Source organism: Pelobates fuscus, chromosome 2 (genome assembly GCF_036172605.1).
Source record: "Pelobates fuscus isolate aPelFus1 chromosome 2, aPelFus1.pri, whole genome shotgun sequence".
Classification (NCBI taxonomy): Eukaryota; Metazoa; Chordata; class Amphibia; order Anura; family Pelobatidae; genus Pelobates; species Pelobates fuscus.
In genome coordinates, this window is record NC_086318.1 from 94383353 (window position 1) to 94441134 (window position 57782).

A 57782-nucleotide genomic window follows, 5' to 3' on the forward strand; every position below is an offset into this window, starting at 1 on the left:
CGATACAGATGGGGATACCCGATGAAAATCTTCATACATTATCAATCTCACGTTTTATCTTTTCAAGAACCAGATTTATAATACAACTGGATTAAAGAGAAGATTCTTTTGACCATGAAAATAAATAGATTGCACACTGCAATGCCAATTTTTTTTGGCCTCTTTCTTTTTCTTGTTTCTCTTTTTCCTTTTTCTTTTCAAGAGAAGGGGAAGGGGGAGATGGGGCTAAACAATGAGAAGTAGGGGAGAAGGAGTAGAGGAAGGAAGGGAGTGATATAGGAGAATTGTAGATAAAAAAGGGGTTAATAATAATTCTATATAAAAAGTTATTAGAGGATATTGTTTACAAAATAAATTTCACAAGATGTAAGAAAGCACAAAATGGCAAACATGTAGAGGGGACTAAATAATTAATATAATAAATCACTCTATGATAAAGAACACTGGAGTAGGGACGTTAAGAGGGGAGTTAAAAAACTAAATACTAAATTTTAATATAAGGAATGGGACACAAAGAATGTTTTTTTTTTTTTCATGCCAGAAATATAGTTAAAGGGAAATACATGATATTAATAAATGATAAAGGACACAGAAAATAACTTTATTAAATTCATACAATCATATTAAAGAAGAATTATTACTACACTGTAACTAAGGTAAGATAGCATGGATGAGATTAATAAACATGTAATCATTATCAATCATAATGAATAAACAGGCACAGAGATAAACACAAATTCAAGTGAGGAATAATGATAAGAGTATAAGGGAAAATAAGTCTTGAGGAAATGAGGGGATAGCTCTATGTTCTAAATATAGAATATATTTGGAACTGAATCAACAATTCTGTACGACAAGACCAGATTGGAGACTACAGGACCGGTTACTTCTGCCGGAGGAAAATAATAAATACATAGAAGATATGGTAACACATTATTTTTTTTTTAGAAAATTTTAACTGTGGAATTTCTCCAGATATACAATGGTGCACATTTAAATGTGTAATTAGAGGACATCTGATAAAACTGGCAGCACAGTGGCACAAAAAAAAAAAAGAGAAGAAAGCCTTTTGCAACTATATGTAAAATTAGCCACATATAGCAATGAAAATAAATCTATACCTTCAAAAGAAACTACAGATAAGATAACATAATTGAATCTAAAATTAACGAACAATTAATAAATAGAGCTAACAAAAATTTAGACATTTTAAAATTGAATTTCCACTTTAGAGGCAATAAGGCAGATAAACTTTTAACCAACAAAACCACACAAATAAGATAACTATAGGGCATCAGGTTTTCTTAGCACCAAAAGAAATCGGCTCAGTATTTAAATCATATTATCAAGAATTGTATAATTTGCTAGATCATACCTCTCATACACAATTGGAAGCTTACTTTCAAAATAATTTGTTTCCTCCTTAAATTTACAACAATTGACATAACTTAATGAACATATAGCATCAGAAGAAGTAAGTGCCATTATTAATAATCTTAAAAGAAATAAAGCCCCCGGACTGAAAATATATATTTATTTATTCTACAGACTATATAAAGATCAACTGAGCCCACAATAAGCGGAAATGTATAATATTATAATGGCTAAAGGATCTATGCCAAAAGAAATGTTGAAGGCAATTTTATTTCCGATCCTCAAAGGAGATAAAGATCCAATGCAATTAGTAAATTATTGCCCAATATCATTACTCAATATTGAATATTAAATATACACAACTATACTAGCCAATAGAATCAAATAAGTAATCATCACACTTATCGCTCCTGACCAAGTAGAATTTATCCATGGCAGATCTTCTATTAATCATATTAGAAAAAATATAACTATATATATATCAAAAAATTCATGCATCCAAAATTGCTAAAACAGCTAACCCTAATGAGATAATGCAATTAAATGTTCTATCACCTCTGAGAGAAACTAACCATCTATTAAAAAATGGAAGAATATGGAAATCTCCTGGTGGGGAAGAGTTAACACCATAAAATCCTATATTCCACTCATATTTATATACCTTTTTAGACTGGTAAGATGGACGTGTGATTCTTAGCTCCTGCACATGGGCTCGGAAAAAAGGCGATTAAACCTCAACACAGACGACCCAGACATACAGACAACCACTATGTCGCAACCTAAACAAAAAAGGCAAGCCACCAAAGCTGAAAAACTGTTTTTTTTTGGCCAAAACACAGCATCGGCCAAACAAGCGACCCAGCCGCACCAACAAGATGGCGGGGAGGAATCGCACGACGGCAACCCCCTCACCGACCTAACAGATCTGACAATGGAGGAACCGGTCACTAAACAGTTCCTTTTTGAACAATTGGAAGCATTCTCCAGCAAAATGATGACTGGCTGGAAGGAAGGCCTGTCGAGCTTAAAAAAAAGACATAGGAGACCTGGGTGCCAGAACCTCCCGCGTGGAAGAACGGATGGAGGAAACTCAAGGCGCACACAACCAACTAGCGTGCCAAGTAAGCACATTACAATCAACCATCAGCACGATAGAGAACAAACTTATGGATATCGAAGATAGGGCGAGGAGAAATAATTTAAAACTACGGGGCATACCGGAAACGGTGGCTCCCGCGGATCTCCAGGCCTACTTGTATGAGCTCTTCCACGCACTATCTCCGGACACACCGTCGGATATGCTGCTCTTGGATAGAGCCCACAGGATACCTAAACCTCGACACCTATCGGAATCCATACCCAGGGATGTCATCCTGTGTGCCCACTACCACCACATAAAATAACTTATATTGAAGCAAAGCAGAAACAATAAGAACATCCCCAACAAATACGCCGACATAAAAATATTTCCTGACCTGTCAGCAGCAACGCTGAGAAAGAGAAAGGATTTCCAACCCATTACCATCATTCTCCGGCAACACCAAATAGCCTACAGGTGGGGATACCCCCTTAAACTTCTCATCACGAAAGATGGCACAACGAAGGCTTTACACTCACCGGAAGATGGAGAGAAGCTCCTCCGAGAATGGAATCTCCCTCAACCGAGCAAGCCACTAAGAGAAGCAGCCACGCTGCAGCAAGAGTGGCGAAAGGCATAAAAGCCATGAACTCATACCAGCCAAGTTGCACTACTAATATGCCTCAGCATGTACTGGCTGGTAATGTATTTTATAGCAAAATGTTTTGTCTGTTATGTTATTCACCGTTTAGTTAAAATGGTTTTATGCGATCTACCAAACAACCTTTAAGATACTTTACAAACCATACTCATAGAACGCCAATGCACACCTACACCCCGGAACGCCAAAGCTTACACCCCAACTAGCATAAGTACACTCCCCCCTTATCTGGGGAAATGATTATAACACTCACCATCTAGAAAATAAGGGTTATGACCTAACAATTAACCCTGCCAAGCCGAGCGGGAAAATGATTTAAACACTGAGACGGGAATGAATGACCAATTAGCACCACTAAGCAGCAGGGTCGAAAAGACCAACAAGATAGTACAATAATAAAAAAAAAAGTGTATCTATAAGTAATCCATATGATGATGCCCCGCAGGCTAGATGCAACTGAGACTAGATAGCAGATGCTAAGCAGGGTAACCAGAACCAGTTTTATTACACTATGCCAATGTATATCAATGTTTCATGCAGATATATAGGTGTACGAATTATGACTTATACCCACCCCTACTTCGGTTACACCACCGACTCCCTGAACCTGCAGCTTTAACCCGCAAACGCCCACAATAGGACACACCACTACTGCCCGAGGCATGATACGCAAACACGACACAGGGGTAATTAATCTGGCGAACACCCCGGGGTCCCTCAAATAGTTTAAACAATGAAGGAGCCCAGGTAGCCTCTTTTGTGAGCACAACACGCATGCGCACCACACCCCAGGTACTAACAAGGAGTACCAAGCCCCACTTCAGGGCAATGTTGTATATAGTTGAGCTCTCACAGAGACTCATGTTTACCCCCCACCCATCCCCTACCCCGGTTGCAAGTCACCTGAACAACCACAGTGCTCTTAAGTCTAAAAATACGCACAGGAGCTCAAGAAACTACTCGCCAGTCGTTAACCAATGCGCACTACTAAAGGCATGCCACAGCCAAATCTTGACAGACATTAGACTACGTCACCCAACGACTACAGGATTACACCTACTACTCTCATGTGCACAAAACCCATTCCAGTATAGATTAATTTTTTATAACTAGCACAGGGTTACCACAAGCGCACCTGTGCACACATGGTGATATAACATGGTCTGACCATGCCCCAGTTATACTGACACTCACTGACGCTTTCTCATATAAGGGCAGAGGGTCATGGAGGTTAAACAACTCACTTCTTTATGACCAAGAATTCGCCTCAACACTGGACCAGGAACTCAAACATTACTTCGCCACCAACACAAATCCCCAAATCACAGCCCCGACCTTGTGGCAAGCACACAAACCGGTCATACGGGGACTACTGATCTGCAGAGCATCATATCTCAATAAGCAAAAGCGAGCAGCACTTGTGAAACTGCTCACGGAGCTGAGAGACACCACGCAAACCTATTATCAAACACGACAACAGGACCTCCTGACAAAAATCAAAACCATAACCCCCAAAATCAATGAACAACAATTTCAAAAGACAGCATACACCCTACAAAAATTTAAGATGACCCATTATGCGCAAGGAAACAAGGCCAGCAACTATTGGCCAATATGCTACGTTAAAAGCAATCTAATGCTAAAATCCCATATATCCTCTCCAAAGATAACCAAAAACTCTGGAACCCACATTATATGAATAAGGAACTAGTGACCTTTTATAGCGCCCTATATAACCTAAAAGGAGACAAAAATTTATATCAACCCACCATATCAGAAATTGAGGGGTATTTGCAGCAGATACCACTACCGACCCTAACAAATGACCAAAAAAACGCACTGTCTGAACAAATCATGACAGAAGAATTGAAAGATACTATCTCCCGATTGCCCACAGGGAAGTCCCCAGGACTGGATGGTCTAACGAACTACTATTATAAAACGAGAGAAAAAGACTGGAGTGAAATAGTGGCACCAATAGAGATGACACAGTTGGGCGACTATTCCACAGATTGATATCTCAAAATTTCAGTTAAAAATAATCATGGGATATACCCTTTAATTAGCCGCTTACGGACAAAACATACATACAGTGAAATAATGGTGAAAACACTCGTGTAAACTAAAGGTGAATTAAAACCTGGGTGGATGCAATTTGGATAGTCCCCTGTAGTAGTGAGGGTGGTAGAGACAAAATATATAACTGAGAAAAAGTATTAATATATATAATACGGTATATAGTATAGTCTATATTTGGTCTACTTGGCACCCAAAACTAGCATGTATAGAGGACTTGGTACAAATCCCGGCTGTTGAACGTGTCAGTTCCTTTCTATAGACTCTAAATTAATTTAGAATAGTGAGAGACAAAATACACACAATCTCTATATCGTAAATGGTCCGTCCGAATAACGGTTGATTAAATAGAGTCTATAGTAGGTTTAGGAAGGTTGTACACTAGAGAGTGTCATTCGAAATGTACAGTATCGTGGTAGTACATACGAAACTGTTCAGTCAGTAGGGGCAGAAGTCAGTATCCATTAATCTATACCCAATTTTAGTGGATAGCAGATAGGGTCGTTTTCACCAGGTGTTGCCAGGTAAATAATGTCTCTGAGTCATAGTCTAGTAGTCTGCATAGAGTAGGGGTAACATCAACCCGACTAATCTTTATGGTTGATTTGGTCAGGATGTAGTTTATTGTACCCTGCTAGGCAGCTGATGGTACAAGAAATATCTGTGAAACTTGTGCGTGGCGCACCTGTATAGGGAGTCTCCCCAGGAGGTCAACACACAATACCGGATATAAGTGTGTGGATCAACCGGTCCAGTTGCTGTATATATTTAGTAGAGCTTAGATAGAACTGTTACTCTAAGGTAGCCTGCCTTTATATAACACAGGTGACTGAGAGTGTAGATCAGCCGGTCTGGTTCCTAAGTGCACTTATTAGAGCTTAGTTTAGCTGTAAAATCAAGGTAGCCCTCCGTTCTCTAGTGCAGGAGGGTAGTCCAGCTAGCCACAATGGTATCACACTTAGATCTGACTCCTGAGAATATTAAGTAGGTAAACTGCTGCTTCACGGCAGCCTAGCGTAATGTCTGTCCCATAAGCTACCTAGCTGACTCAAAGGATTCAAACTGAATGATAGACTTCCCCCAAATCAAGTAGAGCCTAATGCATCCCCCAGTATTAAAATAAAGTACGGCAACAAACGCTCGACGCGCGTTTCGGCGTGCTCACACGCCTTTGTCAAGAGCTACCTACTTAATATTCTCAGGAGTCAGATCTAAGTGTGATACCATTGTGGCTAGCTGGACTACCCTCCTGCACTAGAGAACGGAGGGCTACCTTGATTTTACAGCTAAACTAAGCTCAAATAAGTGCACTTAGGAACCAGACCGGCTGATCTACACTCTCAGTCACCTGTGTTATATAAAGGCAGGCTACCTTAGAGTAACAGTTCTATCTAAGCTCTACTAAATATATACAGCAACTGGACCGGTTGATCCACACACTTATATCCGGTATTGTGTGTTGACCTCCTGGGGAGACTCCCTATACAGGTGCGCCACGCACAAGTTTCACAGATATTTCTTGTACCATCAGCTGCCTAGCAGGGTACAATAAACTACATCCTGACCAAATCAACCATAAAGATTAGTCGGGTTGATGTTACCCCTACTCTATGCAGACTACTAGACTATGACTCAGAGACATTATTTACCTGGCAACACCTGGTGAAAACGACCCTATCTGCTATCCACTAAAATTGGGTATAGATTAATGGATACTGACTTCTGCCCCTACTGACTGAACAGTTTCGTATGTACTACCACGATACTGTACATTTCGAATGACACTCTCTAGTGTACAACCTTCCTAAACCTACTATAGACTCTATTTAATCAACCGTTATTCGGACGGACCATTTACGATATAGAGATTGTGTGTATTTTGTCTCTCACTATTCTAAATTAATTTAGAGTCTATAGAAAGGAACTGACACGTTCAACAGCCGGGATTTGTACCAAGTCCTCTATACATGCTAGTTTTGGGTGCCAAGTAGACCAAATATAGACTATACTATATACCGTATTATATATATTAATACTTTTTCTCAGTTATATATTTTGTCTCTACCACCCTCACTACTACAGGGGACTATCCAAATTGCATCCACCCAGGTTTTAATTCACCTTTAGTTTACACGAGTGTTTTCACCATTATTTCACTGTATGTATGTTTTGTCCGTAAGCGGCTAATTAAAGGGTATATCCCATGATTATTTTTAACTGAAATTTTGAGATATCAATCTGTGGAATAGTCGCCCAACTGTGTCATCTCTATTGGTGCCACTATTTCACTCCAGTCTTTTTCTCTGTATCATGCCCCGTGATATCTCAGTAACCCCTTAGGAATCCAGGTTTGGATTTGATCCACTCCGTAGTATTCCTCTCTTTTTTCTACTATTATAAAACCTTCGCATCCACACTCATTCCGCACATACAACAAATGTTTCAGCACATAATTAGCACAGGGATAATGCCACAAGAGATGCGTGTAGCCCATGTAGCCACACTGCCCAAACCAGGGAAAACACCAGACAAAGGACAAAATCTACGCCCAATCTCACTTCTTAATACTGATGTCAAATTATTAGCAAAAATGTATTCCAACAGATTAGCCATGATACTCCCCAACCTAGTGCATGACGACCAAGTCGGCTTTGTGAAAGGTAGACAAGGCACAGATGGCACCAGGAAAGTTTTAGATCTCATATATAGCCTACAAAAACAAAAGGCGGGATGCTTATTCATGTCACTGGATGCAGAAAAAGCCTTTGATCGGCTAAACTGGTACTTCCTTAAGGCGACACTAATAAAATTTGGGTTCCCAACAATATTCATGAACGCCCTGCAAGCACTCTATAGTAACCCTACAGCCAGAATAACCAATGCAGGATTTCTCTCAGTCCCATTTCAAATCACGAAAGTGTCAGGGTACCTGTTGTCTCTACCTCTGTGGAGGTGAGACACTTGGACGTTCTTCCTCGCAAAAGGGTTGAATCACTCATTCCTCGCGGTTCCCTCGGTCGTTTACACGCCGGCCGCGAGGGATCCACTTCCTTTTATGACGCGGCGTTCAGTAGCCGACGTCATGACGACAACCCAACCCGATCTGTCAATCAAGCCCCAAGCACGAATGAGGATTCGTCGGGGGCGTGATTACCTGTTTGGAACCAGGGTGTAAAATAGGGCTTTCTACATTTGTTCATTGCCCTGTCGTGGTTCTAGCTTGTCTAGTCTCTCAGTGCTCTTGTATTCTGTTAGTTTCTTTGGTTTTGACCCGGCTTGTCAGTTCTACCTTGTTTACCTCTATTACCCTTTGACTCGGCTTGTCTCTCGCTTACCTGCTCTCTCGTTCCCTCGACCTCGGCTTGTCTCTAGACCATTCTTTACTTACTACTTACGTTAGTCCGTCCATTCTAAGGTCCGGTATACGTACCTTGTACCTGTTTGTACTCTGCGTGTTGGATCCCTGTCCCGATCCTGACAGAAAGGAACCAGACAGGGATGCCCCCTCTCGCCCCTTCTATACGTCTTAGCTCTAGAACCTCTTACAACCCTCATTCGACAGCAACCATTAATTACAGGTGTCAAACACAAAGTAAAGAACATAAACTCACATTATTCGCAGACGACATACTACTGACGATCCAAAATCCAGACACATCCTTGCCACACTTCCACTCCATACTAGAAACCTATAGTAAAATGTCCTACTATAAACTGAACATATCCAAGACACAAGCCCTGAGTAAGGGGTTCCCCTCAGAAGTAACCCACAGACTGAAAAACACATACACATACGACTGGAGAAACGATCACATCACATTTCTAGGCATACGTTTCACAAAATTACACACCGCATTATTCAATGCTAATTACGGCAGGTTAAATATAGAAATAAAAAAACAGTTACAAGACTGGAAAACATCCTTCATATCCTGGTCCAGCCGTATAGCGGCAGTCAAAATGATAATCCTCCCTAAATTATTATATCTATTCAGATCTCTAATGATCCATATACCCCCCGCCTATTTTGCCACAATCCAGCGTTGTGTAACCAGATTTGTGTGGAATGACAAGAGAGCACGCATAGCCCTAAAGGTCATGCAAATGCCACTAAATAGAGGGGGCATGAATATGCCAAACTTCAAACAGTACTACCACGCAACAATACTTAGTAGTATCATTCAGGCGAGACCAGGGACACATGAACCACAATGGAAACACCTAGAAGCAGAATGGGCTGATAACACTAGAACTGACAACTTAGTGTGGATCCCACCACACAAAAGACCGCACATACCGGGCTGCCTTCCAACCACCACACTATCCCTGAAAACCTGGGACATGACCCGGACTACCCTCACAAATGGCTCACTGATCTCTAAAGCCATGCCACTTAAATCACTAGCGCATATCATCCCAAATTTTAACTACAGGATATGGGAAAGACACGGTATACGATTCCTACACCAGATGATCACCAATAAGAGTTTAACGACATTCACCACATTAAGAGACTCTCACAACTTCCCAACGATAGCACACTACTCATATCGCCAACTGGCCTCGTGGCTACATACACAGTACCAGGAGAACACAATCGATACCAAAGAACAACAGATGATGGAATTCGAGACAATGTACATGAGAACCAAACCACCCCTGAAAACCATATCCTCTATTTACTCAGCACTCCCCACGAAACATGCACTGAACGAACACAGTTTTACTAAAGCATGGGAAAAAGAGATTAACAAGACATTCACTGAACCAGAATGGGAACGCATGATTTTAACCCCCAAACCTTTCTTTCTTTGCTCAAAGCACAAAGAGCTAACCAAAAAACTCCTATACAGGTGGTACCTAACACCAGTACGGCTACACAAATATAACCCGGCTATCTCAACACAATGCTGGAGATGTAAAGTGGGAATAGGGACAATGGCACATATATGGTGGACATGTCCACTCCTAGAACAGTATTAGAAAGACATAGCCAAACTCATAAAGGACAGCACAGGGAACGCCTTACCCCATAAACTGGAACATTATGTACTCTTCGATCTCCCAGGGTCGATACCCAACCCAGATAGATATCTTATGTTTCATATAAACATAGTAGCCTTAGGCGCATTGGCGCGGAATTGGCTCTCACAAACAATACCCCCTATTTCAATGTGTATACATAATATAAGTCAATCCAGCCACTTTGAAACCACAATGAGACGGCAAAACACCCCCCCCCCCCCCCCAACAAGCATCAAAAAAAATATAGAAAGTACTGGGAAATAGCCTGGGATAACTGGGAAAAGTACAAAGAGCTACACCAGGGCATTGACTGTCATAGAGGCAACCCCATGACCAAGGCCCCAGCTCATAAAGAGACCTAGTTTACAACTATGTCCGTTAGAGCACGGGGAAGTCGAACTAAACTTTGTGACTAAGACTACACTAAATACCCAAAAAAGGCAGAACTGCGACCCAGCTTAAGACTTGTGCCACCTTATAGCATATCTTATCTGTATTACACCATTCTAACACGACTAGATAAATGTTATTGACCACAGCATTGTAACATGTTTAAGTCTCCACACCATTTTATATATCATACTGCTCTAAGACGATTAGATAAATGTTATTAACCACAGCATTGTTAAATGTTTGAGTTTCCACACTATTTCATATAGCAATATAGTGCGCAATTACCAAAACTGTACAAAACTGAAAAGCAATAGATATGTAATAATCTGAAATGTGATCAATAGATGTGTGACTCAGAACAACATGTAACATACTTGCAACCCCCCCCCCCTTTTTTCTTTTTTCTGTACCCCCCAAGTTTCTGATAAATGACAAAACAATAAAAATGGTCAATTTAAAAAAAAAAAAAAAAAAAAAGTGCCTGCACCTTGGCTAAAAATAAAACACACTGCTTTCTCAAAATATATTTGGCTAAATAAAAAACCTAGGTTAGGTGTTAACTTATTACATCTTAAGAAGAAACAGGGAGGGATTGGTTTCCCAAGTATTGACCTGTATCATAGAGCTTCCTCTTTAATGCACTTAGTACTTATGCACCTCAATTACTATAAATCCCAAGGATGGTATGATCTAGCAGATAGTATTAAATCCCATATTAATTTGATAAACTATCTTTGGCCAGTTAAATGTTTGAAGAAATAATGTCCTAATGCGATAGAAAATATAATACTGCAAAATCTCTTTAACTTTTGGAACCGTTTTAAAAGAGATGTTACTCTGGATAATAAAAATCTTGCCGTCTCTCCCGCTTGCACACCTGATTAATATTTTAGAAAATTTGGATTTGTCATCATGGGTGCAGCAGGGTATCACCAAAATCTCCATGCTCTGGAATCAATCAATCAATCAAGCCTTAAATCCTTTCAAAATCTAGAGCAATCCTTCAATATCCCACAGCAGAATATATTCAATTACATATATATATATATTAAAAAAAATTCTAATGAGATAGTGGATAAATGAAACAATATTATTGAACTTGTAAAGGATTCTAAATTACTCTCGAAATGTATAGATATAGTAAAAGCTATTAAAGGAACTACTATCCCCAAGGCAAAGGACAGGTGGATTAGAGATCTTAAAAATATATATTGATATCACAGAATAGTACGCTGCATTATAAACAGTATATTCATCAATTCATTGCCTTAATATAATGACAACACATTACAAGATTTTAAATAGGTGGCATTTAACACCTCAAAAACTTAAGAAGATGTATCCTCAGGATAGATGTTTCTGTTGGAGATGTGGGGCTGATAAAGCACATGAATTACATATGGTGGGGATGCCCTTTAGTTAAACCCGGTTGGGAAACACTTTTTAAACATATCACTAAATATCTGGGATTGAAATGGGTGTGGACAGCGTTGGCAATATTACATCTGAAATTAACATCTCTACCGAAAAGTAAAAGATGGTTTTTGATCCATATCTTAATGGCTTTCAAAAGTTCTATTGCCATAAATTGTAAAACCTCTAAGATTGAATCATGGGCACAAATTAAATAGCGTGTCAAATTCCAGTGTAGGATGGAACAGGAAATCGCTTCTAAATTGTGTATCAATCGAGAAAAATACTGTATTTGGAATAATAGGTTAAAGATCTTGGGAGCATGTATGTATGTCTGTGTGTGTGTCAGTATGTATGTCTGTGTGTGTATGTCAGTATGTATGTATGTCTGTGTGTGTGTCAGTATGTATGTCTGTGTGTGTATGTCAGTATGTATGTATGTCTGTGTGTGTGTCAGTATGTATGTCTGTGTGTATGTCAGTACGTGTGTCTGTGTGTGTGTATGTCAGTATGTATGTATGTATGTGTGTATGTCAGTATGTATATATGTCTGGGTGTATGTCAGTATGTCTGTATGTATGTCTGTGTGTATGTCAGTATGTATGTCTGTGTGTATGTCAGTATGTATGTATGTCTGTGTGTGTATGTCAGTATGTATGTCTGTGTGTGTGTCAGTATGTATGTATGTCTGTGTATGTCAGTATGTATGTACCGTATATACTCGAGTATAAGCCGAGTTTTTCAGCACATTTTTTGTGCTGAAAAACCCCAACTCAGCTTATACTCGAGTCACTGTCTGTATTATGGCAATTTACATTGCCATAATACAGACTGGGGGCTGGCAGCGAGCGCTTACCTCTCCTGCAGCTCCTGTCAGCTCCCTTCTCCTCCGCGCCGGTCCATTCAGCACCTCTGTCAGCTCCCAGTGTAAATCTCGCGAGAGCCACGGGGTCATAGTGCGGCTCTCGCGAGACTTACAGTGTGAGCTGACAGAGAAGCTGCACGGACCGGCGCGGAGGACAAGGGAGCTGACAGGAGCTGCAGGAGAGGTAAGTGCTCTCTGACAGCCCCCCTCCCCCCACTGAACTGTTAATGCCACTGGACCACCAGGGAGTGAGAGCCCCCCTCCCTGCCATGTATCAAGCAGGGAGGGGGGACGGAAAAAAAAAAAATAATAATAATAAAATAAAATATGAAAAATAATAATATTAAAAAATAAATAAATAAAAAATAATAATAAAAAAATCATATAACAAAAAAAATTAAAATTATTATAATTAAAAAATAATAATCAAAAAGGCCCACCCCCCACCAAGGCTCTGCATCACACTCTGCATCACACACACACTGCACTTATACACACACACACACACACACACTGCATTCACACACACACTGCACTCATATAAACACACTGCACTCATACACACACACACTGCATTCACACACACACACACTGCACTCATATAAACACTGCACTCATATACACACTGCACTCATACACACACACACACACACACACACACTGAATTCATACACACACTGCATTCACACACACACACACACACTGCATTCACACACACTGCACTCATATACACACTGCATTCACACACACACACACACACACACTGCATTCACACACACTGCACTCATATACACACTGCACTCATACACACACACTGCATTCATACGCACACACACTGCACTCATACACACACTGCACTCACACACACACACTGCACTCACACACACACACTGCACTCATACACATACACACTGCATTCATACACACACACTGCACTCATACACACACCCTGCATTCATACATACACACTGCACTCATACACACACTGCACTCATACACACACTGCACTCATACACACACACACTGCACTCATACACACTGCACTCATACACACTGCACTCATACACACACACTGCACTCATACACACACTGCACTCATCCAAGTAATCCAATTATCTCCAAGGACAGAGGCAAAACTCCATTGAACACATGGCAGCAAAAGACAATAAAATACATAAAAATATCTAACTGAGCAGCCATTGCATTAAACAGGTACATATCCCCAGATAGCTCAGATCTGAGCGCACATTATTACTGAATGGCGCTCAGATCACACACATACAGTTCAATTGCCATGGAGCCAAAGTCTTTCCCATAGTCTTTCATTATACGAATGGGCTCTATGGCATAGCTATCTGGAGTATCACCACTCAAACAGGGCAAGCACCGAATGACCCGGCTTTTGTGTCTTTGCAGGGGAAAATCAAGCATTTCAACATGGGGCCATAGTCTAAAGGCAGCAGGTGGGCAACCATGCTCCTCCAATGCACAGTGGTGAGATTGGTCTCGTCACAGTAACTACTTGATAATGAATGATGTATGTATTTATATTTTGAAAACTAATAAAAAAATTATTAAAAATAAAAATCTAATTTCTCCAAACAGCAAAAAAATTATAAACCTCCAACACACAGCAGACAAATTTGTAGCATATTAAAATAGCCTATACAACCTACAATATTACACCACCATGCACAACCCTTCCCTGGAAGACAAAGGCCAGTTTTTAAATATAATTTGAATACCCTTACTGTCTTCCTCACATTATTAATAACTGACCTGCCCATTTGGAGATGAAGAGTCCTTGACAGCAATTGAAGATCTCCAGTCACATAAATCCGCGGGTCAGATTGTCTATCTAATCTTTCAAGACAATTTTAACACCATATTGCTCTAAATTGAAACAAATAAACATGAGAAATGCTCTACCCCACCACAAATGTCACCAATACACATTGTTATACTTTCAAAACCCGGAACTCCCGGAACTACGGTTAGAATTTTCTGTCAATTTTGCTCCTAATAGAGATACAAAATGATATGCCAAACTGCTTGTCAACAGACATTCACTTATTCTCCCAGACCTTTGTTCACTACATCCAAACAGGGTTAATAAAATCATGTCAAGGATCAGAAAACACAAAAAGGCCATTTTGTAACACTTGAAGCAGAAAAGGTCTTCAATAGGATAAACTGAGTCTACATGCAGAAAGTCCTAACTAAATTTGGGACACCACCTCCCTTCAACACAGGCATAATGACATTATACAAAAAAACATCTGCACAAATCTACAACGCAGGGTTCACTTCCAAAACGTTTTAATCACTATCAGCACACACCAAGGCTGTCCACTATCACTATTATTATTTATCCTCTCTAGCATACGCTATTAGGACCAACACAATCAACCATGGGGTACAAATAGTTGACCAAAAACACAGCATATCTTTATGCACTAATGACATTTATGTGACATTCACACAACCGGCAAAGTCACTACCCCACTTTTGTCTTTGATTACCCATTTTAGGAAACTCTCATATCCTTTATCCTTTTTTCAAAACTGCCCGTACTCCACTGTTTTTTTTGGAACAAGAAAAAAGCAAGAATATCATATAAAATACTAGAACACTACCCCCCAAGAGGTGGCATGGGTGTTCCTAATATATACAATTATTTTAGTGCAGCAATACTTGCACAAACATTGAGACTACATGCACCAAAAGGGACTCTCCAATTGGCTGACATGGTAAACTTACAACACCCAAATCTCTAATGTTCTACCCAACCAACTCACTACCTATATCCACATGGGAGAATTTGATGGGTATAAAAAGAGCCACTAATCAGTTATCCCCATTGGCGCCTCTGATGACTCCTTGTACGATAAATAAAAAGTTTCAGGTCACACAATGGATAGCTAAAGCCCTCACCCACATTCATTAATTACTCAAAGAGGGCAAAATACTACTCTTTCTCACAATGGATTGGGATTGGGCCCTGAATTACCTGAAGGGCATCATGTGGTGCTACAACCACATATAGGCCCACAGTAATTTTTTATATTGATGGTACCTCACACCTGATAGACTCCAAAAAATCAAACATTTACAACACACATTATACTCGCAGCCAAAGTTTACCCTCGCAACCAGTAGCCTTATTGCTCTTAATTGGAAGAGACAAACTGTCTCCTGCAAACAAAATTTTGCAGACAAATTACATGTTAACTCTAGATATGATAAAATGGCAACCTTTACAATAACACAATAGAAAAAATAAAATAAAATAAGGAATCTGTGGTTGTGTATATACCCATCCACCTGTCAGCCCATGAAATCGGAATTATTGGTTCGCAACTTAAAGGGACACTCTGGGCAACAATAAATGTTTTACAAAATGCTGCAGCATAAGCCTGCCTCTTTACCTACACACCCTCACTCCAGAAAAATACTTCCTTATCAAAATGGCATGCACACAGCACAGCCAATGACAGCTCTGAATGATCAGAACTACAAAACAACCAGCAATAGAAGGACCAGACACCAAGGGACAGGGGCGGACTGAGAGAGTCCTGGGCCCTCGGGCAAAATTAGGACCTGGGCCCCCTCCAGATATATATATATATATATATATATATATATATACACACACACACTGTTGTAGATGTACCTTGTATTTGCATGTAAAGTGAATGTATGTTTCTGTGTATATTCACTGTAAGTGAATATATGTATGTCTTTGTGTGAGGTATTAGGATTCACAATATATTTGATTGTATGTGCATGTAAAGTGAATGTATGTTTCTGTGTATACCCTCTGTAAGTCGTGTTGGGATATTAGGATTCACAATATATTTGATTGTATGTGCATGTAAAGTGAATGTATGTTTCTGTGTATACCCTCTGTAAGTCGTGTTGGGATATTAGGATTCAAAATATATTTGATTGTATGTGCATGTGAAGTGAATGTATGTTTCTGTGTATATTTACTGTAAGTGGATATATGAAGGCCTTTGAATCCTCATATCCTAACACGAAATACAGAGTATCTATGAAGGGACACTATAGGCACCCAGACCTTTCCCGCTCATTGAAGTGGTGTAGATACAGTGTCCCAGGTCCCTTAACCCTGTAAAGGAGGGGGGCACATTAGGAAGCTATAGTGCTAGGGAAAAATAAAACATGTTTCCTGGCACTATAGTTTCCCTTTAAGTAGATAAAAACTGTGGGGTGTTGTAGTCGGTGTAGGGGACATGGGGCTGCCGTGGGGGCAGGGGAATAAAGGCTGAAGTGGGTGCTGGGGCATAGAAACTGTAGTGGTTATAGGGGCTGTAGTGGGGGCAGAGGCTGTATTGGGTATAGAGGCTATAGTGGGGGCAGCGAATAATAGGGGCTATAGTGGGGGTAAGGCGAAATAGTGACTATAGAGGGGCAGGGGGTAATAGAGGTAATAGAAGCTACAGTGGAGACAAGGGGTAATAGAAGCTACAGTTGGTGCAGGGGAGTGATAGGGACTGTGGTAGTTGCAGGGGAGGCATAGGGACTGTGGTTGTTTCAGGGGGATAGGAGCTGTAGTAAGTGCAGACAGCAATAAAGGCAGTAGTGGGTGCAGGGAAAAAGGGCAGTAGTGGGCATGGGAGCTTTCATGGATATAGGGTTGTAGTGGATGCAGGTGTTTAGGGTCTGTAGTTGGTATATCAGCTGTAGTGGGTGTAGAGGCTGCAGGGGTTCTAGTGGTTTTATGGGATATAGGGGCTGTAGTGGGTGCATGGTATATAGAGAATGTAGTGGGTATAGGGACTATAGGAGGTGTAGTGGGGTATTGTACAGCGCTACGGAATCTGATGGCGCTATATAAATAATATAATAATGGATAAGGGCTGTAAGGAATATATAGGCATGCGGTTTGTGCATGCGGTAAAGGGGCTGTAGTGGGTATAGGGACTGCATGGGGTACAGGGTCTGTAGAGTTTGCAGGGAGTAGGGAGTAGGGGGAAAAGGGGAGTAGGGGGGCAGCAGGGCAGTAGAGGGGCAGCATGGTGTAGGAGAGCAGCAGGGGGTTTGCTGGGGCTAGAGGGGCAGCAGGGGGTAGGGGGACAGCAGGGGGTCTGCTGGGGCTAGAGGGTCAGCAGGGGGTCTGCTGGTGCAGCAGAGGGTAGAGGGGCGTGGTGGGTATAGGGGTTGTAGTAGGTAGAAGGGCCGCAGGGGTAAGGGCTGCTGGGGGTAGAGGAGAAGCAGGGTGTAGGGGGGCAGCAGGGAGTAGGGGGCCAGCAGGGAGTAAGTGGGTAGAGGGGCAGAAGGGGGTAGGGGGGCCAGCAGGAGGTAGGGGGCAAAGGGGCAGAGGGGCCAGCAGGGAGTAGGGGGCAAAGGGGCCAGCAGGAGGTAGGTGGGCCAGCAGGGAGTAGGGGGTCTCAGGGGGTTTGCTGGGGCTAGAGGGGCAGCAGGGGGTAGGGGGACAGCGGGGGTCTGCTGGGGCTAGAGGGTCAGCAGGGGGTCTGCTGGGGTGGTAGAGGGGCTGTAAGGGATAGGGGCTGTGGTGGGTATAGGGTTGTAGTAGGTAGAAAGGCTGCTGGGGGTAGAGGAGTACCAGGGAGTATGGGGGGCAGCAGGGAGTAGGGGGCCAGCAGAGAGTAAGTGCGTAGAGGGGCCAGCAGGAGGTAGGGGGACAAGCAGGAGGTAGGGTGGGCAGCACCAGGTAAGGGGGCCAGCAGGGAATAGGGAGCAAAGGGGCAGAAGGGGTAGCAGGGAGTAGGGGGTGTGCTGGGGCTAGAGGGGCAGCAGGGGGTAGAGGGATAGTGGGGGGTCTTCTGGGGCTAGAGGGTCGACAGGGGGTCTGCTGGGGCAGCAGAGGGTAGAGGGGCTGTAAGGGGTAGGGGCTGTAGTAGGTAGAAGAGCTGCTGGGGGTAGAGGAGCAGCAGGGGGTTGAGGGGCAGCGGGGGAGTAGAGGGGCAGCAGGGAGTAAGTGGGAAGAGGGGCAGAAGGAGGTAGATGGGACAGCAGGGGGTAGGGGGTGCCAGCAGGGGGGTGCCAGCAGGGGGTAAGGGGCAGCAGGGAGTAGGGGGCAGCCAGCAGGGAGCAAAGGGGCCAGCAGGAGGTAAGGGGGCCAGCAGGGAGTAGTAGGCAAAGGGGCAGCAGGGGGTAGGGGGTAGCAGGGAGTAGGGGTGCCAGTATAAGGTAGAGGGGCAGCAGGGGGCAGGGGGGCCAGCATGAGGTGGAGGGGCCGCAGGGGGCAAAGGGGCTGCTGGGGTAGATGAGTAGCAGAGGGTAGAGGGGCAGCAGGGGATAGGGGGGCCATCAGGAGCTAGAGGGACAGCAGGGAGTATGGGGCAAAGGGGCAGTAGAGGGTATAGGGGCTGTAGGGGTAGGGGCTGTGGTAGGTATAGGGGTTGTAGTGGGCTGCTGGGGGTAGAAGAGTAGCAGGGGGACAGCATAGGGTCTACTGGGGGTAGAGGGGCAGTAGGGAGGCAGAGGGGTGGGAGACAGCAGGGGGTAGAGGGGCAGTATGGGGTGAGGAGCAGCAGGGGGACAGCATAGGGTCTACTGGGGGTAGAGGGGCAGTAGGGAGGCAGAGGGGTGGGAGACAGCAGGGGGTAGAGGAGCAGTATGGGGTGAGAAGCAGCAGAGGGTCTACTGGGGGTAGAGGGGCAGCAGGGAGTAGGGGGCAAAGGGGCAGCAGAGGGTAGAGGGGCTGTAGGGGGTAGAAGGAAGAGGAGCTGCTGGGGGAAGAGGAGCCTTACCTTTGGCCAGAGGGGTTAATCCTTCTCCCAGCAGCACTGCAGCATGCTGTCTCTCCCTGAAGTGCTGCCTCTAACACAGATCAGGCAGCTCCGCATGGCTCCCTGACCTTTTGACACATGATGTCATTTCCTCTATCAGGAGCCGCACGGAGCTGCCTGATCAGCACTACAGACAGCTCTCCTGCTCCGCTCACCAGTCAGGCACAGTGAGAGACAGCATAGTGGGTCTTTAGGAGGGCCCTTTAGCTGTCTCTTACTGTGCCTGCCCGAACATGGGGGATATGTATTTGGTAACAGGGGCCCGCGGAGTGCCGGGCCGGGCCCCTGACTGACTAACTGCAGGCTGGGGAGATTGTTTAACTCCCCAGCCCAGCTATTATTTTAGTGCATGGCAGGCAGGCGGGCGGGCCCCCTAGAGCCTCGGGCCCTCGGTCCATGACCGATTTGCCCGAGTGCTCAGTCCGTCCCTGCCAAGGGAGACATGTAGTAAGGATTTCACTACCTGTTTATTATTTCTCTTAGTGTCTGCTGCCAGCTTGTGCACTAGAAGCAGCTTACCAAGTGCTGTTGGGGCTGAGATTGCCAATATATGTTGGATAAGGAAGTATTTCTGACATGAGGGGCGTGGCTAAGAAGGCAGACATATGGTGCAGCATTCTAGTTGCTAGCTCACAGGGATTTCTAACAAAACCACCATACTGAAGACATACATTGGCACTGTTACTTGATGCTTGTCCCTGAAACTAACACATTTCTGATTAGACCTATGCTATAATTCAGTTTGAGTTTACTTTCCTCCTGCTTTTGTTTTTGTTACAATTACCTATGTACACATGGCAAAATGTATAAATGTTATGTTATGTGGATGCTGCATATCATATATTTGCATGTTGTACTTAAAACCTTAATAAAATGCGATTAAAATGAAAAAAATAAAAATAATGCTTAGTACAATGAAAATGAATGCTGATTTACTGAAAAGAATCCTAGTTTCATATAAAACAATGTTTATATAATGACAGAAAATGACAATGGAGTAAGAATGTGATGGGAACTGACAGGGTATGCACGTATGAACCAGTCTGAAAAATCTCTCCCAGAGCAACAGAGGATTGTGCTGCTAAAGAACAGTGAAATAGGAGGGGAAACACAAATATACACATGCAATAAACTATGGGTGTCACTTTTAACCACTTCCTCACTGCCGCGAGTGAACGGCTAGAAATGGAAGCGGTAGGAAGCAGAGCTTCCCGCTATTGGCTTCCCTTAATTCCCTGTGAGAATTAACAAATAAAACCCAATGGAGGTTAATAAGACCCCTGTATAATTACAACATCTCATGCCCCTACCTGACATACCGCAGGTAGGGGCACGTCTGCAGAACTGGAAGCAGCCAATGGGTGCTTGATGTCATAGTAGACTAGTGACTGGGCAGCAATTGCTACCCAGTTGCTAATACAATAAAAGGGAAGATGCCACAGTCCTCCACCCCCTCATAGTGAAACTACAAATAAATAATAAGGCATGAGGGGCATAGTCTTCTCTCCATGCCCACATCTGTTGCCAGTGGATTGGTGTTATTAAATAAAGTGCATGGGGCAGTGGTGTATCCTGGTTTTGTGCTGCCCTAGGGAATGCTGGGGGGGTTCTCGTTCTCCCTGGGGGCCCAGTGGCGGCTGGGCGGGCGGTGCTGGTGGGCGGCTGGCGAGGGAGCACTTCCCCTGAGCACTCTGCTCAGCTTCCTCGCCCGCCGCAGAGTGAGGCTGGGAGCCGGAATATGACGTCATATTCCGACTCCCAGCCTCACTCTGCGGCGCGCGAGGGAGCTGAGCAGACAGCTCAGAGGAAGTGCTCCCTCACCAGCCGCCTGCCCGCCAGCCCGACCATCTTGTCAGTCAGCCGCAAGGCTAACAAGGCATTTGCCCTGGGCATTTGGGGGCGGCAAAAAAAGCCGCCCCCAAATGCCCAGGGCAAATGCCTTGTTAGCCTTGCGGCTAACTGACAAGATGGTCGGGCTGGCTGGCGGGCGGCTGGTGAGGGAGCACTTCCTCTGAGCTGTCTGCTCAGCTCCCTCGCGCGCCGCAGAGTGAGGCTGGGAGTCGGAAGTGCTCCCTCACCAGCCGCCCGCCCGCCAGCCCGACCATCTTGTCAGTTAGCCGCAAGGCTAACAAGGCATTTGCCCTGGGCATTTGGGGGCGGCTTTTTTTGCCGCCCCATGGAAAATGCCGCCCAAGTCAAATGCCTTGTTTGCCTCGCGGCTAAAACGTCCCTGGCATGGGGCACTTATGGAGAACCCTCAGCCACCACACATAAGCAGCGGGTGGTGGCTCTAATTATAATAACAGGGGGCTCTAATGCCTGCCCTAACCCCCCCACCCATGAGTGGAATGTAAGGGATCTATGTATATTTGATAATGGGGAGTAACCTAAAGTCCTTTTCAGCCCCCACTCATGAGTATTAGGGGAGGACTAATAACATAATATACACAGGAGTGGACACACTATTGTCCATCCCCCTCAAAGTTTGGGCACTCTAAACACCCGCCCCTAGTGGCTAAGGGTCCAGAGACCCTAAGCCATCAATCCCAGTAATATATATCTGTCTGGGGTGGCATGCCAACCAATCAGAATGCTCTGACAGAAATTGCTTTCATTGATTTGATTATTCTGGAATTTGACTTTGGTTTGTGTATATGACTGTCCTGATTTCTCCTGTCCTGACCCTGGCTAGTCTCAACATCTTGCTATATCTCTATATCCTTTTGCCTTTGACCATCCTTGTTTCTGTTCAAATAATATAATAATGTTTATATAATGATATTATTTAAAGTTCCTGAAGTGAATTCCTAAAACCCTTCTGAAAATAGTTCAGTGCATTGTAGTAGGGAGCTGATAGCTTTATTTAGTCTACATTTAACCTTGTACTGTTTTATCCTGTTCCTGGTCTTTGTCTATAACCTTGTTGTGGATGCATAAAGGTTCTAGCTCAACATTAGGCTGTTGCATATAATATTTTATGATTAGTATGTGGAGAATGGTGAACAACCACCTTTAGAGCAGCAATACTGACACAAACAGTAGGCTACATGCACCAAAAGGGACTCTACAATAGGCTGGCATGGAAAAATCACAAAACCACAAATCTCCCAATTCCAGATGTACTGTGGACACTTAAATGGCTTTGACCTAATCTCTCATGCTCTGCCCAACCACCTCACTACCTATATCCATGTGGGATAATTTGATGGGTAAAATAAGAGCCACTAATCACTTTTCCCCATTGGCATCGCTGTTGACTCTTCGGGCAATAAATAAGGGGCTGACAGTCACACAATAGATAGCTAAAGTCCTCACCAACATTCATCAACTACTCAAAGAGAACAAAATACTACCTTCTCCACCACAGCGAGGCATGTATTCCCGACCATCTAACTATATCTTTCATTATTTACAACTTTTAAAACACGTAGACATGCTCAATAAAATATGGAATTATCCTTCTTTACATGTATTACTGAAAAAGTGCTGGACCACTTGTCAAACAAAACACTATCTACCTGCTACAATGTTTTTATGACCAATGTAATCTCTTCCAGGTTTTCATGTATGTCTATATAGGAGAGGGATTGTAAAGTGGGCTTCATGAAGTACAAGTGGATTGGGCTTCTGAATGGCCTAGATGATATCACATGGTACTAAAACCACATAGAAATGTTACGGCAAGGGTGCATAATGCATTATTGCACTATGGAATATTGCTATTTAATATAACTTGTGCAGTGCATCAATACTTGGACCCCTGGCTAGAGGACAAATGGCAGAGAGAAATTGTTCTTTTGATCAAAAGGAGCTTCTGCAAGGTCACCCTTTTTAATCTATCAAAGATTGACTATGGAGGTCTAAGCCACCCATTTACATCGAGGTTGGCACCCATCGGCGCATTAAATGTCTTCATCTTGTGAGTGTATATTACCTTGGCGCATTTATATTTATCCATTACTGTATCACGCTATGTATTTTTTGTATGTTCCACATTTTAGATTTTTCTCAGCCGTATCCCACATAACGTTTGTTTTGTCTATATCTACTGCATCTAAGGTCGTTTTTTGGGTAACGATCGTGGGAGGCTGTTGGATTTACATATTGATAAGTATATTTTATATTTTATTTGCTTCACACATTACACTGTGGTGTTGTTTGTTTTCATACTGCAGAGGAGATACCTGCAGCTTTTGTCCGTCAGGTGCCGAGATCTGTAGATCCAGGGCCGGTGCAAGGATTCTTGCCGCCCTAGGCAGCAATCCATTTTGCCGCCCCCTCATAAAGGCAACTACATTCTCTCACATGTTTATTCACTAAATTCTGAATTGCAATGAACACACTGCGTAGAAACACTCATCCAGTATATGCATCCATATAAACACACTGCCTAATACATCCATCCACACAGACTGCCTATTACATACAATCAACCATATGCACATTACATAAATCCTCACACACACACACACCGCCTAATAAATACATTTATACACTCATACTGCCGAATGCATAGATCAATACACATGTACTGCCTAATGCATACATCAATAGACACATACTGCCTAAAAATATATATCCACACACTCTTTTTCAATGTATTTGGTGCTGTTTCATTTGTAATAATATTGAGATTTAATTTATGTTACTACAAACATTTTTTCGGTTTAATATAGAATTCTATTAATATATATTTTAAATATAATTTAATATATAAGTATCTAATTACATGGTCACTCTGACATACATACACATTTTCACTAACACTTTCACTGACATGCAATGTCACATACACATTCTCACTAACACACACTCTCACTGACATACACAGTGTTGCTTACACACTCACTGACATATAGTGCCAGTTACACACTTTCACTAACACAAACACTGACATACACAGTGTCACTCACACACTTTCACTAACACACACTCTCACTGACATACAGTGTCACTTACACAATCACTGACATACACAGTGTCACTAACACACACACAATGACACTCACACACTGTCACTGACATACACACAGCTTCACTTACACACACACAATGACACTCACACACTATCACTGACATACACACAGCTTCACTTACACACACACAATGGCACTCACACACTATCACTGACATACTCACAGCTTCACTTACACACACACAATGACACACACACTATCACTGACATACACACAGCTTCACTAACACACACACAATGACACTCACACACTATCACTGACATACATACAGCTTCACTTACACACACACAATGACACTCACACACTATCACTGACACACACACAGCTTCACTTACACACACAATGACACTCACACACTATCACTGACACACACACAGCTTCACTAACACACACACAATGACACTCACACACTATCACTGACACACACACAGCTTCACTTACACACACAATGACACTCACACACTATCACTGACACACACACAGCTTCACTTACACACACACAATGACACACACACACTATCACTAACACACACACAGCTTCACTTACACACACACAATGACACTCACACACTATCACTGACATACACACAGCTTCACTTACACACACACACACACACACTCACTGACATACAGTGTCACTCACACATTCTCACTGACATGCACAGTGTCATTTACACAGTCACTAACACACACAGTATCACACACACACACACACACACACACACACTGTCACTCAAGCACAAACTCATACCACTTTACATATAGTCACAATGTATTTACACCCACAAACACAGCAATTCAATACACACAGACCAATTTACCATCATACACTCATACTCATAATCAGTTCCACTTACCTTCAGATGGATCATTCATAAGTGCTGTGAATGGAGCAGAGGGGTCCAGCCTGCAGGTAGCTGGTGCTGTTCCTGGTGGGGGGAGCTGGAGAGCCGTGCACTGTGAGCACAGGCTACTTCCTGTTCCCCTCAGAGTGCTTCCGGTGTTCACAGGCAGGGGGCAGCCAGGATACTAAGTCATGTCCCGGCTTCCCCTGCCTGCTGGAAGCACAGAGCTCTGCTCGGGTGCTGAGGTTACAGCATACTCCTCTCCCGAGCAGGCAAGCAGCTGAATGGCTGCGCTGGGGGGTGGCTAAAAAGCCGCTCGCCCAGCACAGCATCCCCAGACAGCAGCAGCAGGGCAGCCCACCAGAAAACCTCCAGGTGGGCGCCCCCCAGAGGCCGGCGCCCCAGGCGAATGCCTTATTCGCCTTAATGGTAGCGCCGGAACTGTGTAGATCCTTTGGATTCTTACTTACAAACTGTGTTAAAATATGTGGACTCAGCAGATGCAAACCAAAGACTACAACTTATCCTTCAATATCAGGAGGCTGAGAGAGAGCGCCAGGCTGAGAGAGAGCACCAGGCTGAGAGAGAGGCTGCTGAACGACAAGCTGAACGAGAGAGAGAGAGAGAGAGAGAGAGAGGCTGCAGAGTGGCAGACTGAGTGGGAGAGAGAGGCTGCTGAGCGCCAAGCTAAGAGAGAGGCTGCAGAGCGCCAAGCTGCCAGAGAGCATGAAATAAAAATGGCTGAGTTAGAAAGGTTGATTTTCTCCCCTATAAGTATTAATTCCAGAGACTCTTCTGTATCCAGACCACGTGTCTGGACAAAGATGTGGATCTGGATGTTTTTCTGCGCAGTTTTGAAAACGTTTGCAGGCAGTACCAGCTACCAAAGGACCAGTGGGCAAAATACCTCACACCTGGTCTCAGAGATCCTGCACTGGAAGCATTTGCTGTGCTTCCAGAGGAGTCTGACCAGGACTATGATACAATTAAGACTGCCTTGCAAAGATGGTATAACCTTACTCCTGAGGTGTAGAGATGTCATGAATAGTTCGCTGGCGAATAGTTCCTGGCGAACATAGCTTGTTCGCGTTCGCCGCGGATGGCGAACAAATGCGATGTTCGGTCCGCCCCCAAATCGTCATCATTGAGTAAACTTTGACCCTGTACCTCACAGTCATCAGACACATTCCAGCCAATCAGCAGCAGACCCTCCCTCCCAGACCCTCCCACCTCCTGGACAGCATCCATTTTAGATTCATTCGGAAGCTGCATTCTTTTTTTTTCTTTTTTTTTTCTTTTTTTTAGACAGAAGCGTGTTATATTTGAGCATGCTAGGCTGAACGTGCGTATATCATGGCTAGTTGCACTGAGGGTATGAGTATATAGCAGTACATTGTTGTGAAAGATGGCTGTCATGTTTAGGGTGTAGCTTGCACGTTATCAACTGTGTATTTATATCAGCAGCTCCACCACTAGTTATAAATCAAGTGTGAGTCGCCCCACAAGATGAGACTAGTGAATAACATAATACATGAACGATTAAGGTAAAGGCATGTAAGGAACTACGACAATAAACTCTTTAGGAGGTGAAATAATGACATGTTTAAACGCTTGCTACTTTACGATTAGCTGTGGTGGAGTTTGTTGGGGCTGTGGTGGAGCTTGTTGGGGCTTCCTGCTTGTTATTTGCTTCCAAAATTGATTAAAGAGTCTGTCCAGCTTAGACTCAATATCCTGCCATGCGTTGCAGCATTACACACATGGACGTACGGTGTGATGATGATGATGTTGTACCACTGCTGCTTCCTTTGCTGAGTTGTCAAATACAAGTGAAGCGGTTGATGATGACGATGCGTCCGTGGATGTCACGTGGGTGCCCGCTAGAAGAGAAGAAGAACAGGGGGAATGTTCAGATGGGGAGACAGAGAGGAGGAGGAGACAAGTTGGAAGCAGGGGGAGGTGGTTGCAAGGAGCTAGTGGCGCAGTCAGACAGCATGCATCGGCACCCGGGGTCAGCCAGACAGCACGCCAATCAATGCATGCTGTTGCCACCACCAGAATGCCGTCATTGCAGAGCTCAGCAGTGTGGCATTTTTTTGGTGTGTCTGCCTCTGACAACAGTTTGCGGTGTTTGCGGTGCGTTAAACGTGGAGTTTGGTCTGTCACTGTGAAGCGGGTGTAACCCTTACACTACCTGATCGATACAACATCATACCTGATGTTTTAAAGCACGTTATTCCAAACAATTTAGGAATGTTAGGTGATTTATGCCCTTTATGGATTAAAACCAGACTCTGCATTAACTATGTAATTTTCCATGGGAGTTTTGCCATGGATCCCCCTCTGGCATGCCACAGTCTAGGTGTTAGTCCACTTGAAACAACTTTTCCATCACTTTTGTGGCCAGAAAGAGTCCCTGTGGGTTTTAAAATTCGCCTGCCCATTGAAGTCTATGGCGGTTCGCCCAGTTCGCCCGTTCGCGAACATTTGCGGAAATTCGCGTTCGCCGTTTGCGAACGGAAAATTTTATGTTCGCGACATCTCTACTGAGGTGCATTGGAGGTGGGTGAGCTGGCAGATTTCCACACTGCTAACCAAGCAACAGTGGATCAGAGCAGAGGGTTTGCCAAGGGAGCATCCAGCTGGAAGACCACACCACCACGACTCCGCATCACCAGGCCTAGTGGGCCATCTTTTGTTTCAGCCCCTACCTCAGGGAGAGGGGGAGCTAGTGCCACTTCTGTGCAAGGAAATAGTCGCAGATGTTTTATTTGCAACCAAGTGGGGCACAATAGTGTTGCTTGCCCTGGGAAACGGAAGCCAGCATCATCAGCTGGGGAGGGACGCTCCTCAGAACCAACGTCTTCTGTGTTGTTTGTAACCAGATGAGAGGACAGCAAAAATGTGAATCTGCAACCTGTGACAGATGGAAGAGAGGTAACTGTGGGACTCAGGGACCCTGGGGCAGACGTGACTCTTGTGCGTCAAGAGCTAGTGAGCTCTAGGACTTAATTCCTAGCAGTTAAAGGAATTGGGGGGATACGGCTTGTAGTGCCAATGGCATAAGTTTATTTGGATTGGGGAGCGGGGAAGGGTTTCAGAAATGTGGGGGTAGATGAGAATATCGCTGCAAATGTATTACTTGGTACTGACGTAGGTAGATTGTTATCCCAGTATGTGCCTGCAAGTAATGTGTGTTATAAACCCAAGCCTTGTAGGGGCCCTACTGTGCAGAGGGCAGTATGTAAAAGTGTACGTAAACTATGTTACTGGGAGGGGGACAGAATGAGCATGTGTGCATGTCTGTGCTCGAACTAGAGGTGTCTGTGGTACCAGGTGAAAGTTTGCCATGGCAACTTCGCTGGGAGGGAGGGCAGAATGTGTGTCAATCTGTGCTAAAACCCAGGGGTGTTCGTGGAAACATGTGAAAAAGTATGCAGACAATTGTGCTGGGAGGGAGATCAGAAAGAGCATGTGTGCAGATCTGTGACTGAACCAGAGGTGTCTGCAATATCATGTGAGAATGTGCCAAGACAAAGTTGCTGGGAGGTAGGGCAGGATGAGCGTGTTTGTCTATCTGTGTCAGAGCCAGGGTTGTTTGAGATGCCAGGTGAAACCCATAGTGGATTAACTCATTGGAAGCCAGGGCAGGACAAGTTGATGGGCTTACCTGTGCCTGAGCCCGGAGTGGGTCAGTGGCTAGATTTAGGATAGTTTGAGGGGCTATGTGGGGTTGTGAGAGGATGGCATGGCCGGGTGATAAATGCATGCGAGTATATGCCCCATTCTGTGCCCATCCAAGGAGTGTCAAAGGTGTCCTGTGGAAATGTACAGGAAAAACCTCCTAGCGATAGGGGGCTGAATGAATATATGTGCCAAAATGTGCCTGAAGCAAATGTATCTGATGTGCTGTATGAAAACGTAGAGAGACAGCATGGCTGGGAGGGAGAGCGAAGTGTGTGTGAGCCTTACTCTGTGCCAGACACAACAAGTTTCCAAGGTTCTGTATGTGTGAGGATATGGAGTGAAAGTGAGGGAGAGACAGAGGTTCCATTAGTAGAAAGGGGGACCCTTCCACAGTCGGCCCAAAGTGAAGGGCAGGGACAGACTCAGCTTGTGAGTCCAGGGAGGATGTCCGCAGGGGAACATACTGTTGGGGGAACCAGGAACCTTGTCAGCTCATCACGATCTCACATCCTGCATACACCCCAGCCAGCTCAGGAGCAGGAGTCTGTCGCTAAGCTCCTCTATGATTTGGAACCAAAGGATCAGAGTCAGATGGGACAGCAAGCCCAGCAGACAGGCCCCAAAATAAAAGAGATAAGGAGTGGGAGGGTTCTCTGTCTCATCTTTTGTGTTATTACAGGGGAGTACTGCAGAAATCGGTTGGTTTCTTCCCCTTAGAGCTACTACATGGGTGCAGTGAGTGTGACCCGACAGATGTGACCAGAGAGCAGTGGGAAATGGAAACAGGAAAATCAGGCATATGTGTTGTGGATATGGCTGTGATGTGGCTTAGGGACTATTTATTTATTTATTTATTATTGCCATTTATATAGCGCCAACAGATTCCGTAGCGCTTTACAATATTATGAGAGGGGGATTTAACTATAAATAGGACAATTACAAATAAACTTACAGGAACAATAGGTTGAAGAGGACCCTGCTCAAACGAGCTTACATTCTATAGGAGGTGGGGTGTAAAACACATTAGGACAGGAATTTACAATCAAATAAGGTGGGCTGCCCTTTAGGAGAGGGCAAGAGACAGGTATGTGAGGTAAGGGTTAGTCTTGGAGGCCATAAGCTTTCCTAAAGAGATGGGTTTTAAGGCACTTCTTAAAAGATGCAAGACTAGGGGAGAGTCTGATGGCGGTAGGCAGGCTATTCCATAGGAAGGGAGCCGCCCGCGAGAAGTCCTGCAAGCGCGAGTTGGCCGTACGAGTGCGGACAACGGACAGGAGGTGGTCACGGGCAGAGCGGAGAGACCGAGAAGGGACATACCTATGGATCTGTGAGGAGATATAAGAGGGGCTAGAGTTGTTCAGTGCTTTATAGGTGTGAGTTAGTACCTTGAATTGACTCCTATAGCATACAGGAAGCCAATGTAAGGACTGGCAGAGGGGTGAGGTGTGAGAGAAACGACTAGAGAGGAAAATCAATCTAGCAGCAGCATTCATTACGGACTGTAAGGGTGCAGTACGGCTATTGGGGAGACCAATCAGGAGAGGGTTACAATAATCCATGCGGGAAATTACTAGAGCATGGACAAGCTCCTTGGTAGTATCTGGTGCAAGAAAGGGGCGGATGCGGGCTATGTTTTTAAGATGGAATCTACAGGATTTGGCAACATGCTGGATGTGAGGCTCAAAGGTGAGACCAGAGTCAAGTATGACGCCAAGACAGCGCGCTTGCAAGGATGGACTGATGTTGGTACCACAAACTTGGAGGGAGAGCGAAAGAGGAGGATCAGTATTAGGAGGAGGAAAGACAAGGAGCTCAGTTTTTGAGAGATTGAGTTTCAGAAAGCGGGAGGACATCCAGTCAGAGATGGAAGAAAGGCAAGCAGTGACACGTTGCAGGACGGCAGGGGAGAGGTCCGGGGAGGAGAGATATAGCTGGGTGTCATCAGCGTACAGGTGGTAGTGAAATCCAAAAGAGGTAATAAGTTTGCCAAGAGAGGCAGTATAAAGAGAAAATAGAAGGGGACCAAGGACGGAGCCTTGGGGAACTCCAACTGAGACAGGGCAAGGGGAGGAGGTATCATTAGAAAAGGAGACACTGAATGAGCGTTGGGAGAGATAAGAGGAAAACCATGAGAGGACAGAGTCACAGAGACCAAGCGATTGAAGAGTTTGAAGAAGGAGAGCATGATCAACGGTGTCAAAGGCCGCTGAGAGGTCAAGAAGAATTAGTATGGAGTAGTGGCAAGGCTTTTTGGGGAAGGTGTGTGAACACATGAGGGCTACCCCATTCATGCAGAGTTATGAAAAAGATGAGTGTATGACGTGGAGGCAAAAAAGAACAAGTGTTTGATATGCAAGGTAGAGGCATGTGAGCCTCTCCCATTGCGTCTCTTATTTGGGGGAGGTGTCACGGCAAGGGTGCATAATTTATTATTGCACTATGGAATATTGCTATTTAATATAACTTGTGCAGTGAATCCATAATTGGACCCCTGGCTAGAGGACAAATGGCAGAGAGAAATTGCTCTTTTGATAAAAAGGGGATTCTGCAAGGTGTGATACGGATCGCCCTTTTAGATTTATCAGGTCCTGCAAGGTGAGACATTTTACACTTAAGCCGCCTGTAAGACTAGTTTCAATGTAAACTAACTGACTTGCAGGTACATAAGAGAAGATAGAGCTAAATGTTTCCATTTGGATTGACGTTGGTCTGGAACAAAAGAAGGTGGTCACTTATTATTTATATAGGTACGCCTTAACTCCACCCCTGGGCAAGACTGATAATGCACATGGTATATATCCAATGATTTGGAGGGGTGTTGGTGTACTTGCTTGGGGCCAAGATCTAATTTTGAGTGAGTCACCATCATCCTTCCTTGCCAGAGACCACCTGGGCAGAAGTTGTAGTTTGAAAACCTAAGTGAGTAATTAGGACGTCTGTTGTTTTATCCCCTTTGTTTTTAATCTGTTGCTGGTGAAAATAATTTGTTTATCATATATTTTTGAATGCACTGTGACTATTTTTTGCTCATAATAAACATTCATTTATTAAGTTCTGCCTTTGTCTGGTTAAGAATCACGTTACCTGAAGAGACTAATTAGTATTTTGCAATTACATAGATATTGTGCTAAGTAATATTTGGTGGGTTTTTATTATTGATTTACCTGGGGGACCAAGGCACCCCATTTACAAATTGTCTTGGTGGTGGCAGCGTTAAAATAGTAATAGTTATAGTATTATGTTTAAGTGTATGTAGTGTTAAAGGGGGATTTTGTCATTATTTCCGGTCTAGTGCAGACAAATAGTGAACTTTGGTCTTTTCACCACCACAACTATGTCACGCACACTCTTGGAGAAGAGTGCGTTCGTGATAAAAACCACATAGGAATTTTTTATATTGATGGTACTTCACACCAGATAGTACTATCAATTGGTACCGGTTAATTGACACTTGTTCCTGAGCTGTGTCTTTAATGATTGGTAAATCAATCTTTATGATTGCAAATACAAAAAACTAGTCGTGCGCTCACTCCCATCACTCCTGGGCGGCAGCAACGACCACAGTACACATCAGCCCCAATACATACAGTAAAATCCAAAGAAGAAGTTATCTGAGCTCTCTCCTAAATCCCTATGTATATTTAAACAAATGGAGGTTATTTAGTTACTCCAATGGCCATTGGAGGGAATGCCCGCCTGCCAACGTCAAGGCAAACCCCCTCAGGTGGGTCCTACACTGACCTTTCACCTTACCTCCTTGAGCTTCTGGCAGATATCTTTAATGAGACAGACAGATGTATTTTTTATATACTCCCCTATATACTTATTAACCCTTAATAGGCAACACATGGGATGGGCGGAAGCATTGTAACCTAGCTGTGTGATACAAAAAGTGAATACAAATACAAAAAGATCCTGCGCTCACTCCCTTCACTCCTGGGTGGCAGCAATGACCACAGTACACACCAGCACCCAATACATACAGTAAAAAACAAAGAAGAAGTTACCTGTGCTCTCTTCTATCTTCCCATACCTATCTTTATGATTGGTATGGGGAGAGGGATGAACAATCACCATTATTCTATAGTTTTCTTTGACATATAGTTGAACTCCATAACTAGAACCTGAAGCGGTTTCTATTTCTACAAAACAGATTGTTTTACACATCATTGTGATAATAGTGGTAGATAATGCATGTATTTAGATTATCAACGCTGCATTTAAGTAATGTAATATGGAGCTTTAAAGAAGATTTATTTTCTCTATGTTCATTTTCACTGCAGCAACACTGCACCCAGATCACTTCAATGCGATGAAGTGGTCTGAGTTCCTATAGTGTCCCTTTAACTTAGCTACTAACAAATTACAAAATCACCACTGGGTATACTGGACCTACGTATTAACTGGTGCATGAAGTCCCCTGGTTTAGCATGTTGCTTAATGGCTAGATCATCACCTGCTCTTCTTTTGTTGTTGGCTGCAGGAAACACTTTTTTTTTTTTCAATACAGTATCCTGGATCATTTTAACTGTATTTCTTTATTGTGATATGCTATTGGAATTTATTGGGAAATATATTTACATGATTGCATTGACCCTTACTAACAAAGGCACTAAAATTTAGACAAGATTATTTACTAAATTGAGAATTTAAAGTGAATTTCAATTTTAAGGGCAAAACAGCCGAACTGGAAAAATTATGTCGGCTATGTTTCCAGTTGGCTACTCTCTCAGTGTGAATAACCCAGAGTGATTGTGTAAGTGAAACAGCAGATTGCCGAAATATCGGACATTATCCTGGATAGTCCACATATTGCCATATTCAGAGAATTTGGGGAGCAATTTTTTTTCTGCAATGATTCTTCAGCAGAGTGTGTAGGTATGTTTGCTTATTACACACTTAGCCAAAGATGTTACTCAAACAGTTATCAACAGTGTTTTTGTGTTAAACACAGACCGATAGCATATAATCCAACTATCAATATTGATACAGTGCCAACATATTCTGCATCACTTTATTATTATAGAAAAGGGATATGAGTTTACAATCTTTAAGGATTTGAGGAAGGCAATATCTTGTCCAGGGATATTTCCTGGTGAGGTTGTCTGACCAGGCTTCAAACCTGTCTTTTCCACTTCCAAACATTGCTCTAACCAGTTGAAATAAATAATCAAGTATAAAACTTGGATACAAATCATTCTTGGTTATCACCTATTCATTATCATCTCCTGATGAACTTTAGCATGTTGCATGAAATATCCAACTACACAATGATTTGGCAGGGTTTTACTAATCATAAAGGGAAATAATTGAATAAAACGTGTGTATGGATTATGACTGTACTGTGGTGATGCATACCCTATTAATACGTGTATTTATTGGAAACACCAAGTATAATAAAACAAATATTTATTGATTATCAAAGGTTTTATAAAGTAGCAATTGCTTTTGTGACTGTACACCTAAATTCTAACAATGCATATAAGTACTACTCAAAGAAAACTAAACAAACATAAAAAGAATGTGATTTAATTATATAGCTTTCCTTGATGCAATTACTATAGCCTATTTAAAGGACCATTATAGGCACCCAGTCCACTTCAGCTCAATAAAGTGGTCTCGGTGCCAGGTCCATCTAGTTTTAATCCTGCAGCTGTATGTTTACACTAGGGTAAATCCAGCCTCTAGTGGCTGTCTTACTGACGGTGGCTAGAGGCGCTTCCACGCTTCTCACAGTGTTAATCACAGTGAGAAGACGCTGGACGTCCATAGGAACGCATTAAGAAATACTTTACTATGGACTGTTTAAATGCGAGAGGGGCTCTTGCCGCGCATACGCATTAGGCACTGACGTCGGCAGTGGGAGGAGAGTTCCCCAGCACAGCCTGGCGGGAGTGGGACACTGAGGGTGGAGGGGACCTAAAGACCCTATAGTACCAGGAAAACAAGTTTGTTTTCCTGGCACTATAGTGGTCCTTTAATCATTTTCTTACAGGTTTCAGAAAGAAGCAAAGTAAAACAACAGTGAGCATTTATTTTATTTTATTTTTTTTCCATGTCCTGTTTCCATTAAACAAATACATGTGATAAACTTTATTTCGTGCATTGCAACATTGACCTTTGAATCAACAATGAAAGCAAGTCACAATGTCTTGTCCAGAAGTCTTTAAATAACAGTTTGGAACGTTTTGCCAATTTATGAAGAACATCACTTGACAAGACTGACCTGTCGTTTGATATGATGATGCACAGTATTACTACAGTTCTGTGCTGGATGTATTTGGTAATCACATCTGTGTAACAAGCCACTAAAATCATTTTTCTTAAGAAGAAGAAATTGAGTCATATTATCACAATACAATGCCATTTTTAAAAAAGTACTATTGATCATTTATTAGTGAAAATATAGACAAATAAACTTTTGAACACTGATCGATAATCCAAAATTTTGCTTGATCATTATGTTTCATTGCTTAACAAGCTGGGTCTTAATTCTACGTAGGTAAATGTCTTTAAATAAGATTCTAAGACTTTCCCATTGCTTATAAAACATAAATAAATATACTTGCCCACACTAAAAACAGCATTGCAAATATATTAAGTTTTCTATATTGTACAAGTTATGTGGTCAGTGTGGTTTTACTTATCAGTAAATCAGTAATACAATTCAATTTTTACCAACTCCAGATAAACAGGGGGAAATATCATTGTATTTTGATGCTTTATAGAAGGTCTGCTCAGAGCATTGAAAGACACATTCTTCATTCTTGACCTTCTTCTCCAAGTTCGTTAAGAGGGTATTAACATACTCTGTCCTATGCACTGCAGAGACCTTTTCCATGAATGAAGAAAGATTTGCAGTAGGATTTTCATATATGTCAGGCAGAAATTAAATGGGTCCATCACCCTATGATTAAAAAGAACATTTCTTATATTAACAGAACATGACACAAGTACAATTCACAGACAATGAAGACATAGTTAAAGAACCACTGTAGCATTAAGAAAATAAACATGTATTCCTAATGCTATAGTGTCACCCTGCTTTTATGAATTACTGGCTGCCAAAGTACTTCCGTTGGTTAGTTTACCATCCAACCAATCACAGCACTCTTACTGATAATATATAGCGTGAAAAATGTCCCCACACAATGGAAAAGCTGACATGGCATGGGACAACCTCTAAAAGGGCTTTCCCTGAGACCTTTGGGTTGTGACTAGGAGAAAAGGAAAAATACTTTTAAAGTACTTTGAATTAGTTCCATTCACCACATAGGATTAATTAACCACAAAGGGACACTATAGGAACCCAGACCACTTCACCTCGTTGAAGTGGCCTGGTGCAGTGTCCCTGTCCCCTTAGCATTGCAATGTAAAATATTGTCGTTTTTTGGGGGGGGGGGGAGGGGAAGTAAGACTACTTCTGGTCAGTTACTAGAGGAGCTTCCTTCTTCACGTAGTTTAACTATGTGAAACAACGCTGGACGTCCTCATGCTTTGCATGAGGAAGTCTAGCATCTTCTAAATCCCATAGGAAGCATGTAGTCAATGCTTTCCTATGAGGAAGGACTAATGCGCACACGGCGCTCGCTGCACATGCGCATTAGGTTCCCCCCACTGACTGACATCAGAGAAGGAGCCCGAACCAGCACAAAGGGACATTGGCGCTGGATTCAGGTAACTTTTTAAAGACTAATTTATCACTTTCATGAATGGGGGCACAGAGGCAAAGGGACACTTTAGTGTTAGGAATAAAGTTTTGTGTTCCAAACACTATAGTATTCCTTTAATAACGGAGCAAGCACTCGGCTTGTTGATAGTCCCATTCACATTTTGTGTATACAACTTTTCCCAGTGTTAACTTTAACTGCTGCCTGAATGGCTCAGGCTCTCTTTCAGAGCTGGTAAGTGGGTGATTGTGATTCGTACACCTTAAAAAATGATGTAAAGTCAGAAGAGGAAGTACAGCTCACTCCTCTGATATATGGCAGAAGAGGAGCAGGATTATAAGCAGTATCCTTGCATTAAACCACATACAATGTGTATCTGTAGTGTTTTCACGCAATGGCTGAAACATCAGCAGCAATGGGAAAGGAATTAACATGGAATATAAATAACCAGACCTAACAGGCAAAGTTACCAGAGCCAAAACAGCAGTACTTAAAATGCACTTGTGCTGGTGATGCTGAATCTAATTTTATTCTAAATGAATATTCTACATCAATTCATGATTATTTTGTACTATAATATTGAAGATGACATTGCTGATTTTGTTGCTAGCTATACAGTTTTGTTTACATATTCTTTTCATGACATTTACAGAAAAATAAGAAATAAATAAAATAAACTAAGGTGCACATCCTTCACTTCAGGCTGAATTAGGAACTTACCCCTCCGCAACATCCACAGCACTTGCAGTCTCCAAAGATTGTCCCCATTAGTCCATTAATGGCTTGAATAGCACAGAGAACTGCTTGAACCCCACCCATTATCATGAGCAAGCAGAAGAGAGTCAGGTTCCATGGAATTATATCTTTGGGTTCCGTACATTCATCCCATAGTGTGTGGTCCCCTAGATAGTTTCTTGGAGAAAAAGAAAAAGTCAGTACAAACATTTTTTTTTATATGGGCATATCTTGTTATAATATTGTTATCACTGTTACACTAATAAGATATTTGTGCTAACAAAATAAAAGAAAGTACTACATCATAAGGAAGAGTCTAAACATCTGTAGAAATTGGTTTGGAGTGGGAAGAGAAAATATTTATTATTCCATTCCAACCTTAATTTTTAAAAATATTTTGTTAATAAAGGCATCTTTCATTTTCTAATGGAGTCATGAGTAGATGCCTTCTGCTTGGTCTATACATACGGGCATGCGTCTGTGCCCACAATAGCATAGAGGTCTTGCACAGAAATGTTGCAATATATAAAAAATACAGAAAGCAATCAGATTATGTTACAGGATCTTTCATCAATGCATCACAAAAGGGCTGTACAAGAAATTTGTACCACCTAATGCAGATATTGATTTGGCTGATAAAACTGCGAGTACAAAGGTGCCTAGATATGATGGTCTTTTGCGAGATGAGATGGCATTAGTAAAGATAGGAAATAATGTGTGAATTTAAGTTTTTTCTGTGTTTAGGAAAGGGTAGAAATTAAACGCATTATGCATGTGTAAGCATGTGATGTTTTGAACATCATAAAGGAACTGACTATGAGAAATCAAAAAGATTTCAAACTTTATATTATATTACATTTATATTACATTGAGACAATGCATTATGAGTTGAAGAACTGATTGTGGAATTATTTGTTTTGTGTTTGAGAAGGAAACAAAACTGGAATGTTTGATAATTTAGGCTTTAAACAAATAGTTCTACTCTACATCTTGTTTATAACATTGAGTAGCAGCAGAATTGGTGGTTGGTGATGGCTACTTGAAAAAACTTGTAGTAGGAACTTAAAGCATAGCTGTTAATCTAATTGAAACAGAAAGTGTGATCAAATAAAGGAGGAGAACATAAGAAGTATTATATAGAAAAAGCAATGATGGAGAAATGTGGGATGTGGAAATCAAGAGTATAAAAGATAAATGGTTAGAAGACACAACATTAGTGATATTGCGTCATGAATTAAATGTGTAAAGTTGCCCATGGATATTACAAACTTTAGTATTGCTTTATGATATAATTTTGAAGATGTATTTAATTAAAAACTGTGTTTGAGTTACTTTATTAACTGCATGACTTACCCATTTTCAAAAGGATACTGGTATGTTATATTCCAGCCCAGAAGTATACTGGTATCAGTCACATTTACCCCACACTTTGGTCCTTTATTTATTGCAACTGCTGAAATTATAAAGCTGTAACCAGCCCCTACAAATCCAACCGCAGCAAATATAATAGAAGAAAAATTCTGAAAATACAAAAAAAGTTTAATTATGTTGTGTTAAAATACCCATCCAGACCAAGAAAGGAAGTTAGAACTTATTTTTGAGCACATTGAACACTATAAAATAGACAATACAATTACACTACACTAAACATGAACACACTGAATCAGAAACGCTGGTATTTCACACAAGAACTCTTTAACGCTAAATGAAGAAAGTGTAGTGAATCTTCTGGTTAATCACAGCTCTAGAATGGTGTGTCTTGATTACAGATATGTCAATCTTAATAGGTTTAGAATGGAGAACAATGAAAAAAAACAAAGACATTTTTTGGGAGAAGCCAGAATTAATATGGAAAAGGAATCTTGCATGTTTTGTTATTAATCAGATTTACGCAGACTTTAATCTTAAAGACTCTGGACTTGCGTATCAGGAAATCAACTGTAACTTACCGCAAACCTCTTCCCACAACTCTCGTTGCCACAACATCCACAACAGTCGTTATTTTTCATTCCAAGAAATACTAGTGCTGGGAAGATCATCTAGAAAACAATGAATTCAGACCAAAATAAGATTTCAGAAAATACGATATCACTGAAAACAAAATATTGGTCTTTCTAGTAATTTATTTAAAATGTTAAATCATGTTCCGGAAGACAAAGGCTTCCAAATGCTTTCTATTTCTGAAGACAATGGAGTTCATTAAAACAATAGATAAAAAAAGTCATTGCAATCATTAAAAAACCTTGAACAAGAAAATCCTTAAGAAACATTGAAAAAGAAAATAGGATATATATAACAATGTAAGTTGATATACTTATAGGTATACTCAATGAACTTGTCTAAAACAAGACATAAGCAAGTTTATGCTATTGCTTTACTAAATCATCACATTTATTAGCATCCCGTAAGAACAAAAAATCCTCTTCGAATTTTAGGGCATCAGTGTTCTTTTTATTTAGCTATCTCTACTATATATTTAAAAGTCATGTAATTAGCAAAATATTTATTTTCCTGCTACAAATTTTAATGCTTACTAATTATTTCAAATTATTTTTTTTATTTTTTTTTTTTAGCAGTTCCCATTGTTTGAAGGTATCACACTGAAAATATTATATATTCACTGTCGTTTGTTGAAGTTTGCAGTTAGTGGGTGGCCAAACTCTACTTTGGCATTTTACACATTGCACTCTTAAACAAACATTCCAAACCCCATAACCACTATAGCACCCTGTTGTGGTTAAATTGCCTATAGTGCCCCCATTTATAAACAGTCAAAAATTCTCCCGATTTTGAGATGAATAGTTGATCAGCAACATCTCCAGGCATCAATAAAAGAGGGGTGAGGAATTGTCAAAATTAATCATGACAAACACAACATGCCTTTTCCAACACACTTATCATACAAATAGCTTCTTTATTGTTACAAAATGTGTGTGTGTGTGTATGGGGGGGTGGGGGGGTGATGGGGAAGGGAAGGGAAGGGGGGAGAGGGGATGCAGTCATAATTACTCCTCTGGATCAGTCTCCACTGATTACTTTTTAAATGTATTTTTTGATGGTTGCTATAGATTAAACTAAAAGTCGAAGAAAACATCTAGACTTGTACTCCGTGAGAAATTAGATTCAGTCAAACCATTAGGGAAAAACAGGAGGAGGAGTTAAAATAATACATATTATTATTACATATCTATCAAATGTATAAAAGACAATTATAGATGTATTACTGCTCCTCCTTTTTTCTGTGTATTGGTCACTTTTTGCTTGATCTGTGAATAATATCAACATTTAGTATCTGTCCGCTAGCCAGCCAGTTATTTTTTTCCGGCTAATCATCTCTATTTTAGGCACCACGTGTGGAATTCAAAATCGTGATTCAAAATAAACACGCTCGGCCATTGAACATTGTGGTTGGTTCGTGATTGGACTACATTTCTGCTTGGAGTTCAGGAATTCGATCGATCACTAAAATTTGGGCGAATTGTAGTTCAAACAAAATTAATCTCCAAGTCTAGTAATAGCTCTGGATTTAGCACACAAATCATGAGGTCTCTATGGGAATGGTGTCATAAATTACAGTAAATATAAAAAAAAGGGGGGGGAGCAATTGTTATTGGGAGGGCCAGAGGGGGGATAGGAGTGACAATATCCTATTATTTAGGACCCCCCTTGGTCATTGCATTATGAATTTTTATGAATTCAGATCTATTACAGAGTTACTATGACATGGTATTTTGACAGCACTATTTTAAGAAAGATAAAAGTAACAATAATTATAGCAACAACAATAAGAATAAGCAAAAGCATTATAATATCATATTTAACCAGGGTAGGCGTATTTAGATTATTGCTGGATATTATCACTTATATATAACACATTATAACTTGATACTTATTTGACCTCATAAGGATTAAAGGTGTGATCACGATACTTTGAGGATTGAATTCAAAATATGTTCTGGTAATACAATGATTTTTTAACTAGTTTAATAGGCATTGAAGGAGACATTGTGACAAGCAAAATGCTTTTTTTATACAACAATTTGTAATATGTATCTGATATTCCTTATGTTCTCCATATCTCAGCTAGTATTTATGAGAACTCTGTCAGTCCTATCACTGCCATATCACCTTTGCAACAATTAATTTACAACCTTTATTACACCCTTGGTGCCTAACTATCTCTTTCTTAATCAATAAAAAAAAAAACATATTTGTGTTTAAAGTAACCTGTAAAAATATGACGGTTATATAACATTATCTTTTCACTAGTTAAAATCAAAGGTAGCACTTGAAATAATAAAGCAATGATGCACTTACCACAACCCCAGAACCCACAATCCCTCCAAAGTACCAAACTTCATCGGAGATATGTCCATTTTCTGATGCAACTTTGCCACCAGGGAAAAAGAGTAAGATATTGGCCAGTATACACAGAATGGCTAGTGGAATTAGGGCAATGCCCAGGCATTTTGCACATTTCCCAGAACACATTTTTTAAGAGGAAATATTCACACAAAAAAATATCAGTCTTTGCAACAAATCTGATTTGTAGGTTGTGTCGCAATCCTGTTACTATGTAATCCTCCGGAGAATAACTGGACAGAGCGATATTGTCTCCAGTTGCACAGTGACCAAGCAATTTATATAGCCACTGTTAGCAGAACCCCTATTTTTATCAGATTACGTATAGGCAATATTTTTGTCATGACAACTAATAACCCCTGTTAATATTCTACCGAAGAAGACAGAAGACTTTTATTGTTTTTTTTTCTTCTTCCCTCCCAGATATAGATATGATAATGCTTCCTCACCCTAAATCACACCATTTACAATCTAACCGCATTTCTCGCAGTCATTACAAATTATTAACCATGTCGCTGAAAATATTCATTGTTTTACTTGTAATGTTGCTTCATTCCATAGAAGCTAATGCCCCATAGAAAAGGATTGTGGGATTTTATTACAAATTATAGATGAATGTCAAATAGCATTCATCTATACATCTGACAATCCTTAGCACTGACCTAACAAGCATAGCACAATAAAGTCAATCACCCGACTTAATAGTAGAACCTGATAAGGCAGTATGCTTGTGTCAAGAGCCAAGCCCCCAGCATTGTTAGGGTCATTTTTACTCTAACAAACTGAAGCAAACTCAATATGACCTGTTAGAGGTAACTTGACAGATACATTATTATAAAAAATTATGCAGAATGTCCAACCAGATATAGTCCACAATTTTCTGCATCAAATATATTTGCTTCTAATGGGACTTGTAGTAGATGGATTTAACTACAAGTCCCATCAGAATAAATAATATTTGTCTATGTGGCGCAACCTTTTTCCCTTTTTTTTATGTGTTTGCTTTTTAGTTAGGGTGTAAAGGGAGTCCCCTTTCCTTTATAGTTTGCTGCCTCAGGTTACCCATTGTTAATTACCTAGTCTTTATTTTCTTTTTCTATTTTTATAAAAATTATTATGTTTAATGGGGTCATCAAAATTGTTCAGCGTTATTCACTAAATGTGATTTTTCTTTTTGTCATTTAAAGTCATTTTTATATTATAGGCCCAAATGGTTAAATTGAAAACACAGCAGACGTGAAATGAAATTTTGGTGAAGTTTTGCCATTTTGGTATAAAATCTGAAATTCAATTTAAGTTACAAAGAACTCACATTTTTGTGAATAATCTCGTATGTGTTTGACTCATTCATGAGAGATTACATATTATAATAAATTGAGAAAAATGTTTAGGATTTTTTTTGTTAAATAATTTGACAGTTAATTTCCAGTTTACATTAATGCCTTCATTTACTTATCACTCCACCAAATAAAGAACACACAGTGTCTAATGATCGTACCATTAGTATTGCTTGGCACATTACATTAGATTTAGGAAACATATAAGCAAGTAAAGAGGGAATTATAGTGTGTCTATAACCACCACCTTGATAAACCAATGGAACACTTACATATAATTATATCAAATCTATGTAGGAGTATGAAGGTATAGCGAATACTGGGATAAAGATTCCTCTGTCCTTTTTTTTTTTGTTTCAAATATTGCATTAGTTTCATACCCAAGTATTTAACACATTCAAGTCTACAATCCATTATTTGTTCTGCAGTATCCACTAAGATTTGTCACCATAAGAGGCTGACTGCCTCCAATTTAGCAATATATATTCTTTTGTCTTCAAGTCAGATAATGTGACCGATTTTTTTGATCTTTTTAAAAAGTACGTTGATAAGTCTAATCAATTGTTGTTATTAAATTGATACAGTCAGCAGATATTATCTGTGCACTATCTGTGCATATACGATAATATTACAAATTGCCCACTGTCATAACAAGATCTCTGCAGTATTTTTTTTTTCCTTTCTGTGAAGGCTTGAAAAGTGTGACCCAATGCCATAATGACCACCTGTACAATGAAAAATGTGATCTAATGAAATGGTAATTAATGCTAAACTTACTGTAACTTTGTTACATGCAAAACAATTTAATTCACTTAAACACATTGCTGATTTGTTGCAAGAAAACTTTAATTTAAATGTAACATGTTATCAACCTGTAGAGTCAATATATTGTTCATCTTCAAACATATGTTTAGAAGTACATTTTTATATAAAATTGATAAAATATTTTTGTCCGTTATAATAACGAGTAGGGTAAGTGTACAGTCCTGCTTTTAATAATTGTTAGAAAAAATTGTCTTGCCCAGCATGTTTAGACTTGCATTTATTCTTCAAGACTAGTTGTTATACGAGTACATTTTGGGTCTACTATAAAACTAATGCCACTTTTTGTTGGATTTCTTTTGCCCAATCTAAAACTTCATCAACATAAATTATGTTTTATTACTGTGTCTCTTGACACTTCTGGATCAAAATAAAAAAGATGATTACGGTTCAGACTTTAATTTATTCATTTACTTTATATTTTTGCATAGATTGAAATGCAGTGTCATGTAATAACATTAATGCAAAAAAATATCTGTAATTGCTACCATTTTTTTCCATTTATCTGTTCCTGGTGGTAAAGCTGATTAACATGTTTTGTAAGAGTCTTTATTATTGATTCATTGAACCCAGACCGTATTACAGTACGTAGTATTGCATAACTTAAAACACTTAGCTATGTCTTTCAATAAACCTATTAAGATTGTTAATAAAATAGATTTGAGAAAAGTTGCCCAAGTACCAAACCCTTAAGCACCAACTACGTCAGTCTAATTTGACATTTTTCATTAATGGTGTTAAGTGTTCTATGTTTAAGCCAGCATTTGATACAAGTAAAAAACTAAGCAAAACACATAATCCAATCAAATAATAAATGGTATCTGGTAGTTATTTTATATAATAATAGTTTGGATGCATGATTTTACCATTTCATTGTGAAAATTAACTTCTTTTTTAAATACCTTTGGAATACAGATATTACTTTTTAAGTTTATTCTTTCATGGACTTTGCTTGCCAACTAGGAATTCATTCAAAAAATAATTTTTCCTTTCTTTAATGTCATAATTCCTACAACTGTGAGTTGCCAGAGGTTAAAGTGTTGCTGCAGCCACCATGACCACTTCTGTGATTTGAAGTGGTGATGGTGGTGGGAGTCTAGATGTGCAGTGCTTCTCCTTGTAACACTGCACAGTCAGACATGTGCACTTGTGTGCCATGGACTAGTTTCACCCTGAACACAGGTGTTTCTGGCTGCCAATTGTCAGTGTTGCTTAATTTCTGAAATGTAATTATGTATGAGGTTTGCTAGTATATATTTAAAATTATCATGATTTTTTTGATCCAAACGTTACATTATTTCTCATTTTAACCCATTTCAAAATCAGCACTATGTAATATAAATTACTATTAACAATACTTTGTAAAATAAATACATAAATGATGGTAACATATCTAAATTATGTATGGGCCTCGAGGTCATTAAATAAAAACAATAACAGGAAGTATTACTTTTATGAGGGTAGTAGTTGCATGGAATAGCCTTTCCAGCTGACGTGGTAGAGGTTAACACAGCAAGGGAGTTTAAGCATCCGTGGGATAGGCATAAGGCTATGCTAGATATAAGGTAAGGCCAGGGACTGATGAATGTATTTAGAAAACTGGGTAGACTAGATGGGCTGAATGTTTCTTATCTGCCATCACATTCTATGTTTCTATGTTTCTAAATGCCAGTGGGGCTCTAGGGAAGTCTTTGCTAGGACCCTTTGTCAAACTTTAGTTCCCCAAATTATTCATTTACCAGAATCTCTTTTGTTTCAAATTGTTGTTTCCAGCCCCCCCCCCTCTCCCGAACATAGATTAGAGGGATTCCCTGCTCTGATGCATTTGTCTATTGTCAGGAAAATGTCCCCGAACAAAGATTTGAGGGATTCCCTGCTTTGGTGTACTTGACCATGTGGGAAATTTCCCTGAACATAGACCTGCACTGGTGCACATGCTCTGTGTCTAATTCTCACTTACTGACCAATTCGTTTAACGACAGAATCGTAAGAACGGAACCAGGTCTGTAAGTGAGGAGTGTTTGTATAAGGATTACAACAAATACTGTTTGTTGCAAGAGTTTGTTTCCGCAGATACATTGGAAGAGTGTAAAATTATCAGGGTTTTATATAATAAAGTTTAAACAGTCAGGAATTCTAAGGGAATTATTAAAACTGAATTGCAAATTTTAGGCCAGAGAAACGTAACTAAAAAAAGTTCTGCAACTTGGCAATGTTTGCCGTCTAGCTGTTTTGACTAAATTTTCTATTCCCCTTCTCATTCCTGATAATTCACATTTTAGTGATAACCCTGTCTGTGTAGATTATATATTTTTACTGAGATTGGTGATCACCATTTTATATAAAAGAAAATGCATTCACGAGCCAGAAATCGTAGAAAACACTTGATTCAAAAAATAATACCAATATTTTTGTAAATGTCTTACAATATGTAAGTATTTTTAATATTACCAATGCAATACAATGTTATTTTAGACATATCAAATTTAAAACTGTTGCCTCATAAGTCACTTGCACTGTGTAGTTATTTTATCTTTTGTTATCAGAGTACAAAGGCTAGTGGGAGATAGCATTATCTCATGTAAAGCACATGCTAAATTTATATACACTGAGTGGGAGGATTTTGATAAAAATAACCTATATTAGAGAGCGGTAGGGCACTGCCAGGTACATGTTTTTATGCGTACAATATACATACATTTACAATTATTGCACGCAATAATCAGTTTAAAATATTTAGTGTGGTTTGTGCTTTAGAAACATCACATGTAGGATTGAACCTATGTACATCAAGAGTTATGAGTGACAGCAAATTGTGCGTCACTCTAACTGCCCATTACTTAGAATCATGTCACATTTGCTGTCCATGGAACTAAAATGTAGTATAGAACATATATGACCTATGGCACAGTGAATAACAGACTTTAGAATATGGACATGAACTTGGTTTATTGAATTTATTAAATTCACGCTTGATGTTAAAAGTGGACAGGAATATTAGATGAGCAGTTTCTTATTCTGGCTTTTGTTTTATTGCACATCATTCTTCTATCCGAGAAGTTTTTCAATCACAGCTGGTAATTATATACCGTCATGTACAAAAGCAGACAGAGGCTTATTTACAATGTGCACATTTACATTTCTAATATTGCAAATTCAATTTATCACTTTAAATGTTAAGAGCAAAACAGAAGGGGTTGCAAATTGTACATGCCATATTACTAGCCAAAAGCTTGAAAAGCAGTAAACAGATTTATACTGCCGCAGGAAATTCATTAATGAGATTCTCCAGTGCCAGGAAAACAAACCTATTTTCCTGGCACTGTTGGATCCTGCAGTTCCCCCCTTCCCCCCTCCCCGTGTTGCTGAAGGGGTTAAAACCAGTGGATAGCCGGACATAACATGACACGTGGAAGGAAGCGTGTCACCAATATTTCTCCAGGGCTGCACCTCTTCTGTGGAACTCCCTTCCCTTCTCCGTATGACTTTCACCCAGTCTCCACTCATTCAAAAAATCATTGAAAACTCACTTCTTCAAGAAAGCATATCAATTAAACTGTTAGCAGGTTTTTATCCCCAACCCCCCATGACTCCTCTCCTGCAAATGTAAAACATTACCTAGTAAGCCCTCAGTGAATACTTCTCTAACAACCTACTTAGTTCCCCTACTTATACCCTTTGTGTCACCCATTTTCTCTAGAATGTGAGCAGTGCCCTCCACCTCTCTGTTCATGTACGTCGAGTTGTCTGGTTACAATTACATGTCTGTCAGTCCACCCATTGTACAGCGCTGCGGAATGTGATGGCACTATATAAATAATACGATAATAATAAAATAGTAATAATAATGAATTTGGCACCAAGATTTCTGATTTTAAAATGGAGACACATTAATCAAGAACTTTCACCTGAGGAAGGTTGTACTGCCGAAACATACTGCTGTTTGGCTTCTATTAGGTTGCACTTCTATCTAGGTTATACTGCTTGGCTTCTATTGAAGGACTATATCTATGCAGCACCTTGCTTATTGATATGTAAGGTTTTTATGTTGATTTGTTTTTATAAATTTGGTTGCTGGACACTAATTTGGTTCTTCTGTCTCTACTAGTGTTGTTGCAAACCCGAAATTTTCGGTTCGCGAACCGGCGAACCGCGCGAACCGCCATTGACTTCAATGGGCAGGCGAATTTTAAAACCAACAGGGACTCTTTCTGGCCACAATAGTGATGGAAAAGTTGTTTCAAGGGGACTAACACCTGGACTGTGGCATGCCAGAGGGGGATCCATGGCAAAACTCCCATGGAAAATTGCACAGTTGATGCAGAGTCTGCTTTTAATCCATAAAGGGCAGAAATCACCTAACATTGACACCTGTCCTCAAAGCCCAGCCCTGATACACACTGACACAGAGCAGAATAGAGACTGTTCCCCCTACATAGGGTCACTTGGCAGATATGGATTGACACCTGTCCTCAAAACCCCTGATACACACTGACACAGAGCAGAATAGGGACTGTTCCTCCTACATAGGGTCACTTGGCAGATATGGATTGACACCTGTCCTCAAAACCCCTGATACACACTGACACAGAGCAGAATAGGGACTGTTCCCCCTACATAGGGTCACTTGGCAGATATGGATTGACACCTGTCCTCAAAACCCCTGATACACACTGACACAGAGCAGAATAGGGACTGTTCCCCCTACATAGGGTCACTTGGCAGATATGGATTGACACCTGTCCTCAAAACCCCTGATACACACTGACACAGAGCAGAATAGAGACTGTTCCCTGTCCACAGAGACCATGATACACACTGACACAGAGCAGAATAGAGACTGTTCACCGTCCACAGAGACCATGATACACACTGACACAGAGCAGAATAGGGACTGTTCCCCCTACATAGGGTCACTTGGCAGATATGGATTGACACCTGTCCTCAAAACCCCTGATACACACTGACACAGAGCAGAATAGAGACTGTTCCCTGTCCACAGAGACCATGATACACACTGACACAGAGCAGAATAGAGACTGTTCACCGTCCACAGAGACCATGATACACACTGACACAGAGCAGAATAGAAACTGTTCCCTGTCAACAGACACCATGATACACACTGACACAGAGTGTCCGCGTGAAATAGGGCCGTGAGTAATGACGTCACGGGTAGCCTGCCCATAGTATCGCATAGGGTGGAAGAGCTGATAGGACATCTGAAACGTATTGGGATGGAGATGCTTAATTGTTCTCCAAAATGCTTGACACCACCCCATAGTGAATCTCTGCAAACTTTAATACCATCAGAGGAGGAAGAATGTGGCAGCCCACTGGGATTATTCGAAAAATTTCAAATTGATGATTTTCCAGACCCTGGGGTTGACATTAGTCCAGATTTACATCTTGTGACCCATGAGGATGTTCCAGGCACTACTTGTGAAATAAAGACAGATAATAAAGTGAATGATCCTTCTCCTTGGGACTTGCACCCTGTCGTTGAAGGTGGAGTAGGCAATGGCAAGAGCATGCTGTGGGTAGTCAGTGCAAACACTCTCTTCCCGGTGAATAATGAGGAGACTAACTATGATGACGTTATTTGCGTTGAAAGTAATGATGCCAGAGATCTTTTGAAACCATATGGAAGGAACGAATTGGTTAAAAGAAAGGCAAGAGACCACCTGCATATAGACAAGAATACGCATAAGAGAAAGAAGAGAACAGGTGAAAAAGAGAAGCTGCAGACTGCCTATCTGCAAATAGTTGAGTTATGTCCTGAAGATGTCCGTGTTACCACAGTGCAGACTCTGTTTGATACACTACTGAGGAGAGTCAGAGAAACCCCAGATCTTCACGTATTGGATGAGTCGGTGCGTGGAGTTGCAGAGAACGTAGAACAAGAAATATTTAAACTTTTCCTGTGTACTGACAGCAGATATACATAGGGTCACTTGGCAGATATGGATTGACACCTGTCCTCAAAACCCCTGATACACACTGACACAGAGCAGAATAGAGACTGTTCCCTGTCCACAGAGACCATGATACACACTGACACAGAGCAGAATAGGGACTGTTACCCCTACATAGGGTCACTTGGCAGATATGGATTGACAAATCCCTGACAAACAGCTACCACATGCAAGGAAGGCAGCAGGGGCGCAAATGACCCACTCCCGACGCGGGAAGGTAGTGACGACAAATAACAATACAGGACTCTTTAGAGGCCCTGTAATTGTAATCAGTCCACTTGAAATCTTTTAACTTTGATCAATTGGAGGGAAGTCTGGTGCAGAGCCACTGACCCATGCGCAGGGCCAGCCTTAGGCCTTTGGGCGCCCTGTGCAAGAAATCTTCACCCTGTCACACCCATGTGCAAGAAATCTTCACCCTGTCATAGGGTCACTTGGCAGATATGGATTGACAAATCCCTGACAAACAGCTACCACATGCAAGGAAGGCAGCAGGGGCGCAAATGACCCACTCCCGACGCGGGAAGGTAGTGACGACAAATAACAAGTAGGCAAGTAGGCACTCTTTAGAGGCCCTGTAATTGTAATCAGTCCACTTGAAATCCTTTAACTTTGATCAATTGGAGGGAAGTCTGGTGCAGAGCCACTGACCCATGCGCAGGGCCAGCCTTAGGCCTTTGGGCGCCCTGTGCAAGAAATCTTCACCCTGTCACACCCATGTGCAAGAAATCTTCACCCTGTCACACACACGCACACAGGCAGACAGCCATACACACGCACACACACAACTGCGACTGACTAGGTTTGTCACCTCCTCAAAAGGACGCATGAGCCTACAGGCATTGCGCATGAGCGTCCAGTAACGTGGCAAAAAAATTCCCAGCTCCCCAGAGGCTGTCCTAGCACCCCGGTCATACAAATATTCATTAACAGCTTTTTCTTGTTGGAGCAGGCGGTCGAACATTAGGAGTGTTGAATTCCAACGTGTAGGGCTGTCGCAAATCAAGCGCCTCACTGGCATGTTGTTTCGCCGCTGGATATCGGCAAAGTGAGCCATGGCCGTGTAGGAACGCCTGAAATGGCCACACACCTTCCTGGCCTGCTTCAGGACGTCCTGTAAGCCTGTGTACTTATGCACAAAGCGTTGTACGATCAGATTACACACATGTGCCATGCACGGCACATGTGTCAACTTGCCCAACTTCAATGCCGCTATCAAATAGGAGTGCTTGTCCGGTGTGACTCTCTGCTTTCAAGCAAGTCAAACCCAAGACGGCGTGACACTGCCGTATCCGGGATGTGGAATAGTACCTGGGGAGCTGGGGGGGTGCCGTTGATGTGGAGCAAGAAGCAGCGGCACAAGAGGACTCAGCCGAGGAGGTTATGGAAGAGGATGGAGTAGGAGGAGTAGAGGAGGTGGCAGCAGGACTGCCTGCAATTCGTGGCGGTGTCACCAACTCCTCTGCAATGCCACGCATTCCTTGCTTGTCAGCCGTCAGCAGGTTTACCCAATGCGCAGTGTAGGTGATATACCTGCCCTGACCATGCTTTGCAGACCAGGTATCAGTGGTCAGATGGACCCTTGCCCCAACACTGTGTGCCAGACATGCCATGACTTCCTTTTGCACAATTGAGTACAAGTTGGGGATTGCCTTTTGTGAAAAGAAATTCCAGCCGGGTACCTTCCACTGCGGTGTCCCAATAGCTACAAATTTTTTGAACGCCTCAGACTCAACCAGATTGTATGGTAAAAGCTGGCGGGCTAATAGTTCGGACAAGCCAGCTGTCAGACGCTGGGCAAGGGGGTGACTTGGTGACATTGGCTTCTTATGCTCAAACATGTCCTTGACAGAAACACATGACTGTGGGCAGATGAGCGGGAACTGCTCAAGTCGGGAGACGGAGTGGCGGATGGTTGAGAGGGGGCAAGAAGGACAGCAGTGGTTGACGTGGCTGAAGATGCTGGAGCAGGAGGAGGATGGCGGCTTAGAGTAGGCGTGCTGCTTGTACTCATGTGTTGATCCCATAGGCGTTTGTGATGTGAGATCATGTGCCTACGCAAAGCAGTTGTACCTAGGTGGGTGTTGGACCTCCCACGACTCAGTTTCCTTTGGCACAGGTTGCAAATGGCATCGCTGTTGTCAGAGGCAGACACACAAAAAAAATGTCACACTGCTGAGCTCTCCAATGACGGCATTCTGGTGGTGGACACAGCATGCGTTGATTGGCGTGCTGTCGGGCTGACCCCGGGTGCCGATGCATGCTGTCTGACTGTGCCACTAGCTCCTTGTGACGACCCCCACCCTGCTTCCAACTCGTCTCCTCCTCCTCCTCTCTGTCTCCCCATCTGAACTTTTGCCCTGTTCTTCTTCTTGCCGAGCGGGCACCCACGTGACATCCATGGACGCATCGTCATCATCAACCGCTTCGCTTGTATCTGACAACTCAGAAAAGGAAGCAGCAGCGGGTACAACATCATCATCATCACACCGTACCTCCATGTGTTTAATGCTGCCTGCCTGAGACATATCCCTGTTACACACTGACACAGTGGCAACTGTCAAGGTTCCGAGCGGAGGCTGTACAAGATTGGGTGTCCTGTGTTAGCCAGTCAACTAAGTCCTCAGAACTTTTCAAGTTCAGGGTACGTAGCTTCTGAAAACTGGGCATTATTCTAGGGCAAAAGGGAATCACAGCACCACGACCACGACGGCCCCTGCGGGGTGGCCTGCCTCTGCCTGTCATTTTTTGGGGGATTAGTGGTACTATGCGTGCAAGCTACTGTGAGACCAGATATGATTGGCAATGTGTACTGGAACAGTTCTGCAGAGCACACGCTGAAGGAAGGACTGACAGAGCCGCTTGAAGACAAGTAACTGCTATTCAATCTATAACAGTGAAAAACAAATTTTGGTTTTAAAAGCACGCTATAGAGACACCAGATATGATTGGCAATGTGCACTGGAACAGTTCTGCAGAGCACACACTGTAGGCCTGAGACACCCGCTTGAAGACAAGTAACTGCTATTCAATCTATAACAGTGAAAAACAAATTTTGGTTTTAAAAGCACGCCATAGAGACACCAAATATGATTGGCAACTGTCAAAGCACGCTGGAACAGGTCTACAGAGCACACGCTGAAGTAGGCCTGAAACACAGACGCTTGCAGACAACTAACTGCTCTTCTATTACAGTGAAAAAAAAATATTTATTTTAAATGTAAAGCTTAACCAATTGTTAAAACAGATATGAGTGGTGGCACTGGGCAAGTAGGCACAGTATCCAATGTGAATCTCACACAGAAGCTGGCAGGCAGGCAACTGCTCTTCTATTACAGTGTAAACAAAATTTTGGTTGTAAAAGCACGCTATAGAGACACAAGATATGAGTGGCAACTGTCAAAGCACGCTGGCAGGGTTGTGCAGGGCACACGCTGAAGGAAGGCCTGACAGAGCCGCTTGAAGGACACTGACTGTCTGCTATTAGCTTACACTGGAAACCTTTTTTCTTTGTAAAAGCACGCTAAAGAGACACCAGATATGATTGGCAACTGTCAAAGCACGCTGGCACAGGTCTGCAGAGCACACGCTGAAGTAGGCCTGACACCCAGACGCTTGCAGACAACTAACTGCTCTTCTATTACAGTGAAAAAAAAATACTTATTTTAAATCTAAAGCTTAACCAATTGGTAAACAGATATGAGTGGTGGCACTGGGCTAGTGGGCACAGTATCCAATGTGAACCTCACACAGAAGCTGGCAGGCAGGCAACTGCTCTTCTATTACAGTGGAAACAAAATTTTGGTTGTAAAAGCACGCTATAGAGACACAAGATATGAGTGGCAACTGTCAAAGCACGCTGGCAGGGTTGTGCAGGGCACACGCTGAAGGAAGGCCTGACAGAGCCGCTTGAAGGACACTGACTGTCTGCTATTAGCTTACACTGGAAATCTTTTTTCTTTGTAAAAGCACGCTAAAGAGACACCAGATATGATTGGCAACTGTCAAAGCACGCTGGCACAGGTCTGCAGAGCACACGCTGAAGTAGGCCTGACACCCAGACGCTTGCAGACAACTAACTGCTCTTCTATTACAGTGAATAAAAATGATTTCTTTTAAATGTAAAGCTTAACCAATTGTTAAAACAGATATGAGTGGTGGCACTGGGCAAGTAGGCACAGTATCCAATGTGAACCTCACACAGAAGCTGGCAGGCAGGCAACTGCTCTTCTATTACAGTGGAAACAAAATTTTGGTTGTAAAAGCACGCTATAGAGACACCAGATATGATTGGCAATTGTCAAAGCACGCTGGCACAGGTCTGCAGAGCACACGCTGAAGTAGGCCTGACACCCAGACGCTTGCAGACAACTAACTGATCTTCTATTACAGTGAAAAAAAATGATTTCTTTAAAATCTAAAGCTTAAGCTATTGTTAAAACAGATATGAGTGGTGGCACTGACTGTGCAAATGGGCAAGGCATCCAACCTGACACAGAAGCTGGCAGGCAGGCAACTGCTCTTCTATTACAGTGAAAAAAAATTATTTATTTTAAATCTAAAGCTTAACCAATTGTTAAAACAGATATGAGTGGTGGCACTGGGCTAGTGGGCACAGTATCCAATGTGAACCTCACACAGAAGCTGGCAGGCAGGCAACTGCTCTTCTATTACAGTGGAAACAAAATTTTGGTTGTAAAAGCACGCTATAGAGACACAAGATATGAGTGGCAACTGTCAAAGCACGCTGGCAGGGTTGTGCAGGGCACACGCTGAAGGAAGGCCTGACAGAGCCGCTTGAAGGACACTGACTGTCTGCTATTAGCTTACATTGGAAACCTTTTTTCTTTGTAAAAGCACGCTAAAGAGACACCAGATATGATTGGCAACTGTCAAAGCACGCTGGCACAGGTCTGCAGAGCACACGCTGAAGTAGGCCTGACACCCAGACGCTTGCAGACAACTAACTGATCTTCTATTACAGTGAAAAAAATGATTTCTTTAAAAGCTTAAGCTATTGTTAAAACAGATATGAGTGGTGGCACTGACTGTGCAAATGGGCAAGGCATCCAACCTGACACAGAAGCTGGCAGGCAGGCAACTGCTCTTCTATTACAGTGAAAAAAAATTATTTATTTTAAATCTAAAGCTTAACCAATTGTTAAAACAGATATGAGTGGTGGCACTGGGCTAGTGGGCACAGTATCCAATGTGAACCTCACACAGAAGCTGGCAGGCAGGCAACTGCTCTTCTATTACAGTGGAAACAAAATTTTGGTTGTAAAAGCACGCTATAGAGACACAAGATATGAGTGGCAACTGTCAAAGCACGCTGGCAGGGTTGTGCAGGGCACACGCTGAAGGAAGGCCTGACAGAGCCGCTTGAAGGACACTGACTGTCTGCTATTAGCTTACACTGGAAACCTTTTTTCTTTGTAAAAGCACGCTAAAGAGACACCAGATATGATTGGCAACTGTCAAAGCACGCTGGCACAGGTCTGCAGAGCACACGCTGAAGTAGGCCTGACACCCAGACGCTTGCAGACAACTAACTGATCTTCTATTACAGTGAAAAAAATGATTTCTTTAAAAGCTTAAGCTATTGTTAAAACAGATATGAGTGGTGGCACTGACTGTGCAAATGGGCAAGGCATCCAACCTGACACAGAAGCTGGCAGGCAGGCAACTGCTCTTCTATTACAGTGAAAATTTTTTATTTATTTTAAATCTAAAGCTTAACCAATTGTTAAAACAGATATGAGTGGTGGCACTGGGCTAGTGGGCACAGTATCCAATGTGAACCTCACACAGAAGCTGGCAGGCAGGCAACTGCACTTCTATTACAGTGAAAAAAATTATTTATTTAAAATCTAAAGCTTAACCAATTGTTAAAACAGATATGAGTGGTGGCACTGACTGTGCAAATGGGCAAGGCATCCAACCTGACACAGAAGCTGGCAGGCAGGCAACTGCTCTTCTATTACAGTGAAAAAAAAATGATTTATTTAAAATCTAAAGCTTAACCAATTGTTAAAACAGATATGAGTGGTGGCACTGACTGTGCAAATGGGCAAGGCATCCAACCTCACACAGAAGCTGGCAGGCAGGCAACTGCTCTTCTATTACAGTGAAAAAAAAAATATTTATTTTAAATGTAAAGCTTAACCTATTGTTAAAACAGATATGAGTGGTGGCACTGGGCAAATAGGCACAGTATCCAATGTGAACCTCACACAGAAGCTGGCAGGCAGGCACCTGCAATTACATTACACAGGAAAAAAAAAAAAAAGCAGCCTGATGTTATAGCCCTAAAAAGGGCTTTTTGGGGTGCTGTCCTTACAGCAGAGATCAGATGAGTCCTTCAGGATTGTAGTGGACACTGAATACCCTAGCCTAGCTATCAATTTCCCTATCTAATCAGCAGCAGCTAAACTTTCCCTCCTCTCACTAAGCATGCATCTCCCGAATGAATCGAAAATGGATGCTGGGAGGGAGGTTGGAGGGTGTGGAAGGGAGGGAGTGCTGCTGATTGGCTGGAATGTGTCTGCTGACCGAGAGGCACAGGGTCAAAGTTTGCCCAATGATGACGAATAGGGGGCGGATCGAACTGCGCATGTGTCCGCCCGCCGTGGCGAACGCGAACACGCTAAGTTCGCCGGGAACTGTTCGCCGGCGGACAGTTCGGTACATCACTAGTCTCTACTCCATTCTGGGAGACTTAAACTTCAGAGCATTTACTCCAGGATATCGATACAATCTGTATGCTGATGTACTTGAGCCAGTCATGTATAGGCTCATGAAAATGTGAATGGGATAAAGATTTCTTCCTTTATTTATCGCTTCGGTCATTTTATACAGACTATATTGCCCTATATGAGTGTTTGTCTTTTGCAGATTCATCTGGATAAGAACTTTTTTTTTTTTTAAATTCTTTATTTTTGTTGTGCACATATATATCACAGGCAGGTAAGAGGTGCCCCAAAAGCAGTCCTCCAACTTATCCCACGCTCAACATGCGGGGCACAGGATGAACAGGCACATTTTATAATGTAATATTAACAAGTAAAGACAGTCGCTTGTGTAGGTAGTTAATTCAAGTTAAACGTTAGTTACATCGCTTTAGTGCTATTAGTGAACAATTCTGTTACTCAGCGTATTTTATATGAGTAAGCATTAAGCATGCATCGATTAGCAGTAGGATACAATTAGTTACTTTGCTTTAAATTACTAAACAATGCTGACACATAAGATATATCTTGAAAGAAAGGAAAGGAAAAAAGAAAAAGAAAACAAAGCCTTGTAAGTAAGCAATAAGCAATAAGCATGCATTGCTAGCAACAGGCTAGATTCTGTTACAGCTCTCTGAAGTGTAACAACTGTAGATAGACTCAAGCTTGGGAACAGCCATATTAGGTGCAGTCCAGACAAGTGGCAGAATGATGGGTCTCTTATGGTGTACCTGCAATTTGGTACAGTGTCTGCTTCGAGTGGGAGTCAGATTCCCGCCGTCGTTTTCTTAGTGACCTAAGCTGTCAGTAGGTGTGAGACTGCTTCCTCGCGAAGCTCCGAGAGAATAAGTGTACAGGGGTTCGTCGCGGGTGCCATTTCTCTCACTTTGAGGGTCCTCACTTTGTATGCTTGGTAGGTCTCCGGTGTCTGTCTCCGCTGACCCCTTATGCTGCTGCTTTCATGCGAACAGTGACCGGAGG

The 57782-nt window shown here is 41.9% G+C and overlaps 1 protein-coding gene across 1 annotated transcript; it reads right to left on the bottom strand.

Annotated features, from left to right (window-relative positions):
- Positions 1-35241: 35241 nt before the first annotated feature.
- Positions 35242-42177, bottom strand: LOC134586715 (transmembrane 4 L6 family member 4-like). Its single transcript, XM_063442471.1, has 5 exons — positions 41895-42177; positions 39527-39616; positions 38931-39097; positions 37563-37755; positions 35242-36079 (listed from the first exon to the last, which is right to left on the bottom strand). The coding sequence occupies exons 1-5, from the start codon at positions 42066-42068 to the stop codon at positions 36062-36064; spliced, it is 642 nt and encodes a 213-aa protein (XP_063298541.1). The 5' UTR covers positions 42069-42177; the 3' UTR covers positions 35242-36061.
- Between the last annotated feature and the right edge of the window lie 15605 nt (positions 42178-57782).

Excerpts from the sequence above, each read along its gene's own strand:
- LOC134586715 (XM_063442471.1), bottom strand. The coding sequence starts at position 42,068 with ATGTGTTCTGGGAAATGTGCAAAATGCCTGGGCATTGCCCTAATTCCA. Across the intron at positions 39,617-41,894 it reads TTGTGGGTTCTGGGGTTGTG|ATGATCTTCCCAGCACTAGT; the intron begins GTAAGTGCATCA and ends ATTGTTTTCTAG. Across the intron at positions 39,098-39,526 it reads GTTGTGGGAAGAGGTTTGCG|AATTTTTCTTCTATTATATT; the intron begins GTAAGTTACAGT and ends TTGTATTTTCAG.